Below are 72,089 nucleotides of genomic sequence, written 5' to 3'. Positions count from 1 at the left end.
GGAGGAGTTGGTACTGGTGGAGGATTAGAATTTTAGGGAGGCATGGCGTATTGGTGAGGTGCGGGAGGATTTTGCAGGTGCTAGTTTTGTGTGTTTTGAGGAGGTGTTGGATTTTGGGCGTTTTGTTGGTTGATGTCGGGAACATTCAGGGTAAGGGAAAGGTTTTCCAAGTTTTGGACCTGCTCAAGTTCCCCTTGTAACTCCAATATCTTCTGTTCTAACCATAAAACCAAGTCATTCTGTGCCGGAGTACTCCGGCCATCCGAAGTTTCGACATTCTCGGCTTGCGTAGCGTTGTCTTTCCTGATACCACTCATATCGTTCATCTTAGCTTTTCCTTTGTTCTTAGGATCACTTGGAGGAGGAGGAGGAGGAGGAGGAGAAGGACCTCTAGATCTGGTATGATATACTGATGATGCCAGTATGCACGAACCAACCTTAGGAGATGGGAATAAACAAAGAAAAGAAGAAAAACAAAAGGTAAACAAGTCAGTAAGGAGTATTAAAAGGATATTTCTGATATTTAAACACGTATTAAGGAATTATAAATTTGCGTCCTAATTTGGGGACCTCATCGTCTCGAGGTAGGCCTAGCGACATATAGCTTTGGATAAAACTCGATGCCGATAACTGCCTCATTTCATTAATATGATAAATAGACCAAATCTCCACTAAAACAATAATAATTATAAAGAGTCACTAGTGGCATTTGCTTTATTATAATCAAATTCCAAAACGAATCTAGAAAACATCATCCCTAATCTACTTGGTCCCAGAGGGACCTTCTCCGAGCATGTCCAATAGAAGATACGCCCTTGCTAGATGTCCTCCTTCATTTCCCTCTGCGTTCTGACAATCCGAGACCATTTTCCTCATCTTTCCCTCAAGTTCCATCAAACCCTGCTCCAAATACTCCAACCTTTCTGTTGATTTAGTAGCGATTCCCCTCCATTCATTGATTGCTTCCATATCCACTTTATGTTGTTCTAAATGCTTGGCCTCATATTCAAAGTCCCTTTTGCGCAACCTCCTGTATTTGACTTGTGCCTCAGCAGCGTCGTCTATGACCCTATTTCTTAAATCAACCCCTGGCTTGACCTCTCCTGCTTTGTCATCGACCAACCATGATGGGTAGAAGTACACATGGCTAGCATGATACCTCTCTGGCTCGATGGTATCTTTCTCCACAATAATCTTTTGATGCCACATGTGCTGTGCCTCGAACTTGAATGGAATGGCATTACCTTGGAAGTCTTCTTTGTAATGAACCATTTTGGAAACTTGTGGTATAACCTGTTTTCTCCCAGCTTGGCTCATGACTCTGATAGGAGCATAATGATAGATTCCCTTAATCCGATTAGCACTAGATGAGGAACATCTCTCAACTTGATGATGAATTCACTGCTAGGGAACCACTCGAACATCCAATGTACCTTGTCATCAGTCAAATTGCTAAAGAAATGTACCCAGCTCACAGCGTTTCCCGGTTGTGCAAACCTGTCTGGGATAAAAGTCATTCTCTTCGGATGGTGATAAGCTATGTGGTCATTCCATGGTCATCGCGGAAATTCTTGATGGTATTGTCCTCTCTGAATGTGTTCTAACAACCATATTTGCAGCAATAGATTGCAACCCTCGAAATGCCTATGTTCCTTTTTGCAACGGTCTAAGGCTCGGTACATTTCAGCCACGATCATTGGGAAAATAGTGTAAGTTTGCCCCTCAATTCCTTCCATTAGGGTCTTAGTGACCATAGCTAGGAAAGTGTGGATCCTTTCTCCTTGTATCGGGAATATCAACATCCCTAGAAAACAGACAATGAATACAAAAACATGGCGGTGAGTCCAACCCAAAGAAGTGATGGAAATTCATCATGGTAAAGACGATATTACTTGTTGTGACCATAACACTCGTAAAGGAAGTCGAATGGTATGTAAGATTTAATCAGACAGACTAACTTATCATTTTTCCTGAAACCCATCATTCTTAGGAAACCTCGAGAAGTACGATTTTTCGGTACCAACAACCCAGGGCTATCCCATGGGAGCCCAGCGAAGCCTCCTATTTCCTCTAGAAGGGGAGTCATTTCTATATCACCAAAACGGAAGACAGCCCTCTTCTCATCCTAGAACATGGTGGCAACCTTAATTAACACATTGTTCGGCTGAATATCTAACAAAGAAGATAAATTCCCGATAACTCTTTTCACATGGTTTTTGTCACTTGGCGAGAGATTTTCCCACAAATCTAGCAACAAAGGTGGGATACTTCGAACCATGCCGAACCTGGGCACTTTGTGCCTCATTTCTGTAAAACAAATAAAGTTAGCCCTTTCCCCCTCCGGATTCGACTATTTAGACATTAATGATTAGCATATTGGCACGCTTTCTCCAAATAATGCACATATCATGATTGTACCCATTGGGATATTACGCGGACAGTGTTCTAACCCATACTAGGTTTAGACATGATGCATGCACAGTTAATATTAGAGTGGGGGTTTCTAGAAGAGTCTAGACCGGTACCCTCAAGTGGACAACTTGAGAGGGGAAGGCACGGAACCGTCGATTGCACCGCTGATCGACTAGTTTTACCGCAAATAAGCCTTTCCAAATTTAAAAAGGTTATTTAGGAAGAGTGCGGACACTCATCAAGCGCCCCTATGGTATTAATTGGGCACGAGTAGAATATAATGTGGAGCGTGCTTTATGTAAAGATAAAACAACACGTTGTCAAGTATTTTGCATGATGAAGACAGTAAATGAAGTATTAAATGAAACGTAAAGACATAAAAAAGAAAACAAAGAAGAAGTTAGTTCGTGTAAAGTGAAAATTGTAATAAAGTAAGCAAGGGAGTAGGGGTAGGGAGGAACATGATGTAGCAAATTTAAAAATGACTTGGAGCAAGTAGACATGACTAAAGGAAAACACATATTGTAACCGAATTAAGCAGAGATTTTCATATTAATACGAATTCAAATAAAGGGAAAATAGGGGAAAGGGTGTGCATGTAGCCATAAAAAGGGAAAATGGTAGCGGGGTGTTCATGTAACAATAAAGAACAATGAAACACATTCATAAAAGAAGACTAATTCATATAGACCAAGTTCGTTATGGTAAGAGCCTAAAAATATTCCCCAGCAGAGTCGCCATGCTATCGCACCCCTTCTTTCTAGCGAAAGTCGGGCTTCGACGTCATAACAACTCTTTCTAAAGGAAAGGTGTAAAAATAGAGAGTCGCCACCTAACGGGTTTGAAGTGCGTTAGGGTACCTATTTGCGAATGACTCTGGTTTAACCAGTTTGTGTCACCAAAGATTGGGTAAGGGCTCAAATTACCTCGAGGAGAAGGTGTTAGGCATTCCTAGAGGTCCACAACTGTGGGTCCCAGACGAACTCAAATTATATGAATGACTCCAAATAAAGAGAAAGACAAAATTGGGCAAATAAACAAAATAATTGATTTTAAGGCAGGGTGGGGGGGATTCTAAGTTTTTTAGCCTAAAGGATCACCCCGTGCAACATAAATAATACTTCGTAACTCCCTCGAGATGGGGTGTTACTCACATTATTCAGCGGGCACAGACTATCATCTCCTGTTACCCAATTACTATCTTTAAGTTGTTACCTAAGGAGCACTAATTGATTCTAAGACGTACCTTATGCGTGCACTACCCGTCCCATGCCTATGGTCCCGGAAGAGTTTGGACCTCTATTTTGGGTGGTCTTAGACTTAACTTAGGTTGCTCAAAATGATAAAACTAGGCGACATACAAAAGCAAGTTGGACTTCATATATAGCAAATAAGGGCTCAAGCTAGCCTTCGTATTTAGACAACAAATGCACGCAAATAAATTGGCATTTGACAGTCGCAGAGTTAAGACGAGTTAAAATCATTAAATCCTATAGACATGATTTCTACGTGATTCTGGATTTTGATCATGCGGGCAGTTATGCGAAGTATAATTCTGAGCGACTGCATAGTTGCTTACTGATTATAAGTATAAACGGTTAAAGCCTATAGACAGGCTATCTAGTTGACTTGCGCAGTATTTGGCAGTGATAAACACGAGAGATATTTAGAATTACTCAGTTTGATCCTATAGTCATGCTTTCTAATAGTGGCAACGAAACAGTGTTGAAAGTTCAATATTAACACTTAAAAAGCGAGTGGTATTACCCTACAAGCAGGATTTCTAACGATTAACGATTGAAATTGATTTTTTATACTTAGCTCCTATAGGCATGTCTCCTAGGTGGGCAGCATAACATCGAATTAACCAATTAAGACCTTATAAGCATGATTTCTAAATGCAGATTTTGTAGAACATAAGCTAACATAGCCCTATAGTTATAGTATCTAATGAATATGCTGCAGTTATGTAGATTGAAAGACTGGTCATTGACACTTTATTTACTATATGCATGGTATCTAATAAACACATAGGAGCAGAATATGTTAAATGAATTAAACACTCAGGTCCTATAGGAAGGTTATCTAACAGAACATATTGAGTAAATTAAACACCTATAGGCAAGATTTCTACACGTTCATGCAAATATTAGAATAAACCCATTTTCCCATTTTTTTACTAATACCCCAATTGTTATTACAGAATTATTACATGCCCAATACAAAAAACACGATACAAATAACTATAATGGGCCTAAGACGGGCCCAAAGTGTACCCAGCCCAGCCAGGCCTTCAGTTTTGTATCCATACAGGTTTCAACACAGCCCACAAACTACAAGAGAACTTGGATGATACCCAACAGCCATAGTCAATTAAAAGATTCAGAAAAACAGTCATTTACACAAGCCAATTGGCTTATTCAGTAGGCATAGAGAGGGACAGAATTGAGCAGTCAAAAATAAAGTGGCCAAGAACCTTAGGCCCTAGTGTCTCAGTGATAACAAGGGTCTCAAAGTGGACCCTGAGCAGTGCTCACACTAGGGAGGTTAATAGAGAAGTTTTAGGAGGCCTTGGCTTTTAGCCAGCCAAGAATTAGAGACTCAGAACAGGGAGACAGCCAATGAAACTAGTAATAAAGTAATGGGTTTGGAAAAGCATTTGCAGACTCTTTAAGATAATCACATAATGAACATGAACTCGAGAAGCAAACTAATACATTGGGGCAGAGTTACATATGATAAGAAACAAGGAGCCTGGGATTGCAAAGTTAACAGGCAAGGACATTAGACTAGTAAAACCAATTAATACAACCAGTTTAGAACTTAAAGGATCAAATTATACCCAAACTCAGGATTACACAGTATAATACAAACACGATTAGATATCATACAGGGTATCAGTCAAGTTTAAGGGATAACAAGTTGTTAGAGGTGCAGATTTGGACATAGGCAAGAACACATAGAGTGCCAACCATAGTCATAAGAGCATACTACACTTAGAGTAAAGGTCTAAAACAAGTTGGGGCAGGTTAACAACATCAATTAATCACTGAAAGTTCGTAATTAGGCAAAGAAACATGGATTAAACCATGTAATCAGAACAACACTACACTAAGCATACTTTATTCTATCTGAATTAACTAAGTTAAGTACAAAGACATTATTAAGCTAGCAATTATAGGAAGAATTAAACAGGAAAAGAGTCAGGAGAACATACTAGGTCATGCAATTCGAAGAACATGCTAATTAGAATATGATAAACATTGCGAAAGTTAGAAACTAACCAGTGATTGTTCAACAAACAAGAAAAGAACAGCAGTAGGGACCCATAATCTCGAATGTGTCAAGTTTCAAGGATTTCGAGAACACAGGACAGTGCTCACACCCATGAGAGGTCGGGAAGAAAAGATATCTGGTGGCCTTGGCTTTCAGCCGGCCAAGAGCCAAACAAAACAGAGTAATATGCAAATACATAGTAGAAACCTCAGTTGTTTTAGTGGAAAAATGGTGATTGAAGTCTGTTTCAAAGGTGGAAGGGGAGGGGTTTATATATTGTAGAAAGCGAACACATAAACATGGAAAACCATCAATCAAACACTAGAAAGAAAAGAACACCAAATGCAATCGAAATCAATAAGGAAAAGAGAGAAATTTCAAAACCCTAATTTTAGGGGAAGTACAAAAAATCGGCAGAATCTAAAAATAAAAAATCAAACGTTGCACAGAATAAGATGAATATAGACGGAAACATCACTTAAAATCATAGATTTGAACCAATTTTGGTTCGATTCTATAAACCCTAGTTTTATGGTAAGTAAGAGTCAACAGAATATAAATAAAATCGGACTCACACGGCATAGGATGAACATGGATGGAATAACATTCAAAAATCAGGGATTTGAACCAATTTTGTTTCAATTTTGATGAGATCTGCTTGCCATATTAAGCAAGCACTATAGGTGAGTCGCCGGTACCAGAAGGAGTCCGAGTATGGAAATTAATAGCCATGAAATCCCATATTAGGTGGGATTAGGAGAAGATTTAGGGCGGCTGGTTTAAGATTTAGGGCGGAGAAGGGAGATGAGAAAATATTAGGGCAGCAGGCAAAGAGGAGTGATTAGGGTTAGGGGGTGTAAGGGGTAATTAAAAGGAGGAAAATAATAAGGGTCGTTGATCTTGAGAGATCAACGGCCAGGATTAAAAAGTAAGTGGGGCGGGTCGTGTGAAACGTGTACCGATCGGGTTGGGATTAGTGGGTCATTGGTTTGGGCTGGGGTTATTTGGGCTAGTGTATTAGGTGTTTTTGGCCATTATTTGGTCCGAAAATAGGTTAAAAGTGGGGCTAGTTTTTATAAAAGTAATTAATGAATAACAAAAATATTATTTGTGTACTAAAATGATTAAAAATAATAACTTAACATTATAAAATATAAAAAGTTATTATTTGCATAAATAATATAATTATACATAAAAATGGGCTATTATTGCAAAAATATGCAATTAGCCCTAAAATGCAAATGTAATTATAAAAAATGCACTGAAAAATATTTAAAACCTCATGCTAGTATAAATGATAAGTTTAGATGATTAAATCATCATAAAATAATTTGGAGGATAATTAGTGGATATTTATACAATAAAAAATGCAGAAATAAATTGGTTTAAAGTCTTTTAGAATCATGGAAAATTATGAAAATACTTGTGTATGCTTATAAATCAAATGATGATGCATATGCACTATTTTAAAAGTATATATAGTGCATTTTAAAATATATATATATTTAAAATATGATGTGGATACGCATAGAGTCTTCGCATGTCACGACCCGAAATTTCCACCCTCGGGACCGTGATGGCGCCTAACATTTCACTTGCTAGGCATAGTTTTTAGCCATTTTTAACAAAAAAAATTAACTGATACCAATTAAACTGAAATAACTTAATAAAGTGTGAAAAGTCATAACAACCGCAATGTCTAAATACAACCCCGGATCTGGTGTCACAAGTGCACGAGCGACTAGAATAATATAGATAATGATCTGAATGAAAGTAAAACTGTCTGAAAAGAAATAAACAGATAGGATAAGGTAGAAGGGGACTTCAGGGATGCGAACGCCGAGCAGTTGTACCTCAAGTCTCCGTCCGATGGACAATCCGAGCAATCTACTGACCGTCGTTGGGGCCGACTGCAAAATATTCACAAGAAGTGTAGTGTCACGACCCAAAATCCATTAAAGGTCGTGATGGCGTTGGACACCGCTGTCAGGAAAGCCAAAAATAAATACTTAATTTGGTTCTCATTTTAATATTTTTTGAAGTCATATTTTCCTTCAATTAAATAGTAAAAGATGAAATTCACAGTGTAAATAATAATATTCTTAACAATTTCAATACAGAACAACCCATAATCACCCCAAAACACGGTATCACAAGTGCATGAACATCAACTAGGAATGTAAAATAAAATGCAGCATCTGTCCGGAATACAAATTTGGACAGGAGAAATATAAATACTCTGAAGAAGACTCTGCCGACTGCGGGTCGTAATATGGAATGCATCTCACATAAGTCCCCGCATGCATACACGCCTCTGCTCTCACAGGGCGACTAGTCACATATGTACCTGCACAAAAATGTGCAGCAAGTGTAGTATGAGTACGTAATCAACGTGTACCCAGTAAGTATCTAACCTAACCTCGGAGGAGTAGTGACGAGGGGTCGACATCGATACTCACTAGTGGTCCAATAACATCATGTACAGTAAAGAGGTAAGTAAATATGAGGTAGAGTAAATAAATGAGATAAACAAGTATAAATCATGTGGTACAAATCTCCCTCTTTACGAGGAACTCAAGCTCTCCATTAGAAATTCCCTCCTTAACCGGAGCATATATATAGATATAGTGGATCTCATCAGATATATTGTCATAACACAAATCCGGAAAACTCACAGATACACTGGCTTCTTGCTAAATATTACGCACAATTCCATGAGGATATGATATAGGAAATGCCGAGGCGTACGACCCGATCCAATATAAATATTTAAACTGTGCACTTCCGAGGGTCGAACGGCACAAACCATAGATGTATCTATGAAACTGCCGAGGCAAACGGCCCGCTTCCATGAGAGTGTGGTACATAAATCCTACCAAGGCAATTAGCCCGATCCCATAAGAGTGAAATACATAATCCTGCGGAGGCGAATGGCCCAATCCCATAAGAGTGAAATACATAATCCTGCCAAGGCGAATGGCCCGATCCCATAAGAGTGAAATACATAATCCTTCCGAGGTAAACGGCCCGATCCCATAAGAGTGAGGTGAACGGTCCGATCCTATTAGAATAAGAAGCTTTGATGGGTCTTGACCCCACTCACGAATAAACGTGTGAGTTGTAATTTCTTTAACGAAAACATTTCAATGAAGTATATATATCACGAAAACATGTCGTAAGAGGAGTAAAGTTATTCGGTGACTAATCGTGAACGCGTGAAGTCTCTACACTAGCAAGTCTAATCACAAGTAGAAATGTAAAACAGAGGAATTTAATAGGCGAGAAAATGCTCAAATAGTGCAGCTACATCATGATGTGAACCTAAGCCTACCCGGACAATAATATGAATTTAGCTACGTACGGGCTCTCGTCACCTCGCGCGTACGTATCCCCCACAATAAGTAGCACACATCAACATACAACACCTAGGGATATTTTCCCCCTCACAGAGTTAGATAGGAGACTTACCTCGTCTCAAAGCTTACTCTCCGGTCCAAAATTGTGCTTTAAATCCACAACTCGGCGCCAAACGATCGACGCTAGTCAAATGTTATATTATTTAGTCAATACATGCTCAAGAGTTCACACCTTAGCTATTAAAGTGATTTTTCAACCCAAATTGAACAATTCCTAAAATTCACCCCCGGGCCCACGTGCCCAGATTCCAGAAATTTTCGAAGATAACCACTACCATAACATCATGAACTTAAATATATGATTTGTTCTCAATTCCATGCCCTAATTCGTGGTCAAAATCCAAAAATATAAATTTCTAGGTTTCTTTCAAAATCCCACAATTTCTAACAATTTGCATGCTTGAATCCATGTAATAACCATGTATTTAACTCACAATGTGAAGAAATCACTTACCACATTAGAGTTGATGAAGATGGAACTCCAAATGTGCTCCAAAATCGGCTCCCATGGACGAAATGAAGTGAAAATGAGTAAAACCCCCGATTTAAAGAGAACACACTGCCCAACGTTCATCGCACCTGCGGTCCTCACTGCCCAGCCAAGAACTCACACCTGTGGAAGTCTTTTCGCTTCTGCGGGCATCGCAGGTGTGACCTGCTCTCGCGCATCTGCGCATGTTTACGCACCAGCAGCAGCTGCCTCGCTCCTGTGCACCTGCAGGTGCGCTGCTCCAGTCCGCTTATGCAGCTTCCCCAGCTCTAGTCCATTCTCATTTCTACGAGCAATTCGCCGCACCTGCGATCTCGCACATGCGGCCAAAGTTACACAGGTGTGATTACACCAGAAGCATTAAGCTTAAGAAATTCTTAAGTCTAAAAATCAATATGTTAACCTTCCAGAATCCACCCGAGTCCCTCGGGACCCCAACAAATTATACCAACAAGTCCTAAAATACAATACGGACTTATTCGAGCCTTCAAATCACGCCAAACAACATCAAAATCATGAATCGCACCCCAGTTCAAGCTTGATGAACTTTAGAACTTCAAACTTCTACATTCCATGCCAAAACCTTTCAAATCAAGTCCGCTTGACCTCAAATTTTGCACATAAGTCACATTCGACATTACGGACCTACTCCAACTTCCAGAATCGGAATCTGACTCCGATATCAAAAGGTCCACTCCCGGTCAAACTTTTCAAAAACCTTCAAATTTCTAACTTTCGCCAAAAGACCCCGAAATGACCTACGGACCTCCAAATCCACTTCCGTACGCGCTCTCGATACCAGAATCACCATACTGAGCTACTCCCAAACTCGGAATCCCAAACGGGCATCGATAACATTGAAATACTCCTCAACCCAATGTTTATGAAATTCTTCCAAAATGCCAACTTCCACAATATGCGCCAAAATGCTCCCGGGTCATCCAAAACCCGATCCGGACATACGCCCAAATCCAAAATCATCATATGAATCTGTTGGAACCTTCAAATCCTGATTCCGAGGTCGTTTACTAAAAAATCACACTTTAGTCAATTCCTCCAACTTAAGGCTTCCGAAATTAGAATTTTCTTTCCAAATCAACTCCAAACTTCGCGAAATTAAATTCTGACCATGCGTACAAGTCATAATACCTAAAATGAAGCTACTCAAGGCCTCAACCCAATGAACGATGCGCTAAAGCTCAAAACAACCGGTCGGGTCGTTACATAAAGAGTGTAATATGAGAACAACCGACCCCATGTACTCTGTAAGTGTTGATCCTAACCTCGATGAAGTAGTGACGAGGCTAAGGAGGGTCACTTACAATAACCTGTACACATTATAGTAATAATAACAGGAAAGGAATACGGAAAATAAGGCAGTTAACTTATGATAATCAACTCAATCCTCAAAATCTCGTACGAAAGCACCAAAGCCAATACAATACAACAAGGAATATAAAACACACAATCCGTTGCGACGCGCAACCCGATCCGACCGTACAAACATGATCCTCCATTATTTCACCATATCAAAATCAATAATAGCAAGTAAACTCCAGTGCGGTGCGCAACCCGATCCCACCATATAGTCAGAATCAATATCATAATCCTCCCTTATTTCACCATATCAATCCTCCCTTATTCATCTTGTTGCGGCGTGCAACCCCATCCCACCATATCAATAACAATCGCCCCTTATTTTACCTGTTGTGGCGTGCAACCCGATCCATAAATAAAATCAAGAAGTGCAATCAATTTAACAACACAAATCACAAGAATATCTATGATTAACGAATATGAAAGCAAAACCGTAAAAGAATCTCGTACCAAAACAAGAAATGCTACAATTAGTACTGAGCAACAAGACAAGCCAAATATATGATTGTTAACGTGTACAAGTAAGACAATTAAGGCAAGTAGAAATTAATCATGAAAGTGTGGAAGAAATTAATATTTTTAATGCGAGAATACTAAATAACAAATAGCAAGTTAAGGCATAAGAAGTTATTAAAGCATGTAACAAATAAGACAAGGAATAAAATAATTAATGAAATACAGGTAGGCATAGAAACAAGTAATTGACGGCGTATATACACTCGTCACCTCGCATATATGCCGCTACACATGAAATTCACATAGCACATTGCTCAAGGGTTCTTATTCCCTCAAATCAAGGTTAGACCCAATACTTACCTCGCTCCGCAAGTAAATCAAAGCTCTACCGGGGCCTTTCCTCTAAAATCCGCCTCCAAACCAATCAAATCTTACCAAAATCGACTCAATAACAAAAAATAATGCTTGGGAAATCAATTACAATACATAAAGTTAAGATCTTTACACTTTTCCCAAAACGTCAACAAAAGTCATCCTAGCCCCACTTGGTCAAAATATGAGATTCGTACCAAAACTCAATTACCCATTCACCCCAAGCCTGATTATGTAATTAGTTTCGAAATCTGACCTCAATTTGAGGTCTAAATCTTGATTTTACAAAAACCCCTAATTCTTTCCAAATCCCTAATTTTCTACCATGAAAGAACATAGATTAAGGTTAGAAATTAATGGGTGTTGATGGAAATGGAAGAAAACAAGTAAAAGTACACTAACCTATGTAAGGGTGATGAACTTTCTCTCCTAAATCGCCTCTAGGTCGAGCTCTAATGAGAAGATGGTGAGACAATGGGTGAAATCCTGATTTTTGGAAGTTTAAATGGCTGGGTGTCAGGTGTTCATCGCATTCGCGAGACACCTGACGCGTTCGCGAATGGCACTTCTCAGTTGGCTTACGCGGTCGCGAAACACTCTACACATTCGCGTAGGCTTAGCCCATCTCGCCTTCGACTTCATGAGCCTGGGCTCATGTTCGCATAGAGTGAGTTCCATTCCTAGCCCCCGCCTCCTAACACTACGTGTTCGCAATGGAGTGGCCGCTTCGGGAAGGGCAAATCCCCACTGCTCTGTGTTCACGTCCAAATCCTCGGTTTTCGATGGGTAAATCCACCCCAGTCCCAAACTACTCTTCGCGATCGCGAAGAAGCATTCACCAGAAACGAGCAGAAATTAAAACTAGCATTTTCCTATGTTAATAAATCATCTGTAGCCTATCTGAAACTCACTCGAGCCATCGGGGCTCCAAATCAAACATGCATACAAGTGTAAAAATATTATATGAAATCTGTCGCGTGATCAAAACATCAAAATAACACCTAGAACTACGAATCCGACACCCAAACGAATGAAATTTTTAATGAAACTTAAGAACATGCAATTTTTCAACCGGACGTCCGAATCAAGTCAAATCAACTCCGTTTTGCACCAAATTTTGCAGACAAGTCACAAATACTGAAAGGAACCTATACCAAGTTCAGGAACCGTAATTCAAACCCGGTAGCAACAAAGACAACCTACGGTCAAACTTAGGAATTCTTAAAACTTTTAAATTGCTAGTTTTCAACAAATTACGTTAAATCAAGCTAGGGACTTCTAAATTTGATTCCGGGCATACGCCCAAGCCCCAAATTACGATACGGGCCCAACGGGACCTTCAAAACACTAATCTGGGTTTGTTTACACAAAATATTGACAGTAGTCAACTCAATTGAGTTTTAAGGCACGATTTCGCATTTTCATCAATTTTCTCATAAAAACCTTCCAGAAAAAGGACACGGATTTATCATGCAAATTGAGGAAGGCTAAACAGAACTATTTGAGGTCTAGGAACATAAAAATGAAGGGTAAGACGATAAATGACCTATCGGGTCATCACATTCTTCACCTCTAAAACAAACGTCCATCCTCGAACGGACATAGAAAGGTACCTGGACTGGTAAAAAAGTGTAGATATGTACTCCGCATGTTCGACTCGGACTCCCACGCGGCTTCCTCGATCATCTAACCTCTCCACTGTACTCGAACTGAAGGATAATTCTTAGACCGCAACTGCCGAACCTGCTAGCTTAGAATAGCCACCGTCTCCTCCTCATAAGTCAAATCCTTGTCCAATTGGACTGAGCTAAAATCTAACACATGGGACAGATCACCATGATACTTTCGAAGCATGGACACATGGAACACCGGATGGACTGCTGACAAACTAGGTGGCAATGCGAGTTTGTATGCCACCTCTCCCACTCTCTCAAGAATCTCAAAAAGTACGATATACCTAGGGCTCAACTTGCCCTTCTTTCCGAACCACATCACACCCTTCATTGGAGAAATCCAGAGCAATACCCTCTCTCCAACCATGAATGCAATATCATGAACTCTACGGTCGGCATAACTCTTCTGCCTAGACTGAGTGGTGAGAAGTCGATCCTGAATAATCTTGACCTTATCCAAGGCATCCTGAACCAAATATGTACCCAACAATCAAGCCTATCCGGGCTCGAACTATCCAACCGACAAACGACACTGCCTCCCATATAATGCCTCATAGGGAGCAGTTTGAATGCCCGACAGGGAGATGTTATTGTAGGCAAACTCCGCAAGTAGAAAGAACTGATCCTAAGAACCCCTGAAATCCATAACGCAAGCGTAAACAATATCCTCTAATACCTGAATAGTGCGCTCAGACTGTCTGTCCATCTGGGGGTGAAACGCTATACTCAACTCAACTCGTGTGCCCAACTCATGTTGTACCACCCTCCAGAAGTGCGGGGTGAACTGTGTACCTCGATCAGAAATGATAGACACGGGCACAATATGAAGACGGACGATCTCGTGGATGTAAATCTCAGTTAACCGCTCTGAAGAATAGGTAACTACCACTGGAATAAAATGTGTCAAGTTGGTCAACTAGTCCACAATGACCCATATCGTGTCGAACTTTTTCTAATTCCGTGGGAGTCCAACAACAAAATCCATAGTGATACGTTCCCATTTCTACTCGAAATCTCTAACCTCTGAAGCAAACCACCAGGACTCTGATGCTCGTGGTTTACTTGCTGACAATTTAGACATCGAGCTATATATGCAACTATATCCTTCTTCATCCTCCTCCACCAATAATTTTGCCGCAAGTTATGATACATCTTGGCAGTACCCGGATGAATAGAATACCGGGAATTGTCGGCCTCCTCAAGAATCAACTCACGAAGCCCATCCACATTGGGCACACAAATATGACCTTGCATCCTCAAAACCCCATCATCTCCAATAGTAACCTACATGGCACCACCGTGCTGCACCGTGTCCTTAAGGACAAGAAAATGGGGATCATCATACTGACGCTCTCTGATGTGCTCATACAAAGAAGACCGAGCGAATGTGCATGCTAGAACACGACTGGGCTCTAAAACATCTAACCTCATGAACTTATTGGCCAAAGCCTGAACATCTGCTCCAAGCGGTCTCTCACTAACTAGGATATACGCAAGGCTATCCATACTCACTGCCTTTCTACTCAAGGTATCGGCCACCATATTGGCCTTCCGGGGATGATATAAAATAATGATATCATAGACTTTCAACAGCTCCTACCACCTCCTCTGCCTCAAGTTGAGATCTTTTTGCTTGAACAAATACTGTAGACTCCGATGATCCATGAATATCTCGCATGACACGTCGTAAATATAGTGCCTCCAAATCTTCAGTGCATGAACAATGGATGCCAACGCTAAGTCATGAATACGGTAATTCTTCTCATGAACCTTCAACCATCGCGATGCATATATAATCACCCTGCCATCCTGCATCAATACTACACTGAGCCTGATGCGAGATGCATCCCAATACACCGTGTAGGATCCTCAACCTATGGGAAACTCACACTCATCCGACCATCTGAACGGGGCACCTTTCTGGGTCAATCTAGTCAATGGGGTTGTTATGGATAAAACCCCTCCACGAACCGGCGATAATAACCGGCCAAACCCAAGAAACTCTGGATCTCTATAGCGGAAGTAGATCTAGGCCAGTTCTGAACTGTCTCAATCTTCTTATGATCCACCTTTATGCCCTTTGCCGGTACAACATACCCCAAAAATGTGACTGAGTCTAACCAAAACTCACACTTTGAAAACTTGGCATATAACTGGCTATCTCTCAGAGTCTGAAGAACAATTCGAAGATGCTGCTCATACTCCTCGCGACTGCAGGCGTAGATCAGGATATCATCAATGAATACAATCACAAAAGAATCCAAGTAAGGCTTGAATACTCGGTTCATCAAATCCATGAATGCTGCTGGGGATGACATCACTAGGAACTCACATCCGAAAAGTCGTCTTAGGGATATCAGATGCCCTAATCTTCAACTTATGGTAGCCATACCTCAAATCAATCTTTTAAAACACCTTGGCACCCTGAAGCTGATCAAATAAGTCATCAATCCTCGACAACGGATACTTGTTCTTGATAGTGACCTTGTTCAACTGCCGATAGTAGGCACAACCAGATATGAATCAAAATAGGATAACACGTAGGAGTAAGTAGATCCTGGATCAAATATAACTGAATAATATGTATGGAAAACTGGAACTATACCTTTGATAATGACGTTAGATGACTCGGCCTCAGGCCTAGCTGGGAAAGAATAACATCAGGGTTGGGGCCCACAAGTCTTAACTACGTCTCTGGGACGGCCTCTAGCTAGCTATCCCCCACCTATAATGGAAGGACCTCCTTCTCTAATGGCCTGACCTCCATCTCTGGCTGCCTGACCACTGCCTTTAGCTGGCTGAGCGGACGGTAGAGCAACTGGTGCTAGAACCATGGCACGAGTACTATGTTGTGTCATACCGCCCAATAATCTCGGACAGAACCTTCTGATATGACCAATACTACCACACTCAAAACATCTATCTTGTTGTTGTGGCTGTTGAAGCTGAAGTTGACCAAAACGGGCCGAATAACCACGGTGATAGCTCTGAATTGGAGGTGCACTGATATGAGCTGATGGTGTACTATAGTCTGGCTGTCTAGAATGAAGCACATAAGGATCACGTCTCCCTGAAGTACTGTGAGATGCCTCAAGCACTGAATGAAATGGAATGGGAGGATGGCATCTACCAAAGGTACCCCTGCCTCCAGATGAGGCACCACTAAAACTACCGGAATGACGAGGCCTCTTATCTGACACCGACCCCCTCTCCTAAGCACGAACCAACTCGATCCGTCTAGCAATATCTACGAACATCTGGAAAGAAATATCACTCCCGGTCTCCTTGTCCATCTGTAGCCTGATAGTAAAAGTGAGCCCATCAATAAATCTCATCATTCTCTCCCTCTCAGTAGGAAGAAATATAGTGGCATGGCGAGCTAGGTCCACAAATCGAGTATCATATTGGGTGATAGTCATACTACCCTGCTGGAGTCGCTCAAACTGCCTGCAGTACTCTCTCTCAAGGTGACAGTAATGAACTTCCCTAAAAATAGCTGTGAGAATTGATCCCATGTAAGTGTAGGTGACCCAGGTGGTCTAGTCAACATATAATCTCTCCACCATCTTCGGGAAGAACCAATTATCTGAAATGCTGCAAAATCGACCCTATTGGTCTCAACTATACCCATGTTATGCAACACCTCGTGGCAATGGTCCAGAAAATCCCGTGGGTCCTCAGAAGATGTACCACTGAAATGAAGAGGAAAGAGCTTGGTAAACTTATCCAACCTCAACATAGCCTCAGAAAACAAAGTGGTCCTATCACCGGCCTGTGCCGCAACAACCGGGTGCACTACCCCAACTGGCGGGGTTGCTGGAGTCTAATACTGGGGAGCCACCTGCTCCAAGGTGTGAGTAGCCAAAGTCTATGCTCCTCCCCCATCCCGAGAGATGGCTAGTGCAACCAGGAATGTACCAGTCTGGGCCACACTCTCCATAAGGCCCACCAAACGGACTAGAGCGTCTTAAAGCAATGGAGTGTCTATGAACCCCTCCGGAATTTGAGGTGGTCCGACAGGTACAGTCTGAGCTGGAACCTCCTCCTAAAAATCTACCTGAGGCTTCACTGTGGGTCCTACTACTCGAGCTCTGGGCTGAGCTCTACCTCTACCTCTTCCTCTACCTCTGCCTCTGTCGCGACCTCGACCTCGACCTCTGCCCCTTGTCGTAGATGCCACAGGGGCTCCGGCTCCTAGTTTCAGCTGTAGATGCAGTGTGTGTTCTCGCTATCTACGAGAGAATAAGAATAGAAGGGTTCAATCATCAATGATAGAATAAGGCAGATAACATATGAAAAGCAACTCAATCCTCGAAATCAGTACACCAGAAATACCAATCCTCAAAATCTCGTACGAAAGCACTGAAGCCAACACAATATAATAAGGAATACAAAACACACAATCCGTTGCGGCGCGCAACCCGATCCCACCGTACAAACATGATCCTCTCTTATTTTACCATATCAATATAAATAATAACAAGTAAAATCTGTTGCGGCGCGCAACCCGATCCCACCATATAGTCAGAATCAATATCATAATCCTCATTTATTTTACCATATCAATCCTCCCTTATTCTATTTGTTGGGGCGTGCAACCCAATCCCGACATATCAATAACAATCCTCCCTTATTTCACCTATTACGGTGTGCAACCCGATCCATGAATAAAATCAATAAGTGCAATTAATTTAACAACTTGAATCACAAGAATCTTTATGATTGACGAATATCAAAGCAAAACCATAAAAGAATCTCCCACCAAAATAAGAAATGCTACAATTAGTACTGAGCAACAAGACAAGCCAAATATATGACAGTTAAAGTGTACAAGTAAGATAATTAAGGCAAGTAGCAATTTATCGGGAAAGAATGAACGAAATTACCATTTTTAATACGAGAATAATAAATGAAAAGTAGCAAGTTAAGTCATAGGAAGCAATTAAAGTATGTAACAATTAAGACATGGAATAAAATAATTAGTGAAATATGGGTAAGCATGGAAACAAGTAATTGACGGTGTATATACATTTGTCACCTCGCATATACACTGCTACACATAAAATTCACATAGCACATAGCTCAAGGGTTCCTATTCCCTCAAATCAAGGTTAGACCCAACACTTACCTCGCTGCGCAAGCAAATCAAAGCTCTACCGGGGCCTTTCCTCTAAACTCCGCCTCCAAACCAATCAAATATAACCAAAATCGACTCAATAACATCAAATAATGCTAGGGAAATCAATTACAAGACATAAAGTTAAGATCTTCACATTTTACCCAAAAAGTCAACAAAAGTCAACCTCGAGCCCACTTGGTCAAAATCCGAGATTCAGACCACAACCCAATTACCGATTCACCTTCGAGCCCGATTATATAATTAGTTTCAAAATCTAACCTCAATTTGAGATCTACATCTTAATTTTACAAAAATCTTCAATTCTTCCCAAATCCCTAATTTTCTATCATGAAAGAACATAGATTAAGGTTAGAAATTAGTGGGTGTTAATCGAAATAGAAGGAAACAAGTTAAAGTACACTAACTTATGAAAGGGTGATGAAATTTCTCTCCCAAATTGCCTCAAGGCTGAGGTCTGATGAGAAGATGGTGAAAAAATGGGTGAAATCCCAATTTTTGGAAGTTTAAATGACTGGGCGCCAGGTGTTCATCACGTTCACGAGACACCTGACGCGTTCGCGAAGGGCACTGCCCAGTTTGCTTACGCGATCGTGAAACACTCTACGTGTTCGCGTAGGCTTAGCCCACCTCACCTTCGCGTTCGCGAGCCTGGGCTCGTGTTCACATATAGTAAGTTCCTCTCCCAGCCCCCGCCTCCTAACACTACGCGTTCGCGATGGAATGGCCGTGTTCACGAAGGGCAGACTCCCCACTGCTATGCGTTCGTGATGAGTAAATCCACCCGAATCCCAAACTACTCTTCACGATCGCCAGAGCTTCTTCGCGATCGCGAAGAAGCATTCACCAGAAACCAGCAGAAACTAAAACCCGCATTTTCCTAAGTTCAAAATCATCCGTAACTTATCTGAAACTCACCCGAGCCATTGGGGCTCCAAACCAAACATGCACACAAGTCCAAAAATATCATACAAACTCGCTCGCGTGATCAAAACACCAAAATAACTCCAAAAACTACAAATCAGACACCAAAACGAATAAAATTTTCAATGAAACGTAAGAACATTCAATTTTTCAACCGGACGTCCGAATCACGTCAAATCAACTCCGTCTTGCACCAAATTTTGCAGACAAGTCACAAATACTGAAACGAACCTATACCAAATTCTGGAACCGTAATCTAAATCCGGTAGCAATAAAGTCAACCTACGGTCCTACTTAGGAATTCTTAAAACCTTTAAATTGCTAGTTTTCAATAAATTACGATAAATCAAGTTAGGGACTTTCGAATTCGACTCGGGTATATGTTCAAACCCCAAATTATGATACGGACCCACCGGGACCGTCAAAATACTGATCTGGGTCAGCATTTATAAAACGTTGATCGTAGTCAACTCAATTGAGTTTTAATGCACGATTTCACATTTTCATCAATTTTCTCATAAAACCCTTCCATAAAAAGGACACGGACTATGCACTCAAATCGAGGAAGGATAATTGGAGCTATTCGAGGTCTTGAAATATAAAATAAAGGGTAAAACTATAAATACCCTATCGGGTCATCACAGAAGGAGAGGAAAATTTAGGTACCAAGGTGATGGCAGTGCTGTTCATTTATTTCAGTAGCTTCCTAGTTTCTAAAAAACTCAATACATAAGCATAAACCTTTTATTTGACCACAACCCAAGTTTTAGTAAAAAAAAAACTCTACTGGATAGCCATCAATTCCTGGAGATTTGTTTCAGGCATATCTTGTATTGTTGCATCTATCTCTTCTTTAGTTACTTCCTGTATCATAGAAAATTTATGTTCTAGACTCACACAAGGCTCTTTTTTTGTTAACTCAGAGTTTGGACATGGCATCACCAGAATGCATTCACCCGTGGCTTCCATCTGTATTGGATCTGTTAATTTAATTTGAGTGTCAGTGTATACATAAGAGATGGTTTTTTTACTTATTCTGATCTTCCACTGTGCACGGAAGTACTTTGAGTTTGTATCTCCACATGATATCCAGTAGGTCCTGGATTTCTGTTTCCTAACTTGCTCCTCAATGATGCTCCATTTATCTATCTCAGCCAACAAACGTTTCTCTTGATCAAATAAACTTTGACAGAAAAGTTGTGCAAGGATAGAGACCTGAACTACTTCCAAGACTTATCTAGCTTGATTTAATCTCTTATCATAGTATGTCATGTAAGTATTCAACTCTTTCAGTTCGTATTTCAGTAGCTTCAATATCTTCTATATGCTAACCATAGCTTCCCCACTTGAATTTTGTTGCCATTCTCCTTGTGATACTTCATTGAACTCAGGATGCTCCATCACACTAACAAACAGCTTAAAAGGTTTTGGGTGAATACCTTTCTATTTTCAGCATTTCATGAGAATAGGAGAATGATCAGATACCCTTTGATTCAAGAAATCAGCCTCTACATCATTTCTAGCATAAACTACTGAGAGCAAAATAGTAAACTGGCAGTTTGTAAATAAATAAACTGTTCTTTTACTTCTATTATTTTTTACAAAGTTATGACTTTTCCAAAGGAGCCAAATTTTACCATTTACTGTTGCAGGGTAATTATAATAGTATCTTCAATTCTTAGCTACCTTTTGCATGATCTTCTCTGCTTTTATTTCTTTGATTCTAGTTTCAACACACCAGATAAGGTCAATTTTATTTTATTCCATAAAGAGCTTCAACTTTTTCTATTTTGAGAGACTCAACCCTCTAATGTTTCAAGTAGTAATAATAATGGGGATTTAATTTCTCCATATCACATACATTTCCTACCCCTCTAGTGCTTGACACTTCTTATCTTAATGCTTCAACCCTGTTTGAAGCTTGTATATTTGTAGCACAGCTTACTGGGTCTGTATAGATTATCTTCTCCCTTGCTCTCCTTTATGTATAGTATCTCTATTAAGCTCTTTACTTTTGGCGCTTACACTGCACTGGACTGCTAGATCAAGTTGCCCATCAAGTACTGCCTCAAAAGCCACTGTGATCTGCTTTATTTTTCCATTCTGATCTGGTACCAAAGCTGCAGTATTGTATTATTCTATCCTTCATTTTCTATTCAAATTTGTCCTTTAACTTGCCATACTGGATCACTTATCTTTGTTTTCTTTCTGTTTCTTCGTCTCTTTTTCTTGGGAGCCTCTTTGAACTCATTATCCTCCTGCTTTGGTGCATTTTTCCAATAGTTAGCGGACTCATGCCCAAATTTGATGCAATCAATACAAAACTTGGGCTTCCAATCATAAGAGACCTATTGTTAAAATACCCCAAAAGGAGTAACAATTTCAATACAAATCAGCAGTGGGTGAGATACATCCGCCTCCACCGGCACTCTTGCATAAGAGATCTTTTCCAAATCTATAGTGAACTTATCAGCCTACAATAGTTTCTCCACCCCACTAGCTAGTTTGCTTAAAGCTTCACTTGACTAATACCCCTACTGGAAGTCCCCAAAACTTAGTCCATAAAGAAATAGTGCTCAAGTATTCAGGATCAAAATAGAAGTCAATTTTCCATTGCTTCAATATAAATAATTTCTTGTGGATAGTATAGGGGGCAGCTTGCATCACCATATCTTTATCCTCTACTGTGTGGAATCTGAATATATAGTAATTTCATCATAATAAAGGATCTTAGGTTTTTTTATAAAGTTTCACACAGATGTAGTATAATTGACCATCGATCGTTCATATAGATAACCAAGGACGCATCCAATCAGTACAGAAATCCAATATTCCCCCTGCGACTTCATATCTTCCTCGATAATTTTCACCGTAAGCTTACCATCCCACATAAAAGGAGGCACATAAGACAAGGGTTACCCATATGCGAGCTGCGATTGTTCTTCACTTCAAGGATCTCCAAATTTTCATTCCTCTCACCAACTAGAGTCGGAGGTGCAAATGTTCTTATTTCTGAGAACTGGAGTCTGCGAGGTGCATGAATTTCCTTCTTCACTTTCTCAGTGTTTCCTCCTCGCACGAGGGAGCTCCATTTTGTATCTTCAAATTCAACCTAGAATTCACCTTCCTCTTCAATCGATTGGAATTTTGGAGGTAGGAAACTAATGCATGATTTTTTATAGCAAATATAAATATTACCATTGACCTCCAAAACCAGTACAAAATAAAGAGCACCTAAGTTCTGAATGCAGACTTTAGGCCTCAACAAAATATAGTAATCCTCTAATTACACTGTATATCCTGAACCTGCTATATTTCTGTGCTTTCTTTGATGCACTTAGCATCTCTACTCTTTCCTTAATCCCCCTTTTTATTAGTCTTATCAGCTCACTACTATGTACATTTACTTCACGAAATAACTTCCAATTTCTAGCTCTCCAAGTATGATATATCATTGTTGCACATATGGCTGCTACTAGTTCCTTCTTAAATACCTTCTAGTGTTTCTTTTTTATAGATTCCAGCATGATCTTTGCATCAGCAACTTGTACAATTATCCCTATCCATTGCAGCACAGCCTGTCATACTGACTTACTCCAATCACACTCCTTGAATAGTTGTGCATTGGTTTCCAACACCTGAGCATTGCATAAACAACAACTGGAATCTACCACCTGAATGTGGAGTTTAAGCATCCTTTCTTTGGTAAGTAATCTTCCTTGGACTGCTAGCCACATAATGAATCGATGCTTTGGCTGGGCCAAGGCTGTCCATACTAGTGTAGCTACATCAAACTTGTTGTATTGGCCAATGAGGGCAAGGTAACTGTGAGTGATTGAGTACTCTCCTTTGCTTGTGAGCTTATACCTACCTTGAATATACCAATCCTGCATTACCTCCTTAAGAGAATTCAGTTTCTTCCAGTACCAACTACAGTCTAGGGGAGGTTTTTGACTCCATATATTTGGTTCAGACTTCATATATACCCCATGAACCCATAGAGACTCCTTGCACATTAACAGTTGCCACATCAACTTCCCCACTGAAGCTATGTTCCAATCCTGCTTCCTTTAATATTTAGGCCTCCTAGTTTCTTTGGGCAGCACATTTATTCCCAAGCAATTAGTGCCACTTTCTTTTTATCTTCACTCTTTCCCCAAAGATATTCTCTACACAATTTGTCTATCTTTTTTAAGACACTTTGAGGCAAAATAAAAACAGACCCACAAAAACTGTGTATAGAGAACAATATTGCATTAACAATCTACAGCCTGCTAGCATAAGAGAGATGCCTACCATATGTAACAGTGATCCTTTAAGTAATCTTGCCAGCTAACATTTGGCAGTCTATTTTACTCCATTTCTTAGGGGATATTGGCAGCCCTAGATATCTGATAGTAAATGTCCCCAATGAAAAACCTATAATGGCTAAAAATTCTTCTTTTATGCTCTCCTCCACCCCAGCTATAAAAATACTGGATTTGTCCAGATTAGTAGTCAAACCTGAGACCATACCAAAGTAGTTCAGAGCTTTAATAACTCTCTTAACTGAACTTACATTACCCTTGCAGAATATTATGAGATCATCAGCAAATATAAGGTGAGTAAGCCTCAAGCCTTTGCACATTGGGTGGAATCTGAAGTCAGGGAGCATGCTAATTGTCTTCAATGCTCTAGATAAGTATTCCATGACTATAACATATAGTAAAGGTGACATAGTATCACCTTGCCTCAGGCCCCTTTTTCCTGCAAAGAAACCATGTCCCACACCATTCACCTTAATAGAGAATCTAGTTGTTGAAACACACACCATGATCCATTGAACAAATATGTCTGGAAATCCAAAGCCTATTAAATCTTTCTCAAGAAATTCCCAACTCACCATATCATAAGCTTTCCTCAAATCAATTTTCATCAAACATCTAGAACTTGTCCTCCTGTTGTAGTGTCTTAACAGGTCATGATAAATCTACACATTATGCATCATTGATCTCCCCTACACAAAAGCTGAGTGGTTATCAGCTATCAAGTAGTTCACATAAACTTTCAGCCTATCACAGATCAGTTTAGATATACATTTATAGAGGACATTACAGCAGGAGATTGGTCTGAATTGGCTAGCATTTTCTGGCACATCCACCTTAGGTATAAGAGCAATACTAGTTGTATTAATCTACTTGAATAACTTCCTATTCTGAAAAAATTCAAGCACTGCCTCAGTTACTTCCTGCCCTACCACTTGCCAGGCTGCTTTATAAAACCCACTGCCATAACCATCAAGACCTAGGCTTTTATTACTACCAATGTAAAACATTGCTTCCTTCACATCTTTGTCCCCAAAAGGTTTTATTAGTTTCATCTATTGTTCTGTTGACAGTATTTTACCGTTCTTCAGGATACCTTCCACTGCTTTAGTTCTTGTACTTGAATATTTCCCCAATAGATCCTCCTAGAAATCAACAAACATGGTTGCAATTATATCATGGTTTTTCTGCCAATTGCCATCTCCATCCTTCAGTTGTGTAATAGTTTGCTTCAACTTCCTGTGTTTTATTACTGAATAGAAGTAACTGATTTTATTATCTTCTAATCTAATCCAGTTGGCTTTACTCTTCTGTTGCATGTATACTTCTGTTAAGATGGAAGTTCTCCTGAATTATTTATAGACCTCAGTTTCTCTACTTTGCAGAGCTACATTCATAGGGCTCTGTTGCAATTGTTCCTGAACTTGCTTAAAGTATTCTCTTGTCCTCTTCTGCTTCTGCCATAATACTGTGAATTAGATGAGATTGTAGTCTCTTCAACTTCTTCTTCAATAGCTTTAGTTTCTGCACCACTCTGTACATTGTATATCCTTCAATATTCATGTCTCACACGTCTGTGACTGTTGCATTAAACTGAGGATGGTGTACCCAAATGTTACTAAAGTGAAATGAACCTCTATTTTCATATCCTCTCTCTGTAAAGGATACCTTAGCCGGGCAGTGATCACTAATTCCCTCAGCAAGGAATCTAGCATTACAAGTTGGCATTTTATCAGGCCATTCACCATTCATAAAGATCCAATCTATTTTGAAAAAGATCCTCTGCTCGTTATTTTTATCATTCCAAGTATATCTAATCCCTTGAGTAGGCATTTCCATCAATCCACTTTCTTACACACATTGCTGGAAATCAAGCACCACTGCCCAAGTTACTGCATTCCCTCCAATTCTATCTGTTGAGTGTAGCACTGAGTTAAAATCCCCCAGTACTAGCCATGGCTTAGTGCATCCCCTGATATGCCTCACTAATTCTTCCCATAACTCCTTCCTTTCTTCCTTAGTGTTGAAGGCGTACACATAGGATATATCAAACTTCAGCTGCATTGGGATGAAGAACACCTCACAAGTCAAAATCTGAGGTGAGATATGAACAACTTTTATCACATAGTAGTCTGGTCACCATGTTATCCAAATTCAACCATTATAATGAGTTTCTAGATTGCATAAGTACTCCCAACCAGCAAACAACTTCCTTGTTATACCATCTAGTTTGTCTTTTTTATTTTTGTTTCAAGTAGGCCTATTAAGCCAACTTTTTCTTTATTGCAAAGAAGCTTAATATCCTTTTGCTTATTAGGGGCATTGAGCCCCCTAACATTCTAACTAAGTAAATTATCCATTCCCCAATTGAGGAATAGATTATCCTCCCACATTTGGCATTGTTGCTCTTTTTGAACACTCAACATGTGTATTATTCCTATGTAGCACCTGAAAAGAGTTGGAACTCTCCATCTGTGTAGTCTGCTTGATCATAATCTTGCCATATTTGAGTGGAGTCTGCCAACTTGACCCCTCATCTGTCTTATTTTTCCCAGTTGCTTGAAAGTTACCAGTTTTAGTAGGTGAACTATGGTGCTTTCCTTTGTCTCCTCCTTGTAATTTGTTCACGAGGTTGTTCATTCCTAACTTCTGTTTGCCCACCCCCCTGCTTTACTCTAGTTTCTTCATTTTGGTTCTGAACTTTTGGTGCTTTCTTTTTCAATCTACATACCTCCTCTGCATGTCCATACTTTGAGCAATGACCACATATAGTAGGTTTCCAATCATAGCTAACTTTCTATTCAACCAGCTTACCCTTCTCATTCCTAAATAATATCACATCAGGAAGCTTGGCATCCATTTCTACTTCAACCAGCAATCGTGCAAAGTTTAGTCCATTCCTCTTTTCTGTATTATGATCTACCATCAGAGGTTTACCAAACAAACTACCTATTTTGCTCAATCCTTTAGGGCTTCATTACTTGAAATTCAGTCCTGGAAACCTAATCCATATTGGAGCAGTCTGCAACTCCTCTCTAGTGAATTCCAAATCTGGCGTCCATGCTTTGACTATGAGAGGTTTGTTGTCAAAATGAAAAATTCCACCCTGAATCACCTCCTGTTTTCCTATCTCAGTTTCAAATCTAATTATAATCACTCCATTCTTTAGCATAGCAATCCTATCTATCCCATACTTTCCCCATAAACTCTGAATGTATCCTTGTATAACCGCAAAAGGAGGATGTTCCCCAAGGACATAGCAAATTACAGCATTCCACCCCTAATGCCATCCAAGTCAATTTCTCCAATTGAGGACTCACCTTGTTTTTTAGGAGCAACATATTCTAACTTGTAACCTGCGTTTGCAATTTTAGCTATGTCAAAGCTATCCCACACTGAATCTGATCATTAAAACATTTCTAGTGCGACAAGAAATTCGTTCATTATACCTTCATTTAGCAACCAACATTTTACTTTGCTAATTGTCATTCCGATTGTTAAAAACCTTTAATGATGAAAACAGATCTGGTTATTACCAGTATTTAAAATGTATTTTGTGGGCGAGCCCTGGGTTAGAGGAGTATTATAGACGCATCGAGGCGTACTTAGGGGGGCTTAAGTACCGCGAGGCATAAGTCTTAACATTCTGAGAGTTACATTTGGGGAGTAATCCCCAAGACCTTTTATAAATTTGAGCCAAAATTACTTAATGTATCTTTTTTTTTAAAAAAAAAAAATTAGATTTCTAAAAGTTAACTTAGAGTAAATTCTCAACGTAAAATATCAGAAATCAGAAGTTGTTTTCTAATTGTTTAACCTAATTGCATAATATTTTCTTTTTGTTGTTTAGCGAGTAACAAATATAATTTAGAACTTTGTCTGTGAAGTGCAAATCATAAAGCAAAGAGTTTTGCTCTTCAATTTTAACTCTGCTTCCGCACTCGTATTTTTTTTTATGCTTCAATTTTTTCAAGTTCTTTTGTTGTTGTTTTTTGCATTTTTTAATTTATTATTTTCAAGTTAGTTTTTGGTTTGAAAATTTCTTATGATAACGCCCAAGTTTAGTATTATTTTGAAGATTCTATTCTGGCTATTTGTATTATAATGAGTATTTGTGAGTTATCTAGTTTAAGGTTTTAAACAATAACTTTATATTATTGTCATTTTTATTCTTTGAATTATTAGGAACTAAAATATCATTTTATAACTTTAAGTATGTTCCATCATAATCATGTTATAAGTGTAATGATCACGTTTTCAATTTTTTAAGTAAATTGTTTTTGTAAGGTTCATGCACATATTAGCATGTTTATAACATTTTTCCTACTAATTTTATAATTTTCTTGAATTTATATAATTTTAATGTAATTTTTTTTATATATGTATTTTATTTATTTATAAAATATTAAAAATCCGCACTACTAGGCTTACGCATTTTTCCATATTAGATAAAAAATCTGGCCTCACGTCCATACCTTTTAGAACACTGGTCATTATAAGTGCTTTCAGCAATCAAATTTATTTTCCTATCTCAATAATTTTCAATATATATCTCAATATAGGGATCGGCTAAAACGTATAAAACTCAATACGATATTATATCGATTAAATCCTAATAAAAGAGACAATAAAATTGTAGGATATACAAATGAAAATATATTTAACAACCCTTGATATAACATAAAATAGGTTCCTCCCTGTACAAAACAAAAAATTACTTATCGGTGCCAAATTAGTTTGTCAAATGCATCCAAGACCTCCACATCTCAACAAGAAAAAGCTGGTACTGTGAAGTCTATTTGCGGAATTAGAAAATAATGGTATATGTGAGACTTTTGAATAAGGGATAGCTGATTTTGCTAAGTATATATAGGCCTTTTTCTTAATATTTTAAAGAAAAGAGTCTCAATTTATTCTTGAATTATTGGTTATACCGGGCCTAGATTCACATGGTGTAATGCTAGAGGCAAATGGAAAAGAATATGGAAGAGGTTAGATAGAGTATTTGTGAATCATGAGTGGACATCAAAGACTTCAAGGTTCAATGTAAAACACATGGCTAGCACAGGTTTAGATCATACACCAATGCTAGTTAGATGTTCCACAACTGAAAATGAGGGTATCAAGTATTTCAAATTTTTGAAGTTCTGGACTGAACAGCCTAACTTCATATCATTTTTTCAGTCAGCCTGACAACTGGAAGTAGAAGGCAATACTATGAGGAGATTCCAGATGAAGCTTAAAAATCTCAGCAAAGTTCTCAGTGTATGGTCCAGGGAGGAAATTGGCAATGTTTTTAGCAAGGTCAAGGAATAGGAATCTAAAATATAATAGTTAGAGGAAGAATATATTGATAATGATGTTGAAGATGGAAGAGCTGAAATGCATAACTCAAGCTGAGCATACTAGATGGATCAAATATGAAGAATCAATATTAAGATAAAAAGCTAATGTTAGATGGCTTAAATAGGGTGACACTAATAGCAAGTATTTCCATGCTATTATTAATGACAGGAGGAGAAGATCAACTTTGCATAGAATAATGAACCAACATGGAGAGTGGATTACTAGGGATAATCTCATTTCAGAAGAAGCCGTGAATCATTTTTCAAACCTTTTTACATCTGAAGGAGTTACCAATCTACATCATTTAGACTGTATAAGCAGGTGATTACACAAGATGACAATGAAGCTTTAATGGTCATTCCAAATGAAGAAGAGATTAGGATGGCTATTTTTGATATGGACCCAAACAGCGCACCTGGGCCTGATGGGTATGGTGGCTCTTTTTACCAAACTTGCTGGGAAATTATCAAATCTAATTTAGTCAGTGTTGCACAGTTATTCTTCAGTGGAGCTGCGCTAACTAAGTTCTACACTAACGCACGTTTAGTCTTAATTCCAAAGGTAGAGAATCCAACAACTTTTTCATATTTGCGAACAATTAGTCTCAGTAACTTCACCAACAAGATCTTGTCAAAAATCATTAGCAATAGATTGGCACCATTTCATCCCAATATGAGAACCAAAGTGGATTTATCCACGGAGGTTAATTACAGAAAATGTGCTTCTTGCTCGGGAAATTATCCATAGGATGAAATACAATTAGGAAGGGGGTAATACAGTCATTAAACTTGATATGTTAAAGCATATGACAGAATGGATTAGACAATTCCTCATGGCCACTCTGAGAAAATTTGGTTCTTCAGAAGAGTAAGTAGACTTGATATGGAGATCAATTGCAAATGTTTGGTATTCTATTCTAATAAATGGTTCAAGGAAGGGATTTTTTCATTCTACAAGAGGCTTGAAACAAGGTGATCCTTTATCACCTGTGTTGTTCATTATTGGGGCAGAGGTCTTGTCTAAACTACTCAATCAGCTATCCAGTTATCAAGATTTTAGGGGGGTTTCAGTGCCAAGATAAGGACCACAAATCAATCACCTAGATTATGTTGATAATGTGATTATCTTCTTAGCTGGTAATGATTCATCTTTAAATTTGATCATTCAGCAACTCCAAAAGTATGAAATATGTTCTGGACAATTTATTAGTATAGATAAAAGTTGCTTTATGGTGCATTCAACTATCTCCGGTGAAGACATTCAAAGAATAAAGGATATCACAGGATACAAGTATAAAGAATTTCCTATAACTTACTTGGGGTGTCCATTGTATGTGGGAGGAAGAGGATTTCTTTCTTTAATGATTTAATCACAAAGATTGTGAGAGAAACATCTGCATGGCAAGGAAAATTTCTATCAATAGAAGGCAGAGCTATTTTAATTAAACATGTACTGCAGTCGCAACAAATTCATCTGCTAGCAGCTATGGAGCCTCCAATCACTGTTTTCAAGCAGATTGAGAGATATATGGCTAAATATTTTTGGGGTTCTTCTGAAGGAAAACAAAGATATCAATGGAGTTCTTGGGTCAATCTATGGTATCCAGTGGAAGAAGGGAGTGTAGGTTTTAGGAGTTTGATGGATATCAATGAAGCTTTGGCTATGAAAAGATGGTGGAGGTTTGGGACATGTGAGACCTTATAGTCTACTTTCCTGCAATACAAATATTGTACGATTGATCATCCAGCAAAGAGGAAATTGAGGACAGGGCAGTCACATGGATGGAAAAAGCTCATGCAAGTCAAGGATAAAGTTGAAGACAATATGTTATGGAAGATAAATTTAGGCAATTCTATCTTGTGGTGGGACAATTGGATAGGTTTTGAGGCCATTGCTCAGGTCATTCATTATAATTAATCACCGGCTAAACAAACTATTAATGATATCATCGTAGATGGAAGATGGAGCATTGGTTATCTACAACTACCTGAATACATGACTGGACAGATTTTATCCATTACCATTAGAGATCACAGGAAGAATGATTCTCCTATTTGGATGCCAACTTACAATGGCAAATTTACTGCAACATCGGGTTAGAGAAAAGCTAGACAAGTTAGGGACACATTCCCCTTTTTCAGAATATTTGGCATAAACATTTGCCTTTCAAAATGTCTTTTCTCATGTGGAGACTTTTAAAGGAAAAATTATCGTTCGATGAAGTTTTTCTCAAGTTTGGTCAATAATTTGCCTCCAAATATTTTTGCTGCAGGATACCTAAAGGAAAAACAATTAATCACACATTCATGACTAGAGAAGTAGCAATCAGACTATGGAAAACCTTCGGAAATTCCTTGGAAATTAAATTGGAAGATATTCCCATCAAATTAATGATTTTAAGATGGTGGTCAATGAAGCCCAAGAATTTTATTCATAAGGAGATTCTGAGGATTACTCCTATAGTTATCTGCTGGGAGATATAGAAGGCGCGATGTGTAGTCAGATATGGATCCTTTAGTGTTTATGTGGCCAGAATACTCCATCAAATACTCTCACACCTTAGATGGTCTATTGCAAAGAATCTGAAGAAGGATTGGGGCAACCAATGGGATGTCATTTGCCAACAAATTTTTGCATTTGTTCCTACTGTTGAAACTATTATTGTTAGATAGATTAAACCAGTTATAAATTGGTTTAAGCTTAACACAGATGGTAGTAGTGATGGAGAAGGGAATATGGGATCGGGGGCATAATTAGAAATTCTAATGGTGCTTTGATTATGGAATTTGTACAACCACTGGAAAGGGGTAGTAGTAACTTAGCTTAGGCTAAAGCAGCATTGATTGCAGTTAAATGGTGCACCGACCGGGAATATCGCATTTTAATTTTAGAATGTGACTCTTTGATCTTGGTTAACATGCTGAAAGGCTTGTATGATCCATCTTGGTAAATGCAGGACGCAATTAAGGATATTCTACCACTCTTACAATCTTGCGAGTTTTCCATCAAATATCGCTACCGTGAAGCTAATCAAGTAGCAGTTGTATTGGCTAAATGGAGCATCATTCCTGGGAATTTTATCTTTTATAATGGGAAGGATCCTCCCAATCAAGCTACAGGCCCATATCTTATGGATAAGATACAAATGGCTACATTTAGACACAAGGGAAGAAGGAAATTTGTTATTGAATCCATGTAATTTTCTGTATAGCATTTTTTGAGAGCTCATTTCATACATAAGTAGAATTTCTTACGTACATTTGATATGTGCTTTTTGTATAATGGTAAGAAAGCTACTTTGTATTTGTTCTATTAACAGTTATAAGGATGGTCTTTTGGATGTAATGAACAAAGATCAGGTGGAATGTCCATCTCTGTTATGTGCTATTTTTGCTAGGATTATATAAAAGGAAGGCGCCATTTAAAGGCGTAAAATTTTACAAAAAAAATTATTGATTATAAAAATATTACATCCTTGTTAAAAAATGATTGATTCATTTCTCTTTCTCTTCTAACTCGACAAAAGAAATCAAATGTATATACCATTATACACATAAATTGCCAGGTGTCATTTTAACCCTCTACCCCCTTAATCTCCATCACCATCAAGAATGAATTTCTTTGAAATTCAATCCTTCTGTTTTTATGACTAGAAATTCTTTATTTATTTTTATATATTCAATAACAAAAATAACAAAAACAACAACAACAACAACAACAACATGAACCTACCCAGTATAATCCCATATTGTGGGGTCTGGGGAGGATAAAGTATACGCAGACCTTACCCTTATCTTGTAAAGATAGAGAGGCTATTTGCAAAAGCCCCCCGGCTCAAGAAAATAAGATAAGAACAGGAGAGCAGTAATAAGAAGGTCATGTCGGAAATATTAAAGATAAAAACATTAACAACAAAAAATAAAGAATTAACATAACCTACCAAGGAGAACAACAGATGCTACTGGACACCACGAATAAGAAAATACTAAAATGATAATACTAGTGCTGGTATGTAAAACAAAAAGCAAACAACTAAAACAAACATAGCATATGCAGAGTCCTGAACTCGATGGCCTACTAACCCTCAACCCTAATCCTCGACCTCCATAATTTCTTATTTAGGATCATGTCCTCAGAAAGCTGGAGGCATGCCATCTCATGTCTAATCACTTCTCCCCAATACTTTTTCGGCATACCTCTACCTCTTCTCAGACCCACAATAGCCAACCTCTCACACCTCCTCACAGGGGCATCTGTGCATCTCCTCTTCATAATCCCACATCAGCCTCGCTTCCCTCATCTTTTTTATCACAAATGTCACTCCCACCGTGTCCCGAATAACATCGCTCCTAATCATATCTCTTCTAGTATGCCCACACATCTACCTCAGTATCCTTATCTCTACTACTTTCATCTTCTGAGCATGAGAGTTCTTGACTGGCCAACATTTCTCCCCATACAACATAGTTGGTCTAACAACTACTTTTAGAACTTATCTTTAAGTCTTGGTGGCACCTTCTTATCACACAAGACACTGGATGTGAGCTTCCATTTCATCTACCCCACTCCAATACGATGTGTGACATTATCATCAATCTCACCACTCCCTTGGATTATTGACCCAAGATACTTGAAACTCTCTCTCTCTTAGGGATGACATGTGTATCAATCCTCGCTTCCACATCTGCCTCATGGATTATATCACTGAACTTGCTCTCTAATTACTCCGTCTTAGTCTTACTCAACCTAAAGCCTTTAGACTCCAGAATCTCCCTCCATACCTCCAGTCTCACATTAACTCCGTTGTGCGTCTCTTATATCAATACTATGTCATCTTCAAATAACATACACCACAACACCTCCCCTTGGATATGTCGCATCAATACATCCATCACCAAGGCAAAAAGAAATGGACTAAGAGTTGATCTTTGGTGCAACCCCATAACAACCGGGAAGTACCCTGAGTTTCCTCCCACTACTCTTACTCGAGTTTTGGCCCCATCGTACATGTCCTTAATCACCCTAATATATGTTATAGGTACACCTCTTGCCTCTAAACATTTCCACAGAACCTCCCTTGGGACTTTATCGTATGCTTTTTCTAGGTCAATAAATACCATATATAAGTTTCTATTCTTTATTCTATACTTCCCCTTTAGTATGTGAATCACAACGGAGCTTCAACTGCTTCACCCCATACTTGAGTGATGACGAGCGCAAAAACACACTTAAATTATGCTCTCTAGTCAAAGATAGTATAGTATAATATCGTGTCCACAAGGATTAGAGTTAAATAGTATTATCATAGTTTATAGCTAGATTGCTATCCAGGAGAATCAACAATTAAGATTTATATGACTAATAACTAAAATTAACTCAGATTCTAAAGCTACTGAGTAATGACAATCACAACAAGGAACAAGCAAAGAAGTTATCAATGGAAGAAAATAAGGGTTGATAGGATAGGTGAAAGATAATTGTTTGGGATCTAACTCTAGATAATTCACTTCTAATGTTCAAGTGAGTCTCTCGAATTCACTCAATTATTAGTTCAAACGTTCAGCAAAAACTCCTCTCTCGATTAAGTTTTAACCTCACAAGATGAACCAATTTAAGCACGTGAAGATATGCAAGAATGCGTAGTGGATTGGTCTTTAGGAGAATCTCTCTTGATTATCCTCCTAACTAGGTTTAATCAATGGTTCAACTAGTCTCTTTCGATTACTAAGAAAAATTAATGAACTCAACCACTAATATAATGCAAAGATATCACAAGTTATTCCTCTCTCGATTACATGAACAAGTGAATATAGATGCAACAGTTAAATCATCCAAAAATGCTTCAATACATAAAACTAGAGTTATAATCCACAAACAATCATCAATACACCAAATCCATAAAACCCTAAAGAGAACTACTCCATAAACATGGAGCAATTCATCACAAATATAATTAAAGTATAGAAAATCATAAATTCGATCCAAACGCGGGTCTTGAGTGAGGATGGAATGATGAAATCCTTGTGCTTTTGCTCGTCCAACTCCTCCTTGACTTCCTTAGGTCTAAAGTATGTCAAAAGTCCAGAAAATAATATTCTTCCATGTACTTATACCAAGTAGGATCGGGCCCAAACGAAATCACCATTTCCTAGCTGAAATATGAAAACTTGAAAACTTAATGCTTTTCATGCGTCGCACTATGCTACGCCCAGTGCGTCGTATTAGTGCAATTTTTTCGGTCTTAAACTCTCTGAACTTAGCTTGTCTGAAAAACTTTTGTACTGATGCTACGCAATATACCTAGCATTAGTATATTTTTCTATCAGACCCAAAAATTACAAGCCTCTGAACTTCTCAAATTTTTGACGCGCATTTGCACTGATGCGTCGCACAGTGCTACGCATGGTACGTCACATTAGTGCATTTCCTCAAAGTGCTGCTTCTTCCTTGATTTTTGGCGTCCAGAAGTGATCCTCAACCCCCGAACACGATCCCGGCTTAATCCCTTGGACTCCAATTATTTGATTTAGATCCACAACATCTACATAACTCGAAATCATTCCTACAAGGCATAAAATACGCAATAAGTGCAAAATACTAGCAATTAAAGCTCAACACAAGTAAAGTGCAGTGAATTAGAGTGTAATAAGCGACTAAAATATAAGATTATAGCCTACCATCAAGGGATACTACGAGCCCTCTACCCCATGCATCTAATAAGCTCGCGTGGTTCACCGATTCCACCGAATAGACCAAAAGAGTGATTCAGTCGATACATAGGTGCGCTTGAAGTGGGGGGTGTACTGTTCCTATTGGGTTGGGCCCTTCCCCATATGGCCCCACCGTCGGGGCATAAGCGCCCTCTTACTACCCATATGCAAGGCGTCATCTTAGCCTTCCCTGACCAGGATCACTCTCACACCTGTAGCATTCGTGATTGTGTAAGGCCCCGTAAAAGTTTTCCTAAAAATCCAGATTACTCGATGCCAAAGTAAGAGCCCTCTTTATGGATTGAATAGTACGCTGGGGAGTTGAAGGAAAATGTTGTGCAGAATTAGGTATTTCAGCGGCCCATTCTGCGGCCTCAGAACCACTCTACGAACCGCAGACTGGTCACAGAGTGGGGCAGTTTTCTGGGGCATTTTTTATGTCAATTTCACGGCCATTATGCGACCACATAATCGTTTTACGGGCCGCACTCTTGTCGCATATCCCGCTATGGGATTTTTTGGAGGGAGGTTCTACGTTATATTATGCGACCGCAGAACCGTTCTGCGGTGCATTATGCAACCGCAGAACAGGTCTGTGGGCCGCATAGTGACCGCAGACTAGGTCAGTTTCTTTTCAGTTCTAGCACCCAGATTTCGCGGTCATTTCGTGGACCGCATAACCACTATGCGATCGTATATGCAACCGCAGAACCCGTTTCGGAGCTTCATTTTTGGGGTTTTAAACCCGACCCTATTCCGTTAAAACACTTGCCTTGGACCATTTTGATCATATTTTCTGATATTTTAGAGTGGGAGAGAGGGTCCTATAGGGAGGAAGTGATCTTCATCAAATTGCTATTCAATTCTCACTTAAAACCTTGAAGATTATCAAGAGAGGCACCTAGGTCTTCTTCCTAAGAGGTAAGATTCTATCACTCAAATTCTTAATTTCAAAATGTAACTAGAATGGGCCATTATTAAGGTAATTCATGGGGATGGGAGTGCTTACCTTGCATGCATATGTTCCTAAGGTATGTGTGGAGGTTGTGAATTAAAGATAGAAAAGAATGGGGTGTGGGTTGGTGGAGTCTTTCATAAAAAGGGCCATGAAACCTTAATACACACACCGTGTTTGATAGAATACTCAAGGAAGCTAGAATTATGATCGTTTTCCTAATTTTGGGTTCAATTTTGCTTTATTGCTAAAATAGGTTGAAGTTGCTAATATTCCGGAACATATTAGAGTTTTAAGAGGCTCAATTGAGGTATGTTGGCTAAACCCCTTCTTCTTAGAATCGAATCCCACGGTGTTCATGAAATTGGTGTAAGACCCAAATTGATCATTACAGAATTGTCTATTCCTAATGTACTTGTGTTGAAGGATGTATGTTCGATAATTATTCTAAATGCTTCATCATGTTATCTTGCCATTTGAGGATGTGTTCAAAATGTGGAACATATGTTAGAAATGTTAAGACTTCATCTCAAGATCGAAATAAAGGTTGTTATGCCAAATTGTATGAAAAGCATCTATGTGCCTAAGATTCTCAAAGTGCTAATATGTGAATTTAATGTCTTTAATGGGAAGTCTTATTGTTGTTGATAATGATAATGATAGTTGAATATGAAAAAAGGGAACTGGAACTACGAATTACGGCCAAGTACCAAGAATGATTTTGTAATCGTGATCACCAATGCCAATGAATCGAAAGGATATGAAAGAAGTACGATGTGAGATAATTGAAATTGTGGTTATGGTTGATGTCTCAAGTGAGACGACCTAGCCGATCGGGTCGTGATCGGATTCCATGTCGCACACATGGTGGTGATTGTGCTGAAAATGATAATTGACATTGTGGTTATGGTTGATATCTCAAGCGAGACGACCTAGCTGATCGGGTCGTGATTGGACTTTGTGTAAGAACACTGCGGTATTGTGGATTGTGGCATATCGGCACTAAAAACCATCCTATCTAATAACGTAGAAATTGACTTGAAAACTTATGTGATCTTTAACTTGATGTTTTAATATTATTTGAAGCTCTTATTGAATTCTTGACTCTTTCTCTTGTATCATTATTCATTCTATTGATATGGTGTTTAGATATACATACTAGTGCTATTCGATGGTACTAACATCCCTTCTGCCGGAGGTGCTGCTTCTTTAAATGGATGCAGGTGGTTCCATAGCAGACAGTATTAATCACATATAGTGCTGCATCTTCTTCCCAACGGACTCGGTGAGCCCCATTTCATTCCAGGGTCAAGTATTGTACCTTTTTGTTTATATTGTGGTCGCTTTTGAGGTATAGTCGGGGCCTTGTTGCCGGCATCATCTTTACTCTCTTTTGTATCTTTAGAGGCTCCGTAGATACTATGTGGGTTGTATATGGGTGTTGGGAATATTAAACAAGTTATGTTGTGTTTGATCACTTGTTCTATTCAAACTATAAGAAATGTGTATTTTGAGACTTAAAGGCGCAATGACTAAAGAAATGATTTAGGATTGTATCAATGGGCTTCCTACTGTATAATTAATAAAATCACATCTTTTCTTGATCATGGGTGAATTGGGTAGAAAGTATCTAACAGGCTTGCTCGGTCGGGTTCACTCGGTTGAGCGTTGGTCATGCTTCTAGAGGTTTGGGCATGACAGATTGGCCTCCTCAATTGTGTATCGATTGAAAGGCAAGGCGGCACAGCCCCCAACCAGTATGTCCCCCTCTATTCCCGACATGCTATGGTACCCTGGAGTGGGTAGGAGCGGGTCAATTCCGTATCTCTGTGGAGCAACAGCCACGTCCGGATCTGATCTATTTACTCGGCAATTCATCTAGTGCCTTTACGGTCGCCAAAGAAGATCCAAGAAGCATTAAACATTTTCGATGAGATCCATGGAGCAATTCTTAGATAAAAAAGCACTATCTCCCAGTGCGACTTCATAAAAAGCAATCAAAGAGAAGATCGAAGAGAATGAAACGCACGTAGTGGTTATTATAGCGGTTCCTTCTTTTCCTAGAAAATGTCCGAAACAACCTGGTACAAAACTACCGATCAGGGGTAAAAATATGATAAGTAGATACATAATTTTGAGTGTGATCATACAATCAAAAATCAGACAATGACAAAGCGGCTTTTGATTGAGTGATAAATTGATTGACGATGGAACGAAGAACGAAACTTTACGATAGCTTTTTCATAGAGGTTCACTTGCATCACATCATCTTCAACCGACCTCCACCCGAGAAGCCCATGTGATCCTCTTTATATATACCATTAAATCCCAATTTCAGAGATACCATATCAGCCCTATCATCACTAATCCTAGGTTATAAGGGGACACTAGGCATCGATATTCAAAAAGTTCTCTCTTTTTTTTGTCAGCGGATTTCGCTCATCAAGTTCTTCTTTGATTTGCCGTTGTTAGAAGACCATAATATTCATCTTTTTGGGGTTAATGTTCTCAATGGTGAATCGATCATTTGATATCCTTTTCCTTCTGCATCGGAATGGAAGAAAAGTAATGAAACATGCGATGGCTACTGAATAACCTCCTTTTACTTTCTCAACAATAAAGCCTTTGACCTTTGTATTTGTTCGCCAAATCTTGTTCAGCTCCATCCAAGCTCGGATTTGTCTGAATCTTTGTGGAAGGAGAAGAAGCGGTTCACCAGCCACTACATTTGTAGATCCCACCAAATCATTAAACCTGGCGTTTTCTCGCTCTTTGATCAATGATTTATCGGCCACTAGATCGATGAAGAATCTCTCTAAAATCTGCTCTTTGATCAGTGATTCACTAGCCACTAGATCCAGGAATCCTACCTTATTCTTAAACCTGGTGGCTCGGTTGATTGGCATTCCTGTAAGCTCATCTTGCATACAAATTTTGGGGGTCCCAAGTCCTGCATCCACCAAGAACATTTCTTCCCTTAAGCGTAAAACATCAGATTGTAAGGCGTTTCCACTACATAAGAAAAAACTGGAATTAGATCTTGGAAATGATCGACTCAAATAGATGCTCAGCATAAGCTTTATTTTTTCTCCTCTTCGTGTTCTATTGATCAGAAGTATCCAGCAGTGCCACGCCAGTAGAAAGAGTATTGCTACTAAGCTAAGATGCTGTTGGGGAACTCGGTATAAGTAATTTTTCGCTTCCGCCTTTCTAGTCTTCAGAATAGCACCCCCTTTTTATTTTCCAATTCCTTCTTTTCTTTCTACTTAAGTGTAGCAATCCAAACTCTTGACATAATATAAAAGAGCACCACAGGCCTGTGTAAACACCACAACAAACTCATGTGGACACTCCTCAGCTCCAGGACAGTCTCTCAAATACACGTGTTGATGTTGTTGACCCGTTTTTCTTTTCTTTGTTGATTCCTCTCAATGAAATTTTCCATGTTGCACTAAGTTACTTACGGATGTATGCATGCGGTCCGAGAACACTTTGGGGTGAACACCCATCCGAACAAGTAGGGCCAATAGTTCAGAATTTAGGACGTAACATTTAACAACACATAAATATTTAACTCAACAAGTGCTCTCTGAACCAAGCTAGAAAGTCTCCTATCACTAGGCTCGCCATCCAACCTGGACTTTTTTTTATTATTCCTACCGGATATCAAAACAAACCATAAGGATTATTTCCAGCCATAAGTTCCCCTATGACATAAGCGCTCTTGGGTGGGGTGGGCCATTCCATCAAATCTTTGACAAGGGGCCCAATCTCGTATTTGATGGTCGGCGTGGCGATAGGCTTCGTTTCTATGACTGCCTTCCTAGCCGTTGAAAGACTGAGCGAGAATGATAAGGGGCGCACAAACAAATAATGTCATTGTTCGGGGATGAGATTCGCCAAGCTGGGGCAAAGAAAGTCGTATGACCCTACCGAAGTACCAAAGGCTTTCGAGGCTTAGACCTCCCTATTACAGGACCTAAAAAAGGCTTTCAGTAGCGCCCTTAGAATGTAATTTGAAGCGCTAGTAGTTGTAGTCGTGGCCATATCAACCCTTTCATTCTTATCACTCTGGATTCCAATCTATATTACCTCCGTTAGGTACAAAGTAAACCTCTTCCGTAGAAGCAGGTAGTAACCTAACCTTCAAATATTTGTTCAAGGGAGGACCCTCTGATCTATCAATGTAAATATCTCCATATGTTGTGTGATAAGGAATCCTAGAAAAGATTGATTGATACTCCCTCTACGGTCCCACGAAGATCTCTACGTACTTGTCCAGGACAAGTGATATCTTCAGTTTGCGTGCTTAGGAGCAGCTCAAACAAAGAAGAATCTAGTCTGGTCTGAATTCAGGCATGGCCCACCCGTCTGCTGCTAGGTCCAGGAATAGCGCCGGACGAGGGAGCCGCTATGCCCCTTAATGAATCAAATGTCCCTTCGACCTTTGTTTGATTTCGACGGTCGACATAGATCTCATGAGACCCACCCACTATTACTACGAAAAAGCCATGCCCTTTCCTTCGCTACTAGGAAAGGAAGCAACTTCTATTAGCGTCGAACCTTGAGTTGAATTGATCGTGTCATGTGCAACGTCCATCAATGATGGTTCATTAATGTCCATTGATTTAGACTCCTTCCCCCTTCTCAACGTAGAAAAAGATCGAGAGGGGCCCGAAAGCCCCCAAAGAACGGAAACGGAATTCGATTCACTCCCCATTCTCTCTTAAATAAATAAAGCTCGCCCTGGGCCGGGTCTTTCCCTGTTGTTCTGTTCCCGCCACGAGAAAGACGCACGGAAGAGGTATTCCCAGCGCGCGGAGGATCCGTTGAGAGTTTGTCTCGGTAGGGAACTGTACGATCTTTTCCCCTATTGTATTGAATCAATAAAAAAAAGAGGTCAGTGCTACGGCCCCCTATTGTTTGATCCAATATTGACCGGGGACGAGCCCCCACTTCCATAGATCCTTGGTTTGACCTCCCGTAGTGGTCCTTGCTTTTAAGAAAGCGGAGCGGGGCCAATTTCTCGTACTTGCTCAGTGTGCCCCCCTTTCTTCGAGTGCCCCGCCCGGTTCACTGGGCTGTTGGCTTACCAAGCACTTGCCCGCTGCTCCTGCCGCCCGCTTGGCGGGCGGAGCGCTCGTTATCCTGACTTTTCTCTCTGCTGGGGCCCTCCCATTGCTATAGCCAGAAGCTATGGCAGCTCCAGCTCGCAACAACCATCTAGTAAGAGGTTTTTCCATAAAGCAATAACCCGAAGGTTAGCCTTGCATGAACTATGGAAAGATAGAACTCAAATTCACACTGGTTAGAAAAACCCTAGAGCTTCCCTGCTTCGGTAGAACCTTCTACTTTACCAAGTCAAAAGTTTAATCTAGGACACCACGTCGATTAAATTTATGTTCCGCCATCACATATTCCACTTCCTTCGACAAGGAAGTCGTCATCCCTTCCGGTGGCTTCTTGGCAACGCCTCTTGTAGGGTCTTACATGTGTAGATGGTATGTCTTTAGACACCGCACATGGAAGACATGGTGGATCTTTAGCTTGGAAAGAAGCTGAAGTTTTTAGGCAACTTGTCCTACTTTTTCTATGATGTGGAATGTCCTCTCATACTTGCGCCTGACACCCTTACTAAAAAAGAAGGAAAGATTTTTTGCAATAGTGGACTTTTTTTTGTCATCCTTCCGCTTGAAAATTCAGTTTCATGATTGAGTTTTCCCTTTCTTGTACAGATGTTGGGGGTCCAACCCTCATAGAAAATTGCCTATGAGATCGCATTCCATCGTTTTTTCAAGATTGGAGGGCTCCCTCTAGTGCTAAATAAAAAGGATCTTTGAGCAAGGGCTAGCTTTTCAACAGGCGAAGAAAGACCTCACCAAACACTTCATGCCCAAAGGAAGAAGCAAATGAGCAATCGAGCCACGAGGAAACGAATAGTGATGCAAGTCTTCATCAAAGCTCACACGCTAAGTTTGGAACCCTTACCCTTTCCTGCGAAAACCAAAGCATCAATGATATCGGCCACCTAGTAAAAAACTGACAGTCGATGAAGAAAAAAGCTCCAATTATGGACATACCAATGGGCCCCCTCACATCAAGTTTTCAAGAAAGAAGAAATAAGAATTTCTTTTAACTTCCTATCGGCCCTCTTCTCTATTCTAGGTCCTTTCCTCACTGAGGACCATGGTCCAATAACTTTAGATACAAAGCATGATTTTTCCAAGACGTGCAAGGCGCCCCCCAGCCTTCCAACGAGAAAGACTTCAACATAAAAGTAAATTTTCGTTCTTCTTGTTCCCGCGGCAGACGTATGCTCGGTTGAAACTGGATTTAGAAAAGATCAGTAGCGGTGCATATATGATATTTTAAGGACAAGAAATATTAGACTAGATTATTCCTTATGTAGATGTAGTGGATAAGCTCTCTGTGTTAGGACAGGTGTTGGGATTTCCACAGCTATTCTAAGAGCGTGTTGAATCCACCTATTGCACGTTCCCCCTTTGGCTAAACCACCACTTCGGAATAACCCTTTTGTCTGGCTGGCACTTACTCAAGTTAGAGTTTTTCGCTCTCTCAAAATGCCTACATGCCTACGAGTGTTCTCCCTGGTCCTACAAATTGAGCTTCCGAAAGAGATGTTTGCTGAAGCAGATCAACGAGATATGGGTTCAATTCCTGCAATGCCTCATCCTAGTAGGTGTCTGCGCCAGTGGGCCAGCTAAACTTGCTCTGATTTAGTGTGCGTCTACTCCTATTCGGGTTCACTTAGCAGAAAGCTAACTCACTTCTCCTGCTTTAGCTTGAGCCCACCCGAACAGACTCAGGCATGAAACCCGTCACCAAACATAGGTAATAGCATGTCCCAATGATATCTTCCTCAAAGTTGCTGCTCAATATGATCTTGTTTTGGGGGGAGGATCCACTAAATGGACCAACGGAGCACTGTCGGGTCGATAGCCCTTGATCCGAGATCTCTTTTTAACAAAAAAGAGTTGGATTTGCCAGCCTTAGTCGAAGAAGACTGTTCGTATAGTGGTAGGTTTGAGAATCGGTTCAAACCATCTCATAGTTCGTCTTCAGTATAAAAGGTCAATTCAATGCTCAAGTCAAAAGGGGGATGGTCAATTTTTCTATTGATCGAGAAAGCTTGGGTGGGCCCCTAACCATTAGCGCATTCTAATATTTAGATGACTAATTGATTGGGAATCATGATTTATCACATCTAGATGGTCAGTACAGAATCTTGCTCTACCCATTTTTATTCTTTCCCTTTATTAGTAAGTAGTTTGGAAGTTAGACGAAGATCGACGAGTTGTCTGCTTTGTGATTTGCAAACGGATTTACCGTCATCCCTGAACAATTTGGTTGGAGTTTCATAGGGAGAAATAATCTGCTCATGATGTGTGGAAAGTAGGGGAAGAGTCTGATTCAAAAGCGTGTGTGATAGATCACGTCGAACTGAAGCACTTAAGAAAGAAGCTGATAACTTTTAGTTTATTTGATACTTATTCTGACACAATTCATAAGGTCACATCACAGACATAACCCGGAAATGTCGTACCACTATGGCTCCTGCTTTTCTTTCATATGCTCGTCCTTCAGAAATACAGGGGAAAGATGACTTCTATAATGAAGGATCTAGACTTACATGGGACCAAGCAGAGACAATTCTATATGAAGAAGATCGGTCCACTTATAAAAATACCTAAACGAGAAGGGATAATTGTTGTCAACTATGCTCGTTATCAGAATGGCTATACCATGGAAAGATTGGGAACCATCTTTCAAAAATGAACTCGGACATATTTCTTGTGTGGACGAACCCATTGATCTTGATGTATGCCTATCTTTTACTTGGACTTCAAAAATGCATTCTTCGAGATCCCCACAGAGCGGTATTCAAATTAAGACTACAATCATACAGATTCGATACATGCTTCAATATTGGACCAGTCCTTGAATAGTTCAAAGTGATGTGGTGGCCAAGATATGGACCGCTTAAAGAAAGGATGCCTCTCATCAATTTAGTCCATTATGGTTTTCTTTACCATTTCAGACTACTAAATTCAGTTCTAGCAGTTTCCATCTCACAAAATTGGCCCATTCGCCAACTTGACGTGAAAAATGCCTTCCTCCATGGTCTTTGACTTTAAGAGGTATACATGCAACAACCTCCTGGATTTGTTGATCCTTCTAAGCCTACTCATCTTTGTCGCTTTCATAAGGCCATTGTTGGTCTTCGTCAAGCACAATTGGCATGCTTTCAATGGTTCAGTACCTATCTTCTCCAAAGTGGCTTTCATCAGAGTGTTGCGGATACCTCCATCTATCTTTCTTCACCATTCCTCTACTAGTTGTATCATCCTTTTGCTTTATGTTGACGACATCATCTTAACTGGTGACAATGGATCTCTTCTCACTCAATTTATTCATTGTCTCAGTAAATATTTTTCCATAAAGGACTTTTATCTCAATGACTTCATTGGCATTGAAGCTCAGTATGACTCCTCTGGCCTTCTTCTGTCACAAACCAAATATGCTTTAGATTAATTCCGCCGGACCAACATGCTTGGTTGCAAACCTTGTGCTACACAAATTGCTTCCGGTTCTAAACTTTCAGCTTTGGATGGTACAACTCCCTCTTATCCTCAAGCCTATCGGAGTACTATTGGTGTTCTCCTATATATCACTCTCACTCGACCATACCTCCGCTATGCTATTAATCATGCCTGCCAGTTTATGGCCAATCCCATCACTGTTCATGATCATTGTCTTAAACGCATTTTAAGGTATTTGAAATGCACTCTCCATTATATTATGGTCTTAGATTTCCTAATCGCCCTATCTCAACACTTCTTTTTGTTACTCTTATACGGGGCTGGTTGTCCAACAATTCGTCGCTCAACCACTGGATTCTGTATTTACTTGGGTGACAATATAAATTCTTAGGGCTCTAAAAAGAAACCAACAGTTTCCCACGCTAGTGCAGAAGCTGAATACAAAGCATTAGCTATCACCACTTCTGAAATTTGATGGCTCTCCTACTTGATAAAGGATTTACATATGTCAATTCCTCACCCATTCCTTCTCTTTTGTGATAACTCTTCATACTCTGCTTCCACCTTATTCCTTTCAAGGTTGCACCTTATCGTAAGTTCTCGCCGTCTCCATTGCGTGCTTCTTCAGTATCTCCTCAGGAAGCAGCAAGAGGACGCGGCAAACTAGAAGAATAATATGGCACCGCAACTAGCCTAGTTTTTACTTTCTTTCAAATCAGAATGTTCTCATGCTCGAATAATGTGTTCCTACCACAAAAGTAGTTGAAGAAAGGGCTAAAGGTGGGCTCGGGGAAGGAAGAAAATGAATTTCGAAATCCCAAAAAGGAGGAATAATTAATTTTTTGTCTTTTTATATCCGTAGTGGAATAAGACTCGGCATCAGTATCAGCATAACTATCTCTATCTGAAACACCAAAATCCTCGTCAGCAGACGAATCTGTAGAAAGAGCTGCCACTTAATAATTTGCTAAACCAACAAACTTTTACAAAAAAGTTCAAACTAAGGTAGTTGTAGATCAGGGGAAGGTTTAGAATCCTATGGGAAAAGATAGGTAAGCAAAAGTGACTAAAGGCTACCAAGACTTTATAGGCCACTCATAATTACTCAAACACCACCCAGAACGAAATGTGACGTCAATGAAGCCGGTCAGTCAAGCCTGATCTTCGATCACACCCTTAACACTAATCTAGAAGCATTGATACACAAAACGCGGAATTATGAGCTTCAGCAACATGATTCAGACCCCTTCCGAGAAGCTAGAAAAGCATCTGATGGTAAAGTGGAAGCTAAAGGATATAGGGCTACCACCCTTTAAATAAAGATCTAGATACATAGTCGAAGAAAAGGTAGGGTGTTTCGTTTTGGAAATAAACAACTCGGAAAGCTTGATCTGTGACATCGCATAGCTCTTTAGCAAGGCAGTAAGAATAAGATTCCATAGAGAAGCGCCATCAAAAATAGAAGCCAGCCAGTTCCAGCAGAGTCAAAGTCAAATAAGAAGGGCCTTGAGCCCGGTACTCCTTCTTCAAGCTATCACGCCCATCCAAGCCTATTGCTTCTGTAACAGCAAAAAGAAAAGACTAACTACTACTACTTTCACTACTACAGCTAGGGGCTCTTTTACTCAGATTCTTTCATTCGCTTTAGGGAAGGTTGAAAGTGAAGCCGAATGAAGGAGACTTAAGTTAATTTCTCATTCCTCGGCTACAGAACAGTATAGGGTAAACAAAATGAAAGGCTTCTGTAGTAGATCGGCACTGCATGAATCCGAATTAGTTTTCGGAGATAGATAGCCCTTCCTCACCCTAATTTCTACCACCCTTTTCCAAATTTTTATCGTGTGGCTAAGCATCTTATAGTTATTGCAATTCAGAATATCCCCCTTGTTCTTGTACAACGGAATCATCGTGCTCCACCTCCATTCTTCAGGAATCTTTTTCATCCTAAAAACAACATTAAATAACCTAGTCATCCACTCCACACTTGCCTTTTCTGCGTTTTTCCAAAATTCCATTTCCACCGGTATTTGTCTAGCCCGGATGTTCTTCCCCTACTCATCCTACGAATTACCCCCGTGACCTCCTCAAATTTTATACACCTACAATACCCAAAATCTCGATGCCTGTCGGAGTATTCTAAATCACCCAGCATAATATTCCGGTCTCCCCCTTTATTCAAGAGTTTATGAAAATATGCATGTCATCTTCGTCTAATGAGTGCCTCATCCACCAATACATTTCCTTCTTCGTCTTTGATGCACTTCACTTGGTTCAGGTCTCGGATCCTCCTCTCTCTTGCCTCAACGAGCCTGTGCAGCTTCTTATCCCCCACCTGTATCACCTAGTTATGCATACAAGCATTCAAACGCAACCGTTTCATCACCGAAATTGCTAACTTAGCTTCCTTTTTTGTCGTCTTATACCCCTCCAAACTCATTCTCCTTTCCTCCTCATCTTTGCTCTCCACTAGCTTGTGTAGGCCACCTTCTTGGCTTCCACTTTTCCTTGGATCTCTTCATTTCACCACCAGTCCCCTTGGCCCCACCAAAGTGACCCCTCGAGACCCCAACACCTCTCTAGCTACTTCCCTAATGCAATTATATGTCCTATCTCACATATTATTTGCATCCCCACTACTACTCCAAGCCCCGATTGCCATCAACTTTTCCCCCATTTCCTGAGCTTTGGTCGTGCTCAGACCGGCCCATCTGATCCTTGGTTGGCCATGCGCAACTCTCTTATGTCTCTTCCTCCTAATCTCTAAATCCATAAACCAAGAGCTTGTGACGTGTCGTAAGATTCTCACTCGGCATACCCTTGCAATCCTCACATAGATCTGTATCTCCTTTCCTAAGGAGCATGTGAGTCTTAGCCACCGTACTACTAAAGGTAACCAAGTGCTCCTCCTTCTTCGGGAAACTCGAATTAGCTACCACTTTATTTTCATATATTCACACATATAAATACATATTGGTATTACGTACTTCTATTTTATTGAGGCCGTTACTAATGATTGAATGAGATTTGCACTATGAGGAAAAACTATTAGGGTTTTCCGAAGAATTTAATGAAATATACTCGAGGGGAGGGGGGAATACTACTACTTTTTAATTAAAAAGACATTTGTACCTAGGAATAAAAGGATTATTTATAATTAATTGAGGACTTAACTAAGACTTTTACGAGATTTGTACTCGAAGTAAAAACTTCTTTCTTCCAATCGATAATGCGGGCTTTGTAAATTGATTCTTCCAATTTATTCAGGTTTTGTAAGAGCTCATATGAAGTTAGTATTTAGAGTTTTAATAAAATTAACAGTATTTAGGTTAATTCTTCTCCATAAATATCCTTAAGAAAGAGGCAAATAAGCTTCTTTATTTCTTGGATAACTATTTAAGTATCTTTGCACGCTCCAAATTTAGAGGAACATGATCGGCACTCAATACCGTTTACTCGCATCGAGCGAATCACACTAATACAATTACCAAGTATTACCTAAGTGCATGAATATGAAATTCTTGTATTACAAATACAACATCAAAGTCTACCTTATAAAAACAGAAACAATTATGTATAATTCACATTTTCAAAATTCTATCTTCATTTTATTCTCCCACGTCATATTTTAACTAATAATCCAATGTACACAAACATATAATCTGATTATGTCCATATAATTATTGGATAGACTTAAACGTCCAATTTCTTCAAAAATTGCATGGCTAATTTTCAATTCATTAAGATGGTCCCAAAATGAAATACAACAAATATACTTGCTCTACATTGCATTTGTAGCTTTATTATTAATTGACATTACATGTGAAAAACCACAAGAACCTTCCTCACTACCATATGCAGAACAATTTGACATTACAAGAACTAGACCTTGCCTGATACCCCAAGAGATTTGCCAGAAGCACTTTCACCAAATTTTCTAAAGAAAAGGATTAACATGGAGTGATTTCTTGTCAATTATGACCACTTGATTTAGCAGAAATGCCAAGCTTGAGCATTTTTCCATGTCAAACTTATAGCAATTCCTTCAATGATTTAATGTCAGTTATGAACCAGAAATCAATTCCTTCAATGATTTCAATGGAGAACTATAACCATATACTTGTGTGTCTCTCCAGAAGCTGAACACTGTTTTCAGCCAAAAAAAAGAAAAAAGAGGAGTCAAATCTCATCAGCCCAAATGCAAAAGTTTAACGCGAGAGGGAAGGGGAAAACGAAAAAAGCCATCATGAGGCCCGGAGGGCTGAGGCCAGGCCGTCGACGAGCAAGGCATGGAGTTGCTAAAACAGTATTTAAACGTCAAGTTAAGAGAGCCAGAAATTCAAGTTAAAAGAAAACAAATGAGAGTGAGGATTTACCTAGCCATGCTACAAAGCCAACCGTTGAAGCCAAGAAAAATTCCCTGCTTATAACTTTGCAGCTGAATGCAGAACAAAAGGGATTTAGCAAGTAGAACAATGGTTGATTCTTTAATAAAATTTGGAAACTATGAGGAGCTTTGCAGCAACTTACAGGTATAAGCAGACAAGGTTTCCCCATCCATAAAAAACACATGCCCAAGTTGAACCAGTGAACCTGTAATTAACCAAGCAGAGAAATATATTGCCAGAATTTATTTATTTTTTTGGTTTTTGGGGCGGGGGATGGATATGGCAGAGACAAAATTTCTAAAAATGTGGGTACTGTAATATACAAGAAAATCATATTTTTGATATGTTATAATTCAGGTCCTTTAAAATTTAGAAGAAACGAATTTACATATACAAAATTTCCACTGCCTTTGTTCACTTGACTGAAAAGGGGAAAATGCACTAGACTTCACAAGAATCAGAAAATGAAAAAGAAGAAAACCTTATACAGAAAAAGATTCAGAAAGATCAGAGATTGATGCATTTAAGAGGGTTAGCAAAAATAAATAGGTGATGCGGGAAATTCTAGATCTAATTTGATAGCTAAAGAAGGAAAGGAATTTGCAATACAAAGGAAGATCATTATGAGGTGCCATACCACATCAAATCCCGAGTAAAGAGTGCTCGTGGAATCATGAGTCCATTCCCAATCATCGCAAGCAACATTGAAAGAGCTGATAAACCTTTGATATTATCTGGATTTAGAAGGTTTGTCCACTGGACAGAAGGTCAGAAGGTATCAGTCAAGATGAGGAACCTCAAACTTGTGAAAAACTACGATTTGACAATTTTACCCTAAAATATAAAATGTTGTAGAAACTACCATTTGTGAAACTGGCATCCACATGAAAAGAAGAGTGGCAGTCCATCCAGACAATGATCCTACAAATTTGATGCCCTTCTCTGGAAGTTTCCTAGTCCGTGACTGTAAAGAACAGCAGCTTGAAATTCAGAATAGTTTTAGATCCATGTTCTCATTCTTTCAGGTTAAACATAATAGCTCTTCCCACACAAAAGTGCATGTAAAACTTTCTAGCTTGCTGTAGAGCCCAAGGAAAATGAGTATAAAGTAATTGTTAATCAAAATCGACTTGGCGTCTGTAATCTAACAATATCAAAGTCAAGAAGACTCAATGTGAATTATGCTTTTATGATATTATTTGGTAATCTCAAAGTTAAGTAGCAACTTTCTCAAACGTGTATGCATACGCAGTGTTATCAAAAGCGAAAAGCACAAAAACACTTTAAGGTCTGTTGGGGTTTTAAGCGCAAAGCGCAAATAAAGCGTGGGCTTTAAGGAAGAAAGGCGCAAAATGGAGAAAAACTACAAATATGTATGTGTAGTCCAAGACTAATATCTATAAGTATGAATACCAAATATATGGACAAAGAAATTGAAGAAAATTTATAATAAAGTGAAATATCAATTGTTTAGAGTCACCTCTTCAGGATTACGCTCATTGGCAAAGAAAAGTATGTCTTAGATCCTTGATGACAACACTGAAGCGCCCACTAAGAGAGGCGAAGTGCTCAACATGTTTTGAGCCTCGCTTCAGGGCTTAAGCGCGCTTTAAGTGCGCCTCTGATAATAAGCATACGCAAATAAAAGAAGCAGAGCACTTTCAGATCATGTTCCAGTTATGCAGTCATGGTCAGTTGGTCACCATAGAGCAAAATAACAAAACAAAACATAGTAAGACAGAAGCTTCTCATGCTTCCTGGCGCATCAGTCAGATGTGACAATATCCCTGCACAATTTCGAGCTTCACGTCTAGTCTATTATTTTACCTTTGAAAAGAATACCCTGTTTGACAAGGACACAATGCAAACACTCTCATCAGATCCAGGATACAAGTGCTCAATCGCCTAGTTGGAGAGCTGCCACTTAGGACTTGCCCATTCCATTTTATATCAGAAAAGTGAAACTTTTCATTAGCGTTAAGGAGGAACAGGAATAAAAAAAGAATTAATAAGCTAATAGCTAGTGAGCCCACCCAATGCTAGAGAAGCTTTCATCTCTCTCCTCTCGATCATGACTGAAGACAAAAACCCTCCTTTGCTTCTGACGAAGTAGTTCAGAAACGACACCATTTTGAACATACAGCTGAGCATTATCTCAGTGAAGATTTTGAAATGTGTTCTTCTAGCACTCGCTAGAAAATACAGTCCTCTTGTTAGAATGAATTTCAACATTGCCTTTCTATTATTCAAGTCAAGCAAAAACTCATATTTTGTTTTTGTGGCTTAGGGTTATTTTTTTTTCAGCTTCTTCACTTCAAAGCAGAATAACAGGTATGAACATTTAAACGTGTTAGTTTACAGATATGTATAGTGTAGTCTTGTCCCACATTAGATGAGGAGTAATACCTCCTTGTAGTGTATAGCTATAAATAGGGACCTCTTGTATTGTATTTATTATCTAATATCAATAATATATTTTCTCCCGTGATTTCTCACATGGTATCAGAGCATTAGCGAAAAACCCGTTGCTATGCATCATTCCAGCAATTTCCGGGAAGAAAGACCTCTTCGCCGTGCAATTTTCCGGCGACTTAGAAGGATGTCCCTAAGCAAATCACTTTCTGTTGGTGCTGTGCAAAAACCAACACCACCACAAGACTCCTCAGGCTCCGGCGACCAAACCCCAGTCAACCCCACCGGAAAACACACGTCCACGCGCCCTCACGCACCTGGAAAAGAAAAACAATTCCGGCGAGATCTGACCTACGCGCCGGCGCGTGAGCACTGTTCCGACCAGATTGTGAAAAAGTTCCAGTTGAACAGTAGGATCGCCAGGTAATTCCGATCCTACCCTCACTGGTTTTGTTTTCATTCCGACCACTTTGAGTTTTTCCGTCAGCTACAGTAGATTCCAGCGTGAATAGTGTTTCCGGCGCAGAACAATGTTCTGTTTTCCTGCTGTAAACAGTGTTTTTCAAGCTATTTCTTCAGTTTTCTCACCGGAGTTACTTATTTCCACTATTTCAAGTTAACCCTACTACTACAAATTGTAGCGACATGGGAACCGATTCTTTGAATAGTCTGATGGTTTCTTTAGCAGATTATATTGAGTTCCTTCGGTACAAAGCATGTAAGCAGACATCTTCTGAGATAGCTTTTGATGTTCAAACAAGTAATAGCGTGACTTGTTTCTCCCAATTTTCATCCTCTTTGTCTTGGGTTTTTGATTAAGGTGCATCAGATCATATTTCTAGTAACAAATCTCTTTTCACTACTATTTCGTATTCTCAATCTCTTCCAAAAGTCACAATGGCCAATGGGTCTCAAACCATGGCAACTACAATAGGTCAAGCAAGCTCACTTACTTCCTTACCTTTAGATTCAGTCCTTTATGTTCCCAATAGTCCTTTTAATCTCATAGTTGTTAGTCGTTTAGCCAAATCACTTAAATGCGCTGTTTTATTTCTTGATGACCATGTTTCTATACAGGAACGCAGTACGGGGCGAATCATTGGTACCGGGCGTGAATCAAACGAACTTTATTACCTTATCCTTGCTAAATCACATGGACTCACATCTTGTCTTCCTTCTACAACATGTCATGTTACTGATTCACCAGATTTATTACATAAACGGTTGGGACATCCAAGTTTGTCAAAACTTCAGAAAATGGTATCTGGTTTATCTCACTTGTCAGCTCCAAAGTGTGAGTCATGTCAGCTCGGTAAGCATACTCGCTCCCATTTCCCCCGGCGTCTTGATAATCGAGTAGAGTCACCTTTTACTTTAGTCCATTCAGATGTTTGGGGTCCTAGTCGGGTCAGTTCCACCTTGGGATTCCGCTACTTTGTCAGTTTCATTGATGATTATTCCAGGTGCACTTGGATATTTTTGATAAAAAATCGATCTGAACTGTTTTCTATTTTCCAAACCTTCCACGCTGAAATTCAAAATCAATTTGGGGTTTCTATTCGCACATTTCGTAGTGATAATACCCGAGAGTATTTGTCTTCCTCATTTCAGCAGTTTATGAAATCTCATGGGATTATTCATCAAACATCTTGTCCGTACACATCTCAACAAAATGGGGTAGCTGAAAGAAAGAATAGACATCTTATTGAAACTACTCGTACCCTACTCATACAATCTCATGCTCCGTTGCATTTTGGAGGGATGCAGTTCTTGCATCTTGCTATCTTATTAATCGTATGTCATCTTCAGCTATACAGAACCAAGTTCCATTCTTTGTCATGTTTCCCCACTTACCTTTGTTCTCTCTTCCACCTCGTATCTTTGGAAGCACTTGTTTTGTCCATAACCTTACTCCAGGAACAGTTAAGTTAGCTCCTCGTGCTCTTAAGTGCGTATTTCTGGGTTTCTCGAGAACACAAAAGGGGTATCGATACTACTCTCCTGACCTCCGGCGGTACCTTATGTCCGCTGATGTTACCTTCTTTGAAACTCAATCATACTTCACAAGTTCAGGTCATCACTTAGATATTTCTGAGGTATTACTAGTTTCATCTTTTGGAGATTCAGTCACTCCAGCTCCACCACCTACAGCTCCAGTTGTAGCTCCACCACCTATAGCTCCAGTTGTAGCTCCACCACCTATAGCTCCAGTTCCACCACCTATAGCTCCAGTTGTAGCTCCACCACCTATAGCTCCAGTTCAACCTTCTACAGCTCCACCACTCTTGACTTATCATCGTCGTCCACATCCAGCATCAGGCCTAGGTGATTCACGCCCCGCATCAGATTCTGCACCTACTGCGGACTTGTCTCCTCTTAGTCAACCAATTGCACTCCGTAAAGGTGTACGATCCACACTTAATCATAATTCCCACTATGTCGGTTTAAGTTATCATCGCCTGTCGTCACCTTATTATGCTTTTATATATTCTTTGTCCACTGTTTCTATTCCTAAGTCTACTGTTGGTTGTCGTTGGGTTTATGCAGTCAAAGTCAGCCCGGATGGCCAGGTTGATCGACTTAAGGCTCATCTTTGGGCTTGATTATAGTGATACTTTCTCTCCCGTGGCTAAAGTAGCATTTGTTCGTCTCTTTTTGTCCATGGCTGTTGTACGTCATTGGCCTCTTTATCAGTTAGACATTAAGAATGTTTTTCTCCACGGTGATCTTGAGGAAGAAGTTTATATGGAGCAACCACCTGGTTTTGTTGCTCGGGGGGAGTTTAATGGTTGTGTGTGCAGATTGCGCAGGTCACTATATGGCTTGAAACAGTCCCCTCGAGCTTGATTTGGTAAGTTCAGCACAATTATTCAGGAATTCGGCATGACTCGTAGTGAGGCTGATCACTCTGTATTTTATCGGCATTCTGCTCATAATCTGTGTATTTATCTAGTGGTTTATGTTGATGATATTGTTATTACTGGCAATGATCAGGATGGTATTACTAATCTGAAGCAACACCTCTTTCAGCACTTCCAGACTAAGGATCTGGGCAGATTGAAGTATTTTTTAGGTATTGAGGTCGCTCAGTCTAGCTCAGGTATTGTAATTTCACAGCAGAAGTATGCCTTAGACATTCTTAAGGAGACTGGAATGATGGGTTGCAGACCTATTGACTCTTCTATGGATCTGAATGCTAAGCTTCTGCCTGGACAGGGGGAGCCTCTTAGAGACCCTATGAGATATAGGAGGTTGGTTGGCAAATTGAATTACCTCACAGTGACTAGACATGACATTTCTTTTCCGGTGAGTGTTGTAAGTCAGTTTATGGATTCTCCGTGTGATAGTCACTGGGATGCAGTTGTTCGCATTCTTCGGTATATAAAGTCAGCTCCAGGCAAAGGATTACTATTCGAGGATCGAGGCCACGAGCAGATTGTTGGGTACACAGATGCTGATTGGGAAGGATCACCTTTTGATAGACGTTCTACGTCTGGATATTGTGTTCTAGTAGGAGGTAACTTGGTCTCGTGGAAGAGCAAGAAACAGAATGTAGTTGCTCAATCTAGCGCCGAAGCCGAATATCGGGCCATGGCTATGGCGACATGTGAGTTAGTTTGGGTCAAGCAGTTGCTCAAGGAGTTAAAGTTCGGAGAAATCAGCAAGATGGAACTAGTGTGTGATAACCAAATTGCTTTTCATATTGCGTCAAATCCGGTATTCCATGAGAGGACTAAACACATTGAGATCGACTGTCACTTTGTCAGAGAAACAATACTTTCAGGAGATATTGTTACAAAGTTTGTAAAGTTGAATGATCAACTAGCAGATATTTTCACTAAGTCTCTTACTGGTTCTCGTATTAGCTACATGTGTAACAAGCTCGGTACATATGATGTGTATGCACCGGCTTGAGGGGGAGTGTTAGTTTACAGATATGTATAGTGTAGTCTTGTCCCACATTAGATGAGGAGTAATATCTCCTTGTAGTGTATAGCTATAAATAGGGACTTCTTGTATTGTATTTATTATCTAATATCAATAATATATTTTCTCCCGTGCTTTCTCACAAAACATTCTCCTCGTAAAAGCAACCACATGAACAAGCTGCAAATGTCATAGCTTACCATAATGACTGCTAGGATAGCCACAACAAAAGCTACAGCACCAGGCAAGATGGTATTTGGAACATATGGGATGAAAGTTGACCACATGACCTACAATGCACGGTGCAGAACGCCAGAACAAATATAAGAATCTAAACTCCAAATTCTTCATTTTGATGAGTAGAAAATGAAAGAAAAGAGAGGGTGATTACTTGGGGAAGTGCAGATAGCCCAGCAACAGTAATGAAATCCTCCCAGTAACGCCAGATTACGGGATTGAGCAAGTAGAAGTAGTTCATGAAGTTCACAACAAGACCACATGCAATAACAACAGAAGTGACTGCATAATGAGGTAATGGCATAGATCCAGCCATGGCTAGTTGTGATATCACAATATAAATGGTCACGACCCCCAACGTTTGCACAACGACCACCTCTGTCTCCCTCTTCTTTATGAAGTATGATAGCAAAGACAAATTACCAAGCAATCCAGTGAACATCCCCTGTATTTTGTTCAGCTCAGTATTTATCTCTCAACATTAATAAGACCACAGTTATAAGCCGCTATAATAGGAGTAGAATGCCATACCAGCCATGGAACAGCAAATAATGCAGCATTATTTCCTGCTAGAAGGTTACGAGCATTGAGTATTATCTGAGGCAGTTGTAATATGAGAAATGGAATATTTGCAGCTCCTGCAAATTTTGCAGTCAATGAATCCCACTGCTTAAAGCTCTCGCTGCTCTTCAAATCTTCTGATCTCTACATATAAAATCTCAGTTATGCCAGATTTCATTACCTCCAACTGAATCCATAGCTTACTTTAAAAAACGATCCCACATCGCAATAAACATTATTGGAAGCATACAAAAGGGGAAAAGAACCTGATCAATAGGACTTGGAACATCTGAGTCAAGCGCAGAAACCGGTCTCAACCGGTATTGACAAACTAATGGGCTTAAGAGCACTGACTTGTTCAAATTATTGTTCTGTTTAGCTCTTTTCTTGTATGGAAGGAGATTTGGGATTGATTTCGGCTGCTGGAGGTTGACATTGAAGATATAACCGTTGGAAGGTTGGCGGGAACGTAGGACTGCCTTACCCACTGGCAACAAAGATCCAGCCATTCAAGATATCAAAAAATGAAGCAACTATATGTTTGTACTCATCACCAGTTGTGTGGAGATATTTTTATCAGAAAATGGTCAATCTTAATTGCTACAAAGGTAACTCCCCAAGAGGCAGCTGATCAAACTTCTAATGGTTCTGTATTAAAATGAGAAGACAATTTCTGGTAAGCTCCTGCACAAACCCCAGCCTTTACCAAATCTGCATCAAAAGCAGGATGCATGAATTACCCGAAAAAAGACAGTAAACTAACTAGCACGACATACTTCAATCTTTTCAGCTATGATAAGCAAGAGGGAAATCAGAGGCACCACAACATAACAAACTTCTATTTCCATCAATCCAACTCACTGTGAGTTGGATCAATATCCTGAACCTTGCCTATAAATTGACTTAAAAAATCCACGACTCGAGAAAGTTAAATGTCCTTATAGTATATCACAGCATACCTAGTCTGTAGCACAAAAAGAACGAGATGCGACTGGGGGAAGGGAAAGGGGAAGGGAAGGGATGTGGTGTCATCTCAGAACTTGGAAGAAAAATTGTAACCATTATAAGCCAACTCTAACTCAATAGTGGAGACAAAGCTAACTCTAACTCAATAATGGAGACAAACTCATCTTCCATAACCTCACATACAACTCACATATAAGAAAATAAGGCTTATGGAAATCAAACCTGAGAACAAGCACTAGAAAGTACTCCCTCCATTCTACTTTATATGGCATTGTTACTATATGGGGAATAAAACAATTCTTTTTTCAAAAAAAAACACTTTCATATATTTTTCGAATACTCTTAATTATAAAAAGGTGTAGCTTATAGTACTTTTTTCTAGATCTTAATTATGTAAATTTTATTTTAAAAGATTAAAAAAGTTAACATCCAAATTGAGACAGAAAACCAGATGGATTAACCCTCATTCTTTGAACCCCCTCCATTCTTTTCGAACAGAGGGAGTACCTAAATACCACAACAATAATATCACACCTCAATCTCTGAACCCCCTCCATTCTTTTCGAACAGAGGGAGTACCTAAATATCACAACAACAATATCACACCTCAATCTCAAGTAAGTTGGAATCGGCTATATGAATTTTCATTGATCATGTTGCTCCATTTAAGCTCGGAATAAGTAAATGAAATATCTTTATGTTGTAAGCATCAAACGGAAGAATACAAAGCTATGAATTACCATCCACCATAAGTGACACAGCTCCATTGTCAAGGGCCAAACTTAACACCTAAACCATCCCTAATAATAGGCATCTTCTAGAATTCTACTGCAACACACTGTAGAGCAAATTTCTTGAAGGATGAAAATCTTTGAATGTTACTTTGGTCTCAACCCATCCAAGCCAGAAGCCTAATTAGGCATATTTGCAGCATGTTTCTGTGAACTCAATTTCTAACTACCAGAGCTCTACTCAAAAGCTCCTTTATGTTTAGTACTTTAAAATGTCGGATCATAGTATAGCTAACCTTCACATTTCTTTATTTATTATTCATTTGCAGGAAGAAAAAAAACCATAGAAACAACACACCAACTAACATTGCATACCGAAAATATAAGATCATTTCATACTTACCCGAGTGCCAATTTTCTCGAAAATACCCGTTAATAGTTTAACATCAGCCACGTATACAAGGTTTTAACAATTTGAGAAAGAGCGCTTTTTTATTTTGGGTAATTGATGGCAAAGACGAGAGAGGGATGTGGGGAGATGATGGAGAAGATGAAAGACGATAGAGGCTGGTAGTGTCTGGGGGGAGAAAAATATTATTTTTGGTGAAGCTTTTTGGGTTAAAGTCACGTGTGTTAAAAAATTTAAAGGGTTAGTGAAGAATTAATATTAATATAGGAACATATTTTGCAGATTTAGATTTTTAATAGGCGTCAAACTACAAGGTAATAAGTGTATTATTCAACAATGTCATTTGCTTATCCCTACTTAGCAAACCATTATGCACCAAACTTGTAAACGAAATGTAAGTTTCAAAGTTCAATAGAAATTCACAAGAATAGCAAAACAAATTAAGGAAATACAATCACATGCCTCTAAGATGAAAAAAAAGAAATTGGGACTTCATCAGTTTTGTTTTAAAGATGATTTCCTACTTCATATAAATGAAGAAAAAGAGAAGCCAAAAAAGCTCAAATTTCTAAACTTGATCCAAAATAGACGGGCATCTCAAAAAATATGAAGGATGGGCGGTGAGCACAGTGTATAGGAAAGAATTAAATGGATACACCGGGATTCACAAATTTTTAGTGGCAGCAAACGTAGTTGACTGATTGATACACTACTGTATAAAATTAAGTACTAAAATCAGTGGCATTCTCTATTTTCTTGTATATAATAAATATGAATCCAGACAAGACCGACGTGGATCAACATGTGAAATTACCAAAAGCAAAGTGTTCATTTTCTCTTGGGTGCAATGTCACCATAAAAACTTACCTAACAATATTTACATTTTACACTATATCGCTTAATTCTGATTAATAATATTTTCACGCTAATTTTTTACTATTAAAGTTAAATTGTATAGATTTTTACTATTAAATTATATTTTCACGTACAAGTACGTATTTGCTGAAACGCAATCACAAGGAACGCAAAAGAAAAGAGTAAAACCAAGTGTGTTTATAATGTACTTTACATTTATAGTTTTACACTATAAAGGTAGCGTGCCTACGTCTATATGTGATGAGAACAAGAATGCTTTGAGTTCGTCATTATATATTAAGCCTCTTTTACTTGAAAGATCAAGAGAGATAGTTAAGACATTTGAATTGCTTGAAAATTACCTGGCACAAAGCTGAAGCTTGTACAAGATTCTGATATTTTGTTGTACGAAAGGAATACACGGATGCTATTAATTTGGAGTTTCTGAATAAATAGAGAAGAAACCACCAACTGGGTAGTGAGAAATATATTTATAAGAGAGACTCAAAGAAAGCTTATTTATGAGTAATCAATTGGAAGAAAGGAAGATTTGATGCTGAGGAAAGTGAGGACGCTATTGCTCTCTAAGTCCAGACAAATTAAAGTGCATACATACAAAATGTGTTGCGAATTACCCAGAATACTCTTGATTAGTTCCTTTCTTTATTCCAATATTTAAGGTCAAAGTTGTCAATTTATAAACTTGGTTTTATTTCATGTCATGTGTATAGACAAACCTGGAATTATGTAAGTATATATCTTTAAGCCAAGAGGAAAGAGGCAAGTTTGGTTTAGATTTTCTTTTGGCCCAACAAGATGTTAAAAGACACGGCTTAGGGAGCAGTGGAGTTCATTTCCTCCGATTTCCTTTAAAATTTAACAGCTTCGTGCAAATAATAATAAGAAGATGGCACTGTTATTATTCCATTAGCTAACTTTTTTGTGGCAGATTAGGAGCTGGCTATAGGTGTGGATAAAAGTTAGCGATGTTTACTAAAAACTGTAGTTGGGGCTAACCTTAATTAAGAGACAAGTTGGCCTAAACACCCTGAGTTGATCTAAAGAGAGTAAATTAAAACTTTCGGGACCATATTCGGATAATTGGGAATGTTTTATATCTTGAATTGTCCACTCGAAACGTCTCATAATAATTTTCTTTTTATATTAAAATTTAGAGACTGATTATATATTTTGTTAATTGCATGTGCGTGGGCAATATTCTCATGTTAGAGTTTAAGTTGTGCCCACTAATAGTGTATAAATTTTTTCTATCATCAGGTAAAATCAATCTACGTAATAGATAATTTCCTATATCGGCATAATACGATAACTTTGAAAAATAGAGTTAAACCTATTTAACCAATTAAATTGACTGGGTATAAAACTTATTTAGAGGGTATTTGACTAAGCTTTAAGCCGGTCAAATCTGCTTAAGAGTATTTTTTGGTTTATTTATGTGTTTGGTAAACACGCAAAGTGATTATAAGCGGGGGCGACCCTTTCATAAAGCAGACCCCATATTTATGTGGGGCCCATTTTTTGTTACACTTAGTATACTATGTATAAGTTTAAAAAAAGGTTCTGTGAAATGAAAAAGATTGATCTTTTCTTTAAAATTAAAAAGTATAGAGAAGAAAGATTTGCAATTGCTTTGATTTCTGCCAAGAAAATTGCACTTGAAATGAATATCGAACCCGAATTTCATAAAAAAATATAAGATATATAGGAAGTAACAATTTGATAAGAATGTTGATAATAAAATATCAAAATCTTTCGAAGAATCCTTTGGAGTTGATTACTTTATATATAGTAGACAAGGCTATTTTTTTTACTTCAAAATAGATTTGAATAATTTGAAGCATGTAAAAATATTTTTGGTTTTCTATTTAGCGGTAAAACTTAAGATCACTGGATGATGAAAATTTAAAAAATATTGTCGTAATCTTGAATGTTCCTTAAAGCATAATAATCAATGGTTTAAATTTATTTTCGAAATTATTTAATTAAAACACTCAGTCAAATAAACAGATTTGATTCTTTTTCCAATGCCTATATTACTTATGGAATAATGTTAATAACTCTTGTTTCCGTCGCTTAAGCGAAAAGAAATTTTCAAAATTTAAATTGATAAAATCTCACCTAAGACCAACAATCTCTCAAGAAAGGTTAAATAGATTAGTTATATTGTCAATGAAGAAAGACTTATTTGGAGTTATTGATTATAAGAAAATTATTAATAATTTTGCATCTAAGAAATGCTAGAAAAATAGACTTCAAATAAATAAATAATTTTTTTCTTTAAAAAAAAAGTTAAGACACATCGTAAAGTTTGGCTTTGGGCCACAAAACTTGTTGGGCCGCACTTGATTATGAGCCAAGTGCTTATAAGCGAAATAGTTATAGCAGTTTGAAATATCTAATATAATCTAATTAGCGTAATAATATGTTCCGAGTAGCAAAGAAATTAGTAGAAAATAAGACAATATAATTATATTGGCGTGACAAAGAAATTAAGTTTTGCCAGTACTGAGTAGTTGTGATAGAATGATCAACCATTAGCCTCCCTCTGATAAGGCAATTTATTTTAAAATGAAATTCGTGACTTGATGCTCATGTTTGACCAGAAGAAGAAGTTGAAGAGTAGTGTACATGTCCAGCTTCAAGAGCAGAAGGTGTAATTTCCGAAGTTTTATTAGTATGCAACTTATGTGATTCTTCTAACTCTTTCTTTGTCCTTATAATATCATCTTTTTCATGGAAATCTTCTTCTACAGAGAGTACCACAGTCTTAGGTTTTCCATGAGGGCCTTGAACAATTGCTTCCTTAATTCTCAAATGCTCATCAATATGCTTCACTTCTTTTTCTTCAACTACTGTTGTCTTCTTCTTTTTCTTCAAGTAGCAGCAGAAAGAAAGTATTGCTAGGCCAAGTAAAATGCAACCGAACGTCGAGAAAACAAATATTATTATGATATAACTGTGAGGGGGTGATGGTGGTGGTGGAACAAATGGTGGAGGATGAGGACGAGGCGGAGGAGGAGGAGGAGGGTGGGGTTTTGGTGGTGGAGAGATGGGATGAGGAGGAGGGAAATGTGAAAATGGGAAGTTATTCACATTGTTAGCCATAGTTATAATCTTGGGAAGTTAATATGAAGCCTTTTGATGTTGTGATGAAGAGAAGTACTATAACTCTGCTTATTTATGAGGGTGGAATTTTAAGTTTTTCTTTTTTCTTTCTCTATCTGTCTCTCTCTTGGTCTTTTTTTTTTTCTCTTTTTAATTTAGGTAATGCTTCCAAGTAAGAAGAGACTTGGCTCTCATGTGAAGATTTATGAAGACTTAATATTTATGTTTTGATTGAAGTAGAAAACACTTTTTCTTTAGCTGTTAAGTGATCTAGTGTCCTACACCACAAGACGGGGACATTGACAAGAAAGGTTTAGAGAGCTTCTATTCTATAGGGTAGAGTTGCACCATACTCTTTTAGCCCCAAAGCAAAAATACAGAGAAAAACAATTTTACATATTCTATTCTATAGGGTAGAGTTGTGCCAGATTCTTGTAGCCCCGTAGAAAAATGACAGAAAGACATCATTGTACCGTTAAAACCGATTCTCAATCATAATGACCGGTCGAGACAATGACGTTTCAATTGAAGAACATTCACATGACAAGCTCGGACGAATTCCGAAGTAGGGACATCGAGCTTCGCGCTATAAACGGCAAAACTCGATATCATTATCGAGCCCGTGTTCGAATCGAACTACGGGGCAACACCGATCGATACGGGCCCCGAATATCGATGCCCCAAGGCAGAACCGAGCTCGAACCAAGACTGGGGGTTCGACCTAACACCGAGCTCGAGCCAGTGCCAAGCTCGCAGACAAGAACCGTTACAACCGCACCGAGGGAAAGAATCTTGGCGAGAATCAAGGAAGAGACAAACCATCATGGGTCCTCTACTATATGTATTATTTTATTATGTTGTTATAGATAAAGCAGCTATCATCTACTATAAAAAGGGGGATAGACTGCAATAGAGGCAAGTTCTCCAAGATACATTAAGATTTCATTGTGCTTGTTTTTCTAATTCATTTCAGTCTTCCCGTCCATCATTCCCATTTTATAGCAAAAATACATGTATTGTCATTTTGTATCAAAGGGATTCGCATACCCTTAGAACCACATCTAAATTTAACATTATCCGATTTTTCGGGTAAACAGTTTGGCGCCCACCGTGGGGCTAAGGGTAACAGTGATTGTTTGATATAAATCTACAATACACTCCAGCTTACAACTTCAAAATGGCTCTACCTATCGACCTCGAAGCCGGCCTTCAAGATGAAACCAACAACTTGGCGCCCGGGGCCGGAAGGCTACCTGACGACGGTAAACGAGGCTCGAATCGAAGAACCCGAAATTCGAGCCGAAGTACCATTGGATATCAATTCACAAATAGCTCTAAAAGCGAATCAGCGTTCTGAACCGGAAAGAAGCGTTTAGGGCGGTGCTCGACCCATAGCCCGAGACACCTACAGCACGGGGGAAATCGGGTTCAGCTTGTGTATGATTTTCGAAATGTTACAAGCCCAACAAACAGCGATAGCTCAGTTGCAGAGCCGAACTCATATGCAAAGAGGGCCGAACTCCAATCCGCTTCTTCGAGAAGTCACCCCCAGTACAGAGCCCGCCGTAGTGAAATCAAACGAGCAGGAATCGAGGACCGCTCCTAAAATTGCTAAATTACTCGAGGAACTCACAAAACGAGTCGAAGCCAACGACAAAAAAATGGAAACGTATAACGCTAGGGTCGATCAAATCCCGGGGGCTCCGCCAATGATAAAAGGGCTCGATTCGAAAAAATTCATACAAAAGCCTTTTCCCTCGAGCGCGGCCCCAAAACCAATCCCCAAAAAATTTCGTATGCCCGAAATTCCCAAATATAACGGTACGACCGATCCTAACGAACACGTCACCTCCTACACATATGCCATCAAAGGCAACGATTTAGAGGATGATGAGATCGAACCCGTGTTGTTGAAAAAGTTAGGAGAGACCCTCGCAAAGGGAGCAATGATCTGGTATCACAACTTACCACCAAATTCCATCGATTCTTTTGCCATGTTAGAAGATTCGTTCGTAAAAGCACATGCTGGTGCCATAAAGGTTGCAACAAGGAAATCAGATCTCTTCAAAGTGAAACAAAGGGGTAACGAAATGCTGAGGGAATTCGTATCCCGATTTCAAATGGAACGTATGGACTTGCCACCGGTCGCAGACGATTGGGCCGTACAAGCTTTCACCCAAGGACTGAACGAGCTAAGTTCGACAGCATCACGTCAGTTGAAACAAAATTTGATAGTACCCAGTAATAACTTGGGCAGATGTACACAACCGGTACCAATCAAAAATTAGGGTTGAAGATGATCAATTGGGAGCTCCGTATGGGCCCGTACGTCAGAACCACACAACCACTAAAAATCAGAGGGAAATCAACAGAGAACAAAGGTCGAACAGAGACCGATACCAACCGTACGGCACAGATCGGATGAACAACGGTTCAGCACGTGATGCGGTTCGGAACAACCGAAGGACTGATCGGGGACAAAATTCTCGGGGACTTATGAGCAAGAGCGGCTTTGATAAATATGCCGATCCTATAGAAGTCCCTCGATTATCGGAGTATAATTTCAACATAGGTACATCCGCCATCGTATCGGCCATCGGACGCATCAAAGATACCAGATGGCCTCGACCCCTGCAGATTGATCCTGCCCAAAGGAATCCTAATCAAATATGTGAATATCATGGCACCCATGGCCACAGAACGGAAGATTGCAGGCAACTAAGAGAGGAAGTGGCCCGCCTATTTAACAAAGGATAGCCTCCTGATTATAAATGTGGCGCGCTACACATCCATAATCAAAACTCTACTAGACACGGCTCATAGACAACCCCTAGGATAGACTTGCTCTGATACCAAGTTTGTCACGACCCAACTGGAGGGTCATGACTAGCACCCGGGCCATACTTGCCGAGCACCAACGTACATTTTATCTAACCTTCCTTATTATCTTTAAGGGCCGACAAGACCAATATAAATGAAAGACTTGGATCATGAACATCCAACAATGAAAGATAATGTCATGAACATACGTAACATGGGACGACAAGGCTGTCAAGAAACTATATATAAGGTACGAGCTACCATGGTGCCATGAAAGACTATACAACAAAAATCAGCCGACAAGGCATTCCAAACCATACATGAGTCGACACCTGTCTATGAGCCTCTAAAAGAACATAAGTGCTACAACATTGCCGGAACAGGGCCCCGACATACCCATAATGTCTATAACAAAAATGCATACCAAGACCACGGCAAGTCCGGAGAAAGGATCTTGCCAATAACGCTGAACCGGATAGCCTACTGTGATGGGGGAGCTGCGTCTACCCGTCTATCAGGACCTGCAGCACGACATGCAGCATCCACAAATAAAAAGGACGTCAGTACGAATAAAGTACTGAGTATGTAAGGCAGAATAGCATAAGTAAGAACAATAATGTAAACAGTGATAGGGAATATACAACCTATGACATCTGGGTACCTCTGAGGGCTACTGACATGAAATACATGATACATACATATATATATACATAAATGTTTAAAACATATGCCTTTGTGGGCATCATCATCATCATATCGTACCCGGCCATAATAGGCTCGGTAAAACGTACCCGGCCATCATAGGGCTCGGTAGAATCGTACCCGGCCACGTGGAGCTCGGTAAAACCCAACTGATCAGTGGTTGCACAATAGGTGCCATACCCGGCCAACTATAGCGCGGCTCGGTAGAGTAAAATAGATACATATATATGATGCATGCTGGACTCATTGGAATCACATTTTGAACCTTTCAGAGTGACGTAAGGTCGGTATCCTTCGTACACGTTATTAGGATTAACTCTTCATCAAGAATCTTATGAGAATCAGGAACTACCAACAACATTGATAATATAAGAATAAGAGAAGTAACATCAATATCAATCGTTTCATAAGAAGGGCAGCAATGTAAGTACTGCTAGCTTCTAAGAGTAGAGTATCTTTGGGAGCTCGTTCATTACATTATGTACAATTGGAGTCGTGCAAAAGAATGAAGGGGATAGCCTCACATACCTTGTATATACTGCCCAACCTCAAGCTATGCAAATATCACGACTCCTTAGTCTACAATAAAAGAAATGACACTATCATTATCGTTTAAGCGTCGTAACTATTATGTATCGACCGCAACCTATTTTACGATGAAACGGACAGCACCTCCCCTATTTATATGACTTCACACAAGTCAATACAATCACCAAACAGCCCAAACAACATCATTAATAATCATATTGAGCCTCCAAAACAGTCCACCAACTAACAACGTTACTACCAAGCCTTTCGATATATATTTCACAAGTTCTAGCATCAACGACTTAGCCACAACTTGGATAATCTTAAATATATATAGAGTAAGAGGTTCATTACCTTTAAACAGAAAGAACAACTCCAATTTGACCTTAATTTTCCACGAAATATCCCTTCAATTCTGCCACAAGAACAAGGAAGCGAAACTAGCAATTAATTCGGGTTTTTCGGCACTAGAATTACTTTAGAAGACTTGAAATCACCTAGGGTTGATATTAAAAACTTGAAGGTGTATTTACAGAACATAAAGCACTTAAAACAACCTCCCACACGAGCTGGAACAACACAAAAATCAGCAACAACAAGAAGAACAAGAAACTTACTAGCGCCACGGGATTCCCGATATTTGATTTGTGTTGTTTGCCCTTTGTTTGGATCTTGGATCATGAGAGAACCTTGAGAGACTGTTTTTAGGGTTATAAGGTCTGAATATACTGAAACATAATGACTTAAAACGGGGTTGAGTTATCTTATATATGTCCAAATGTCTTAAACCGCCTTTGTGGGCCCCATAGAGAGCAGCTTGGCGCACTCTCGCGAAAACGCGAATATCTCTCTATTCCGAGATCGTATCGACGAACGGTTTAATGCGTTGGAAACTAGACTCATAGATCTTCAATTTGATAGGTAGATCACCCCATAATTCCAAGCACATTGGGAGTAAAATGCAGTAACATTTGACCTAAAGTTTAAGTAAAATTATAAACCTAAGTTGCGACAACTTTTATCGACTTTTATTTCATAACTCGCTTGACTTCAAGACTTATGATGCGGATATTATATGATTCAAATACATTAAAACAAGACCTCTTGGGACAGTTAATCACCTCTAGTGTTATCCGAAAATACGGGTTACAACATCCTTGATTAGCTTAACTTCAAATACTTGTTAACCACTCTTATACACCCTTGTATCGTTTAAGACCAATAGGATTAACTTATTATCATCTCAAAGATAATCTCTTCTTGGATTTACGTCGACTACCTTACGGCGTGATCTATGATATGCGAATTTGGGTTGTAACAGACCGATGCTTAAACGCACTAAAACATCGATTGTGAGGGAAAAGCGATCTCGAACTCAAGATTATACACCCATAGGGATTTTGTCCTTCAGTGATGAAGATACAGAGGGAATCATCCAACCCCATAACGATGCACTGGTAATATCCGTACTCATAAATAAAACTAAGATTAAGCGTGTGTTAATTGATCTAGGTAGCTCGGCCAATATCATCAAATCGAGGGTCGTAGAACAGCTCGGCCTGCAAGATCAGGTCATACCCGCAACTCTGGTTCTAAACGGATTCAATATGGCATGTGAAACCACCAAAGGCGAGATTACCCTACCAATAAACATGGCCGGAACCATCCAGGAAACAAAGTTTCACGTGATCGAAGGTGATATGAGATATAACTCCCTTTTCGGAAGGCCGTGGATCCAGAGCATGAGAGCCGTACCCTCGACCCTACACTAGGTCCTCAAATTCCCAACATCGGGAGGTGTCAAAATAGTGTACGGAGAACAACCGTCCGCAAAGGAAATGCTCTCCGTCAAAGAAGCAAAATCAATATCCTCGTCTTCGCCGATAAAAGGATCAGGTTTAGAAGGAGACACAATCGGAGAGCAGAGCGCCAAATAGCAATCACAGACATCGGCTTCGACCCAGCCAGGTAAGCAGAAAATTGAAGAAGATGATGACGACCGATGGATCCCTCGATCCTTCGTAACCCCCGATGATTTCGATGCCACCAAATCAACAATTGAGGAACTGGAGCAAATCATACTGATCGAACACTGGCCCGAACGAAAGGTATACCTGGGAACGGGTTTGAGCCCCGAATTCAGGAAGAAACTCATTCAATTTCTTATCAATAACATCGACTGTTTTGCCTGGTCCCATTTAGATATAACAGGGATCCCGCCGGACATAACAGCGCACCAGCTAAGCTTGAACCCTAGGTTTAGACCGGTGAAGCAAAAAAGAAGGCCCCAGTCCGAGGAAAAGCATGCATTCATAAAGGACGAGGTAACCAAACTTCTCAAGATAGGGTCCATTCGGGAGGTAAAATACCTCGAATGGTTAGCCAATGTAGTTGTAGTACCTAAAAAAGGAAACAAACTTAAAATGTGTGTGGACTATAAGAATTTGAACAATGCATGTCCCAAAGATTCCTTTCCACTGCCCAACATCGATCGCATGATCGATGACACGATCGGCCACGAGATCCTCACCTTTCTCGACGCCTATTATGGGTATAATCAAATTCAGATGAACCCGGACGACTGGAAAAGACTTCATTTGTGACCCGACATGGAACGTATTGTTATAACGTAATGCCCTTCGGGCTAAAAAATGCAGGAGCTACTTATCAACGCCTAGTAAACAGAATGTTCGAAGAACAAATAGGTAAAACAATGGAAGTCTATATTGATGACATGTTAGTTAAGTCCCTGCGCGCAGAGGACCATTTTGCCCATTTGCAGGAAACGTTCGAGATTCTACGAAAATACAACATGAAGCTTAACCCCGAAAAATGTGCTTTCGGGGTCGGTTCGGGCAAGTTCCTCGGCTTCATGGTGTCAAATAGGGGAATTGAGATCAACCCCGACAAAATCAAGGCCATCAAAGACATCACCATCGTGGACAGCGTGAAAGCTGTACAAAGGTTAACGGGAAGAATTGCAGCCTTAGGCTGGTTCATTTCAAGATCATCAGATCGAAGTCACAAATTTTTCTCCCTACTCAAAAAGAAGAACGACTTCGCCTGGACACCGGAATGCCAACAAGCGTTACAGGATTTGAAATGATATCTATCGAGCCCACCACTACTTCACACTCCAAAAACCGACAAAAAACTATACTTGTACTTGGCGGTATCGGAAGTCACCGTAAGCAGTGTCCTAGTTCGAGAAGATCAAGGTACGCAATTTCCCGTTTATTACGTAAGTCGGACCTTAGGAGAAGCGGAAACTAGGTATCCGCACTTAGAAAAATTGGCACTTGCGCTGGTAAGCGCATCTAAAAAATTAAGGCTGTGCTTTCAATGTCACCCCATAAGTGTATTAACCACCTGCCCACTCCGTAATATTTTGCATAGGCCCGAACTATCAGGCCGATTGGCCAAATGGGCCATCGAACTCAGTGGGTACGATATCGAATATCAACACCATACGACCATCAAGTCTCAAATTTTGGCAGACTTCGTGGCCGACTTCACGCCAATCCTCATACCCGAAGTCGAAAAGGAACTTCTTTTGAAATCGGGTATATCGTCCGGGGTATGGATCCCTTTTATGGACGGTGCTTCGAATATAAAGGAGTTCGGGTTAGGCATAGTTTTGAAACCCCCCACGGGTAACATTATTAGGCAAGCTATTAAAACTATCAGATTAACTAACAACGAGGTCGAGTATGAAGCTATGATTGCAGGTCTCGAACTAGCTAGAAACCTGGGAGCAGAAATCATTGAGGCGCATTGTGACTCTTTGCTGGTTGTGACTCTTTGCTGGTAGTGAGTCAAGTAAACAAAACCTTTGAAGTCCGAGAAGGTAGGATGCAAAGGTATTTGGACAAACTGCTTATCACTTTACATCATTTCAAACAATGGACCCTATGGCATGTTCCACGAGAACGGAATAATGAGGCCGATGCTCTTGCAAATTTGGGATCGTCGGTCAAGGTAGATGATTTGAGCTTGGGGACTGTCGTTCAACTTTCAAGATCGGTAATCGAAGATGGGCACGCCGAAATAAATTCTACTAGCTTAACCTGGGATTGGAGAAACAAGTATATTGAATACTTAAGAAACGAAAAGCTCCCTTCAGACCCTAAAGATTCCAGGGCCCTACAGACTAAAGCTGCTCGATTCACATTGGCTGCGGACGGAACACTATATCGAAGAACATTCGATGGACCGATGGCGGTATGCGTGGGTCCGGGAGATACCAATTACATCCTCCGGGAAGTACATGAGGGCACGTGTGGCAATCACTCCGGTGCCGACACATTAGTTCGAAAAGTGATCAGAGCGGGGTATTATTGGATTGATATGGGCAAGGATGCGAAAGAATTTGTTCGTAAATGTGACAAATGTCAAAGGTTTGCGCCAATGATCCATCAACCCGGAGAGCAACTTCACTTGGTCCTATCCCCATGGCCATTCATGAAATGGGGAATGGACATCGTCGGCCCTCTGCCATTGACCCCAGGTAAAGCCAAATTTATTTTATTTATGACTGACTATTTTTCTAAATGGGTTGAAGTGCAGGCGTTCGAGAAAATAAGAGAGAAAGAAGTTATAGACTTTATTTGGGATCATATCATATGCCGATTCGGGATACCCGCCGAAATAGTGTGCGACAATGGGAAGCAATTCGTTGGCAGCAAAATCACAAAATTCTTCGAAGATCACAAAATAAGGAGGATATTATCAGCACCATACCACCCCAGTGGGAACGGTCAGACCGAATCAACGAACAAGACTATTCTTCAAAACCTGAAGAAAAGATTGAACGACACAAAGGGAAAATGGAAAGAAATCTTGCCCGAAGTCCTTTGGGCATACCGAACAACGTCAAAATCCAGTACGTGGGCGACCCCATTCTCCTTAGTATATGGTTCCGAAGCATTAATACCAGTCGAAGTCGGTGAACCTAGTCCCAAATTTTGATTCATGACAGAAGAATTAAATAACGAGGCTATGAACACCAGCCTTAAATTATC

At 39.5% G+C, this 72,089-nt stretch overlaps 3 protein-coding genes across 5 annotated transcripts; all 3 read right to left on the bottom strand.

Annotated features, from left to right (window-relative positions):
- Window positions 1-39,316: 39,316 nt before the first annotated feature.
- Window positions 39,317-39,922, bottom strand: LOC107774778 (small ribosomal subunit protein bS1m-like). The gene has a single exon (XM_016594421.2). The coding sequence runs from the start codon at window positions 39,920-39,922 to the stop codon at window positions 39,317-39,319; it is 606 nt and encodes a 201-aa protein (XP_016449907.1).
- A 9,220-nt stretch (window positions 39,923-49,142) lies between these two features.
- Window positions 49,143-60,449, bottom strand: LOC107774777 (maltose excess protein 1-like, chloroplastic). 3 transcript variants are annotated; one of them, XM_075226463.1, is made up of 10 exons: window positions 60,255-60,449; window positions 57,198-57,642; window positions 56,902-57,075; window positions 56,525-56,815; window positions 56,334-56,423; window positions 50,657-50,758; window positions 50,432-50,550; window positions 49,937-49,999; window positions 49,783-49,844; window positions 49,143-49,552 (listed from the first exon to the last, which is right to left on the bottom strand). In XM_075226463.1, the coding sequence occupies exons 2-10, from the start codon at window positions 57,438-57,440 to the stop codon at window positions 49,470-49,472; spliced, it is 1,227 nt and encodes a 408-aa protein (XP_075082564.1). In that variant the 5' UTR covers window positions 57,441-57,642; window positions 60,255-60,449; the 3' UTR covers window positions 49,143-49,469. The 3 variants fall into 3 exon arrangements, with proteins under 3 accessions (XP_075082564.1, XP_075082566.1, XP_075082565.1); XM_075226465.1 differs by lacking the exon at window positions 60,255-60,449 and adding an exon at window positions 58,638-60,155; XM_075226464.1 differs by lacking the exon at window positions 60,255-60,449 and adding an exon at window positions 59,032-59,768.
- Window positions 60,450-62,356: 1,907 nt separating this feature from the next.
- LOC107829599 (protein TRACHEARY ELEMENT DIFFERENTIATION-RELATED 6) lies at window positions 62,357-63,121 on the bottom strand. The gene has a single exon (XM_016657049.2). The coding sequence runs from the start codon at window positions 63,016-63,018 to the stop codon at window positions 62,503-62,505; it is 516 nt and encodes a 171-aa protein (XP_016512535.2). The 5' UTR covers window positions 63,019-63,121; the 3' UTR covers window positions 62,357-62,502.
- Window positions 63,122-72,089: the final 8,968 nt, after the last annotated feature.

This window comes from Nicotiana tabacum, chromosome 12 (assembly GCF_000715075.1).
Source record: "Nicotiana tabacum cultivar K326 chromosome 12, ASM71507v2, whole genome shotgun sequence".
Lineage (NCBI taxonomy): Eukaryota > Viridiplantae > Streptophyta > Magnoliopsida > Solanales > Solanaceae > Nicotiana > Nicotiana tabacum.
The sequence above is the reverse complement of the archived record's forward strand: the minus strand, read 5'-3'. Positions and strand labels throughout refer to the sequence as shown.

Coding starts and splice junctions, on each gene's coding strand:
- LOC107774778 (XM_016594421.2), bottom strand. CDS start 39,922: ATGCTGAGCATCTATTTGAGTCGATCATTTCCAAGATCTAATTCCAGT.
- LOC107774777 (XM_075226463.1), bottom strand. CDS start 57,440: ATGGCTGGATCTTTGTTGCCAGTGGGTAAGGCAGTCCTACGTTCCCGC. Junction 57,076..57,197: donor TTCCAAGTCCTATTGATCAG/GTTCTTTTCCCC, acceptor TTTTATATGTAG/AGATCAGAAGATTTGAAGAG. Junction 49,845..49,936: donor AACCTTGTCTGCTTATACCT/GTAAGTTGCTGC, acceptor TTCTGCATTCAG/CTGCAAAGTTATAAGCAGGG.
- LOC107829599 (XM_016657049.2), bottom strand. CDS start 63,018: ATGGCTAACAATGTGAATAACTTCCCATTTTCACATTTCCCTCCTCCT.